The sequence below is a fragment of the Glycine max genome, chromosome 2 (assembly GCF_000004515.6).
Source record: "Glycine max cultivar Williams 82 chromosome 2, Glycine_max_v4.0, whole genome shotgun sequence".
Classification (NCBI taxonomy): domain Eukaryota; kingdom Viridiplantae; phylum Streptophyta; class Magnoliopsida; order Fabales; family Fabaceae; genus Glycine; species Glycine max.
In genome coordinates, this window is record NC_016089.4 from 25,733,440 (window position 1) to 25,805,528 (window position 72,089).

At 36.8% G+C, this 72,089-nt stretch overlaps 2 protein-coding genes across 6 annotated transcripts; both read left to right on the plus strand.

Moving 5' to 3' along the window:
• Positions 1 to 13,532: 13,532 nt before the first annotated feature.
• Positions 13,533 to 38,984, plus strand: LOC100790180 (transcriptional corepressor LEUNIG_HOMOLOG). 5 transcript variants are annotated; one of them, XM_006575096.4, is made up of 18 exons: positions 13,533 to 13,961; positions 14,091 to 14,146; positions 14,290 to 14,387; positions 14,572 to 14,681; positions 14,831 to 15,111; positions 15,201 to 15,276; positions 15,380 to 15,491; positions 19,667 to 19,716; positions 19,808 to 20,080; positions 20,619 to 20,693; positions 20,834 to 21,061; positions 29,235 to 29,382; positions 29,462 to 29,571; positions 32,930 to 33,079; positions 36,630 to 36,785; positions 36,866 to 36,982; positions 37,085 to 37,282; positions 38,745 to 38,984. In XM_006575096.4, the coding sequence occupies exons 2-18, from the start codon at positions 14,115 to 14,117 to the stop codon at positions 38,889 to 38,891; spliced, it is 2,361 nt and encodes a 786-aa protein (XP_006575159.1). In that variant the 5' UTR covers positions 13,533 to 13,961; positions 14,091 to 14,114; the 3' UTR covers positions 38,892 to 38,984. The 5 variants fall into 5 exon arrangements, with proteins under 5 accessions (XP_006575159.1, XP_003518997.1, XP_006575161.1 ...); XM_003518949.5 differs by having other exon boundaries at positions 29,241 to 29,382; XM_006575097.4 differs by having other exon boundaries at positions 13,571 to 13,961; positions 15,377 to 15,491; positions 29,241 to 29,382.
• A 1,253-nt stretch (positions 38,985 to 40,237) lies between these two features.
• LOC102660255 (uncharacterized) lies at positions 40,238 to 43,502 on the plus strand. Its single transcript, XM_006575101.3, has 5 exons — positions 40,238 to 40,635; positions 40,716 to 41,889; positions 41,985 to 42,929; positions 43,005 to 43,196; positions 43,284 to 43,502. The coding sequence occupies exons 3-5, from the start codon at positions 42,606 to 42,608 to the stop codon at positions 43,329 to 43,331; spliced, it is 564 nt and encodes a 187-aa protein (XP_006575164.1). The 5' UTR covers positions 40,238 to 40,635; positions 40,716 to 41,889; positions 41,985 to 42,605; the 3' UTR covers positions 43,332 to 43,502.
• The last annotated feature ends 28,587 nt before the right edge of the window (positions 43,503 to 72,089 follow it).

Below are 72,089 nucleotides of genomic sequence, written 5' to 3' on the forward strand. Positions count from 1 at the left end.
GTTAAGGAGGAGTGTAATGAGGTAAGTGTCTCCTCCAAGAGATTAGCTAAGAAGGAAAGTCATTTTGCAATAAAGACAAACATTAAAGAAACTTCCCTTCCTAAACAACCTCCACATCTTCTCCTTTGTAAAAGGACACTTGTTAGCACCACCATACCTCTTGAGCTTGAGGTTATTCCTCAGGTAAAGATGTTGTTGGATGAGGGTTTGGTTCGTAAGATCTTAAATCCTTGTGCTTTGTTGGTGCCCAAAATAGGTATTATGAGGCACCAAATCCCTATGATAGGTGGTATGGTGAATGTGTTGAGTGGTGCAACCCTCTTTTGTAAAATCACCCACGCATCCAACATCTTCATGATTCGTATACATAGGGACTCATTAGGTAGGTTTGCTATTATTTTTGGTTTCAATACAAACCTAGGTGCTCATATGGGACACCTTAAGTTTGTTGTACTTTTTGGTAGGAGTAATCAACATGAAAATACAGAAAAATGTATGTTTTATTGCATTATTTTCCTTAATTTTTTAAATAGTGATCAAGGGGTTCCCACGGATCCTAAGAGAATAGAGGTCATTCCTGAGTAGCCCACTCCACCAAGTATAAGGACAATTTGGGGCTTCCATGACTAAACAAAATTTTACAAAAGTTTTGTCCCATATTTTTCTATACTTGTAGCACCACTCTTTGAGTTGGTGAGAAACCATGTTCTCTCATGGGAAAATGCCTAGGAAAGGGGATTTTAGACCTCACCCTACTCTAAAATACCCAACACCACTAATATATATGTTTTTATTCTTTTTACAAGTGTTGAGGGAAGAAGCCTAGAGTTTCAAGAACTTCTAGATTTGAGGTCAAATCCTTTTCAAGGGGGAGGGGATGATGCAATCCTACCCCCCAAGGGCATTGGATAGAAGACTCCAAGAAAATTGGACCAGAGATGCAGGAGAAGGCCCTAGGGTTCTCATGATCCTTAGGGTAGATTTTGAGCCCATGGGCTAAGTATAAGCCCACTTATCTTTGTAAATATTAGAATAAGTTTTCCTTCTTTTGGGCCATGTATTTTGGTCATTTTAGGTTTGTAGGGTACCCTACAAATTAAGGGTACAAGTTAAGGGTACCCTAGTAGTATAAGGTTTTAGCCTTGTATTTCAGGGCATTTTAAGTTGGGACTTTTTTTTTATTTCCATGTATTTTGGGGGGTGAACTTAGCTATTGGAGGGGTGTGTGTTCCCATGGGGGTGAGCTATTGGACGGGTGTAACACTTGCTCCCCAAGGAAGCTTCTTAGGGAAGCTTCTCAAGGAAGCTTTGTTCCTTCATGTATTTTGGCATGCGGGTGAGCTTAGCTATTGGATGGGTGTAACACTAGCTTCTCAAGGAAGCTATCTAGGCTATAAATAGAAGCATGTGTAAGACTTGTGGTAACTTTGATGAATGAGAGTCTTGTGAGACACACTTCAAAGTTTAACTTCTCTCCCTATCTTTCTTTCATTCCCATGCTGCTTTTTCTCTCTCTCTCTCATTTTCTTTCTCCACTGAAGCTTCCTCTATAAGCTTATTATCCAAGACACTCTCTTGGTGGTGAAGCTTCTTCTTCCATGGCTTATTCCCTAGCGAATGGCGCCTCGTCTCACCTCTTCTCCTTTATCTTCCACTGCAACTCCATGGTTGAAAATCACCATTGAAGGACCTCATTGAAGCTCAAAGATCCAACCTCAATAGAAGCTTCTCAAGCAAACTTCCATCACACTTGGTTATTTTTTTTCTAATTTTTTTCCAGATGTCTAGAAAATTCAGTAAAAATTTCAGCTCAAAATTTGCAGTGACTAATTCCTAGTAATTTTTACAAGTTCGTATGTTCAGGTTACCAGCACCAGCGATTTCAAACTTCGAATTTTTTAAGCATGATATATTGATTGCCTTAGGTTTACTTTCAACTTCCCTATGTATGTTTAACTCACTAGGCCTGTTTACCACAACTTTAGGAGTTCAACATTCACTTAGGATTAAAATATCAGCCAGCAATTCAATCACCAAAACTCAAATTCACAATAGATACAATCATAAGGAAACCTAAAAGTTCAAGGAAAGGCTCACAATCAAAGACTCTCTAAGAATTATGCATGAACATGTAAAGGACTAATTAACATGTAAGATTTGACTTAAATCAAATAATAGGCTAAAAAATTTTCATACACTCATGAACAAATGAGTTAGACAAAGAAACAAGAAAAATAAAATTCAGCACAACATAAGGAATCTTATGTGACAAGTTTAATGACTAGACATGACTTCTATGAAAAAACTACAATAGGTGAACATGTTACTCTAGATTTTTGAGGTTTTTTTTGTTTACTTTAATGTTTTTGTAAGAATTTTATGGTTTGCGTTTCATCCATAAAAGAATACCAATACAAAACTCAAAGGAACCTAAACTCAACATACTTCATGGTTCAAGAACAAGAACAAGAAATTTGAACCAGAGAAAAATCAAATCTAACTTCTATAGCAAGTTTAATTGGTGGAAATTCTAAAAAATCATGTTAACAACATTCATCACAAGACATGTGAGGAGATACATGGAGAAAAATGAAGAAACAACAATGGAGGAGAAGGTAAAGCTGAAAATTAATGGAGGTTTAAGGAGAGCCTACTTGAAGCTCTTGTGCTCTTATACCACTTGATGGAAGCTTGCTTGAGAAGCGTCATCCACTAGAGAATAAGCCATGGAAGGAGAAGCTTCACCACCAAGAGAGTGCCTTGGATAAGAAGCTTATAGAGGAAGCTTCAATGGAGAAAGAGAATGAGAGAGAGGGGGCATGGGAATTGAAGGAAATTAGGGAGAGAAGTTGAACTTTGAAGTGTGTCTCACAAGTTTCTCATTCATCAAAGTTATGACAAGTGTTACACATGTTTCTATTTATAGCCTAGCACATGGGAAGCTTCCTTGAGAAGCAAGGAAGGTAGCTTCTTGGGAAGCTAGAGGGAGAAAGCTTCCTTGATAAGCTAGAGGGGGGCTACTCACACCCTTCCAATAGCTAAGCTCACCCCATGCCAAAATACATGAAAATACAATGGAAAGTTTCCTTGAGACGCAAGAAAGGTAGCTTCCTTGAGAAGCTAGAGGGGGGCTACTCACACCTCTCCAATAGCTAAGCTTACCCACATGCCAAAATACATGAAAATACAATGGGAAGCTTCCTTGGGAAGCAAGGAAGAAAGTTTCCTTGAGAAGCGTTAGAAAGTATTGAAAAAAAAACTTTTAGAAAGATGAAGAGAAATGAGTTAGAAAGTTCTGTAGAAAAGCGTTAAAAGATTGTTGAAGGATGATGATTTAAGATAGATTGAAAGATTCATGTCATGGTCACATATTTATAATCTCTTGATGACTCAAGTTAAAGTTTGTGACTCTTGGCAATTTCTTTAAAACTAGTCACCTTTTAAAAAGTGTGACTCTTTTGAAAACTAGTCACTTAAAAAGTTGTGACTTTTGAAAAAATCTTCAGAAATAAGTCACTTGAAGAATTGTGACTTTTGGAAATTTATCATTAAGGTGTAATCGATTACCATTAAGGTGTAATCGATTACACATCAATAGATGTGACTCCTCAGTTTAAATTTTGAAAATCAAAATGTTTAGAAGCTCTGGTAATCGATTACATGTATTGTGTAATCGATTACACAAGTTTAAAATGATTTAAAAATGTTTAAACACAAGTTGTGACTCTTGAAATTTGAAATCTAACATTTTACAACACTGGTAATCGATTACTACCTTCTGGTAATCAATTACCAGAGAGTAAAACTCTTTGGTAATGATTTTGTGAAAACTTCTTGTGCTACTCAATATTTTGGAAAACTTTTTTAGTACTTATCTTGATTGAGTCTTCTCTTGATTCTTGAATCTTGGGTCTTGAATCTTGATCTTGATTATTCATGAATCTTGATTCTTGAAACTTGATTCTTGAATTCTTGAATCTTGATTCTTGAAACTTGATTCTTGAATCTTTAGAATTTGCTTAGCTCTCTTGATTCTTTGGCATCATCAAAATAACCTTGGAAGGCATTGCTTCCACAATCTCTCCCTTTTTTATGATGACAATCCTGAAATCAAGAGAATGCATACAAGTTTTGTTCTACCATTCACTCATCCCTTTCTCCCCCTTTCTTTTTGAATTTATGCTTAATTTTAAAGCTTTAAAAAACATATTATCTTGATTTCTAAAATACCCATTTTCTCTCCCCATTTGGCAACATCAAAAAGGCCAAAGTGCGTAAAACATACATAATTTAAAACATACACAAAGCATACTTTGTAAAACAAACATAAAAGATTCTAAAACATACATGAAGCAAGACATGAATAAACCAAATTAAAATGCAAACCACATAGTCATATATCACAATCCATAAATATTTAGTCATACTAAGCAAATATTAAAAATACTAAGTGTTCAAATGTCATAAGCATATAGCCAAATACAAGGCTTTAGAAACAAAATATAATAATAATAATAAAATCTAAACTGATGGTGGTGGTGGAGGTAAATCAAGGCAGTCGCGAATGATGGTGACATCTTCTTTAACCTTTGTGATCCTTGAGTCCATTGCATCGAATCACATGTCCACTTGTTGTTCCAAAGCATCAAACCTTTCAGCAACATAGGTTTGGAGTCCATCGAACCTGTCCAAAATACTTTGAAGGAGAGAAGAGTCCCCTTCAACTGGTAATTGTCCTTCATCATCATTTGGTTGAGCACCCTTTTTTACCCAAGAGCCATCACGCTCTTTGCGGTAACCAAAGGACGCAACCATAGCAGCACCGATCAAGAAAGATATCTTGATTGGAATATATGGTTCAGAATCAAGAGGGATGTTAAAATGTTGAAGGAAAAGAGTGACTAAATGTGGATATGATAAAGGAGCATTTAATCACAATGACTTATGCATGCGATACTGGACTAAATGTGCCCAATCAATTTGTCGGCCGGTATGAAAGGCCCACATGACTATAAGATCTTCTTCAGAAACCTGTGCAAGGTTTAAAGATCTTGGGAGTAAGATATGAACAATAAGATAGTGAAGGATGCGGCTTTCAAGAGCCAATGAACTGGCAAGCAGTCTTCCGGTCATATCCGCTTGGTTAGTGCAAACCAACCGGCAAGCATCATGCATGGAAAAATCAAATTTCCAATCATCATCTAGTGTACCTTCAAATGGTACACCTTCGCTAGTCAAATGAGTCAAATCATAGAAAAAGGATTGGTCAATGACCATCTTTATCCCATAAACTTCTGAAATCAATGTACTTTCTTGAATTTCAAGATTAGAATAAAAAGCTTTTACCAATTCAGAATACACAGGCAATTTTAGAGACATAAAGGGAATGAGATTGGAGTTTTGAAATGCTTGAATGCATTCGAAACTCTCATCAGAAAAGAAATCCATATCTATGAACTTAGGGTCTATGATAGAATGAGAGGAGAAGAGGTTTGTGTACCGTATACGTTGTTCTTCCGATGAGAACAATGAGGAGGAGGAAATGGAGGAAGGAATTGGAGTATTCTGAACCTCGGAATGTCGTTGGCTTCTACTCAAAGAACTTTTGTGCTTTTTTTATGGTTCCGCCATTTGAGAGACTTATTTGAAATTTCAATCGGTTGAAATAAAAGAGAATGAAAAAAGATGAATTTTGGGCTTTGTGGGAAGTGATTTGGATAAGAAATGAGTGAGTTATGGTAGAAATACGAATTGGGAACGAGGGTTTCGCAAGAGAAATGGAGGTTTCTGATTTCTGATTTTGAAATCTGAATTTGTAGGAGCAGGGACGCATTGTAATCGATTACAACATTTGGTAATCGATTACACTCTTCTTGACTTGCTGTAATCGATTACAATATTGTAGTAATCGATTACCAGAGAGCTTTCTAGAAAAACTAAGTGCTGAATGAATTCTTAGAGTGAAAGGATTTGAAAAAGGGTCAAAATATTTTATATCTAAAAACTCTTACATGAAAATAAATATATATAACATAATAGATTTAAAAAAAACTTTATGAATGACTTTTAAGCAAGTAATTCACATATCATACAAAAAATCATGCAAGAATCATATGTACTATCAACTATTTGTTTTAATAATAAACTTCATGCTTCAAGAAAGAAAATAACTCAATCAAGACAAAAAAAAATTGTTAGTCATCATATAAACAAGTTAATTGAAAGAAAAATTTCAATCAACTAAATTTAAAAGAGAATGGTTTTGATGTTACCTTTTTCATGATTCAAGTGCTTAGATCTTTGAAGATGGAAGTCAGCCTTTTGTTTTTCTTACTTAAACTTCTTGAGAGATGTTTTCATCACTTTCATAGTCCTTAGATAGAAGGTTGATCTCCTTCTCCGAACCATCGGATGAGTCATTGTCATCCCAAGCAATATATGCCTTCTTGGATCTTCTTTCTTTATAGCTTTTCTTCTCATTCTTTTCGGGCCATGACTCATTTGAGGGACAATTTGCTTTTATGTGACCGGGTTGATTACACGTATAGCATTTAAGTGTAGGAGAAACTTCTTGGGATCTCTTCCCATTGTTGAAGTTATGGCTTCTCTCCATTCTTCTATTTTTGACAAATTTATGAAACTTCTTCACAAAGAGTGAGAAGTCCTCTTCATCATCAGATTCTTCTTCTTCTTCTTCTTCTTCTTGCATTGAGGAGGAGGCTTTGAGTGTTATGCTTCTTTTCCTTTTGTCGATCTCTTCATTTTGGTTGAGACGTTGGAGTTCCATTTCATGTTCCTGCAATTTGCCAAACAAAGTGGCAAGAGACATAGAGGAAAGATTTTTACTTTCAGAAATTGCAGTTACCTTGGGTTGTCATTCCCTACTTAAACATCTTAAAACTTTATTAATTAAATCTTCATTAGGGAAGATTTTTCCTAAGGAGGCAAGATGATTGACTATGTGTGTGAATCTTTTCTGCATACTTTGGATGTTCTCATTAGGGTTCATCCTAAATAATTCATATTCATGTGTAAGGGTATTGACTCTAGATCTTTTCACATCAGTGGTGCCTTCATGTGTAAGTTGGAGAGTATCCCACATCTCTTTTGCATTTGAACAGTTTGACACTCTAAAATATTCATCTATTCCTAGGGCAGAAGTGATGATGTTTTTGGCTTTAAGATTATATTGGATTCTTCTTCTATCCTCTTTAGTCCATTTATCTCTAGGTTTTTGTGTTGTTGTGCTAGTGCTTGCATCTACTATGGTGGGTATGTAAGGTCCTATTTCTATTGCTTCCCAAATGTTTAAATCTATGGCTTCAATAAAGATTTGCATTCGGGTTTTCCAACAGTGGTAACCCTCGCCATTAAAGATAGGTGGCCTATGGATGGAGTTTCCTTCAGGAAATAGAGAATTTGAGGAGGCCATGAATCTTGAAGTTGTGAAACTTTTCTCAAGATACCTGCTCTGATACCACTTGTTGGATCAACTGGCCTCAGAATAATTAAGAAGGGGGGTTGAATTAATTATGAACGTGTCTTGACTAATTAAAAATCTATCCTTCTTAATGTTACTAGATTCAATTAGGCTATTACTACTAAGTTAAGAAAGTAAAGAACAGAAATAGAAACTTAACCAAAAGTAAAAGCGATAATTAAAAGTACACAGCGGAAATTAAAGAGTGTAGGAAAAAAGAAGACAAACACAAGATTTATACTGGTTCGGCCACAAACCGTGCCTACATCCAGTCCCCAAGCAACCTGTGGTTCTTGAGATTTCTTTCAACCTTGTAAAATCCTTTACAAGCCAAAGAGCCACAAGGGATGTACCCTCACCTTGTAAAATCCTTTTACAAACTAATTTCTTGCAACCAGATTTGCTACAACCACGTTTGTTTAAACAAATGAACAAAATATGATCCATTAATATTATAAACATGATAGAAAAAATAAATATGAAAAAAATGTGAAACAAATAACTATGTACATGAAATTAATATTTTAAGAAGTTCTAACACTAGTAGTCCTAACACTTGGAGTCCCAATACTCACATTATTTAAAGTCAAACCAAATAATTCTAAAAATTTAAGCACAACCCTATTAGCACAAAAATTAATTGATATTTTATACAAATATAAAAAATGGAATAAGATATTACACACCTGATTCAATCTTTTTCCATTTCATTTATTTCAACTTGCAAGTCATTAACATTTTACTTAGTAGATCTAAGCCAATTTTGGGGACAAATGAGAGCTTCAACAGTAGTAGAACTCATGGAACTATGAAATGAATATAGAATTCTACCCCTTGTACTAAATGCAACTCAGATGATACAGTAGATACAGGAATAACCAATATATCTCTAGCCATATAGGAAAGAATATAATATTTGCATGCTTTCAATTTCCACCAATTCAAAATGTCAAACTCAGCATGGTCGTCTTCAACATCATCCTCCAAATACCTATCTAACTCATTTTTTTGCACTTTGCCCTGTTTTTTATTCATTTTCATTCTAAATTCATCATCCTAATCATCACCTTTATCACCTTTGTCATCATTATGTTGTGAGGCCATGTTTGAAGTCAATATGCTAGAATTGGATGAATTGCTACTAGAATGAGAAATAAGATGCTCTAGTACATATTGTTGAATCAATTTGTGAATGAGGTTTTTCAATTTTTTTCATCATGTCCATGCTCTTCTCAACACCATACATACAATTAAAACAAAATTGAATGTACTCACATTTATAACGAGGATCAAGAAAAATAGCAACAAGCAAAAGGTAGTTAATTCCACCACTTTCCCAATATTTGTTAAACTTTAACTGCATATTTGATGTCATCCTTTGTATCACTAAGTCATCACTATGCCTCCACTTATTTAGTGATTTTTGAATACTAATAAGCTTCTTATAAAAAGTGTTAGTACTAACATGCAATGACCCAAAAAAAGAAAGAGTTGCACCATAGAAAGTCTTCAAAAAGCTAATAAAAATACAAGGATGTTGCCAATCAATCTCTTTGGGACATCCTTCCCCTTCACTAGATATAAGATTTAACACATATGCAGCCTCAACATACTCATAGCGATACAATGCATGGTCATACTTTTCAGCAACATCTAACATCAAATAAGTAGAGTTCCACCTAGTTGGTACATAAAGTATTTACATGGCCTTAGTGGATACACTTACTTCTTCAACACACCTCTTAAAACTTGCAAATCTACTTGGAGAAGCCTTCACAAACTTACATGCAACTCTTATTTTTCTAATGGATAGGTCAATTTCTTTCAATCCATCACAAACAATTAAATTCAAAATATGAGCAAAACATCGCATATGCATGAACTCTCCATTCATCAAAGTATGCTCATTCCAAACACTTAATGCTCTAACTAAATATGAAATAGTCAAGTTATTAGCGCACTTGCATTATCCACTGTTACACAACAAACTTTTGAAATCTCCCATTCTTTTAAACAATTTTCTAGGGTTATCCTTATGGTTTCATCTTTGTGGTAAAAAATCAAACAAAATTTCAATATTTTTTATTCAGCTCCCACCCTTCATCAATGTAATGAGCTGTCATACACATGTAATCATATTTTGAATTGGCGTCCAAATATTCGTAGTAAGTGAAACCATTTGTTTATTTGCAGACAACACATGCTTCAACTTCTCCTTTTCATTATTAATCACATGAATGCAATATCTACCAATAGTGACACGAGAAGGAATTTTAGATTTAGGTTGAGCATCTTCCATGAATTTCCTAAACCCTTCATTTTCAAAAAACTTAAAGGCAAGTTCATCAATGATTATCATCTTTGCAAGTGCTATTAGAGTCTACTCTTGATTAAAATCAACAAGTTTCATACTAACTTTATTAGGATCATTCTCACTATCACTTCCAAAAACAATTGTCTTTTACTTTTTATCAACATGCCCGTGTGGATTTTTCTTACATTGTTGGAACACACATTGTCATACCCTAATTTCGTCTGGGGACCATTGTTTGTCGGCATGCAACCTTCATTTGACCACTTCAAAATGTTTAATACCCATTGTCGTGGAATCCGTAAAGTTTCGGGACGTTTCGGAAAGAAAACAACAAAAAAAACAAAATAGGGGTGAACTTATCAAACACGAGGGGTGTGCTCAAGAAACTTCATCTAGAACACTCTCGAAGGTGGGGTGAACTAATCAATTGGGGGGGCGTGCTCAGGAAACTTAATCAGTGAGCAACCCTGGAGGAGGGGTGAACTTATCAATTAAAGGGTGCGCTAAAGAAACTAAAGCAACCCCAGGGCGGGGTGCACTTATCATACATGGGGGGGGTGCACTCAGAAGACTTCATCTAGAACACTTTGGAAGGTAGGGGTGAACTAACCAGTTGGGGGTGTGCTCAAGAAACTTAATCAGTAAGTAACCTTGGAGGGGAGTGAACTTATCAATTGGGGGTGCACTTAGGAATCTTCCTCAAGAAACCTCCTTTCTCCTATAAATAGGGGAAGGGGGCTGAGTTTAAGGGTCCAACATTTTTTGCAATAAGCTTTCACTTGAAATTAGTGAGGGGAAGAAGAAAGAAGGAGAAAATCCAAGCTGAGGTGCTTTCGTAACGCTTTTGAGACATTTTTGTGATCGATTCCGTGGACGTTCTTCGCCGTTCTTCACCATTCTTCGTTCGTTCTTCCTTCGTTCTTCAATCAGTAAGTTTTCAAATTTGAATCTTTCAATTAATTCTATGCACCTTTAGCGGTCCATTCTTGTTTTGTATGCTTTCATTTTTATTTCGCTTACTTTCGGTATTCTTTTCTTCCGCTTTTAACGAGCTTTCTACCGTTTATTTAAGTTGTTATCTCGCCAAATAATTGATAAAATGAATTTCAACCGATCATTTGTGTTGTAATCTTTTTAATCACTGTTAAAATCAAATCCAACCGATCGTTCATGTTTTAACCTCGGTTAAATCAAAAAAGGCAAAAATAATAATAAAATAATCAAAATATCTTTGAAAAAATATAATAAAATAATCAAAATATCTTTGAAAAAAATATAATAAAATAATTAAAATATCTTTGAATAAAATAATAAAAAAAAATCAATCGGACATTTTTCTTTGAAAGTTTCCTTGAATGAATTGATTAATAACCAAAGAGAAATTAAAGCTAAAATCAACTAACAAACCAAGCTTTGTCCGTAAAAGTCACTTAAAATCGTTTTAAGGTCCAACGCCTTAAATGGTCCTCTTTGCTTTTATCGGTTAACATGGACCGTTCAAAAGCATAAAATCAACACATAACTTTACCGCTTTTGGTAAGAACTACGTAGATCCGAGTTCTTCACCACAAATCGAGGATACGTAGGAGCAAAAACCCCGCTTTTGTCGACCACCCCTTTTCAAACAAACCAAGAGATCGTTAATGGTCCAATGCCTTAATGTTTCTCTTCTTTCACAACCAAGAGATCGCTAATGGTCCAATGCCTTAACGTTTCTCTCCTTTCAAAAAACCAAGAGATTGTTAATGGTCCAACACCTTAACGTTTCTCTCCTTTCAAAAACAAGAGATCGTTAATGGTCCAACGCCTTAACATTTCTCTCCTTTCAAAATCAAAAGATCGTTTAATGGTCCAACGCCTTAAATGATCTTTGTTCAATTAAAATCTATCTTTCAAAAAAAGATAAAAACAACTTAACCAACATTGAGTTCTGAAAGAACTACGTAGGTCTGATTTCCTCATCGCAATTGAGGATACGTAGGAGCGAGGGAAACACCCTTGTCGACCACAAAAAGATAAAAAATACAAAAGGCCCATAAAAAAAATAAAACATAAAAAGGGAAAATAAAACAAATTGAAGACATGATATTGCACATTTGATTAAAGGTTGTTGTCCTTTGTGATGGACGTGTGGGGTGCTAATAGTTTTCCCATGCGTAAAAATAACTCCCGAACCTCGCACACTTAAAGTTCGTAGACCACACGTTTCGGTTTTTTCGACGTTTTCCTCGAATAAACGTTGGTGACGACTCCACGCATTTTCCTCCCATGAAAGACGCACCTGTGAGCCTCACGTCGCCCTCCCGTCGAAGGGTAGGTCGCGACACACATGTCTTCTCAAGTTAAAGGTTCCATAAATAGAACTAGTTGCTACATATGATGCATTACTTATTCTTCTCTATTCCATCCCTTTTCAACCATGAAGCTTGGAGGGGTTTCTCATTTTGCCATTAACTGAACTCTATTAAAACTCGCTCAAATAATTATATGACGAAGCATGAAAAATGGTTTGTTGTGAAGTGAAGGGATTGTTACCTGTTGGTTGAGAAACAAAGCGACACAACACAACAGAACACAGGTTCTCCCTTCAATTCGGGTTTGGATGATTTTTATAACTATTCAAAAATTAGGTTAAATTCAAATTTTAGCCCTATATAAGAAAAAAGAGTTTTTGATTTTATCCAAACTAGAAAATATTTTAAAACTAGTTCTTGTTATATATACAAAAATAGGATAATAATTAGACCAATTGTATGAGTTATTTTTTAACGAAAGTATTTTTATTTAAAAAAAATCTTCAACTAAAGTTTTTAATGGATTTTTCTTATCTCTTTTAAGTTATTCTTTCCATTTTTTAAAATTTTGATTATTTTTTAAAATTTTTAATCAATTGTTAAAATTAATTTTATATCACAATATAAATTATTTATCATAAATTTTAATTATATAAAAAAATATTTTCACAACTTGTTCTTGCCTTTGTGTAGTGACGATGTTGATTTATCCTCCTACTTATTAAATTGTCACTATTTTATTTTTTTATGAAGAAATAATGCATTTTCTTTGATTGTCTAGTTATTTTTTTAGTTTTTAATATATATATATATAATATTATAAAATTTATATTTTAATTACGGATTCACGGATCGGTTCAACGGGTCATCACATCTATAAATCTAAACTCGTAATCTAATTTGTATATGTATAAACAATCTTGATTGATTCAATTTAATTTTAACCCAAATACATAAATGATTTAATTGAATCAGTTCAGGTTTATAGAGAATCCATGAGCACTCCCACTTGAGTGCTAATCTAATTTATTCAATTTTTCTTAATGATCTATTGTTTTTCAGATGCGATCACAAAAAATTCATTGACTATAGAAGAGTTTAAAATATTGTTTAGATTTTCTCCAATTTAATTTTCAAATGACATATCATGGATAAATTTTAATCTTTCCCGTTTTTTCCTGTTATTAATTATCTTTTTTCTCTTTGTTAACTGTCACTATCTAATGAGAGATAAATGAAAACGTTGGAGTCGCATCTCATGAGATCATGCATCATACATGTTAATACTTCACACTTCAAAGTGAATGGGAACCACCACCTTTCAATATCATCCGTCCACGTGTCATATAAGTTATCAACGGTCGATACGAAATATCAGAAGTCGCTCGCTCTAGATTTGCTAAGCTGTGTATTAATCAATACTCCAGTACGGAAAAGCTAGGTACGCCCGAACCTCCATCCCAGCTTCGGTTTTTATTACCGAGCCTCAGCTTCGAAGCTTCATTCATTATTCAAACTTTCATCTTTCACCATAACTAACAACACAATTGAAAAGCTTGTTGGAACCAGTTCATAATAATAATAATAATACTTCAGAAAACTCAACTAGTCCTCATTGTCACTGCGTCACGAACCCTAATTCCTTTTCTTCTTCTTCTCTTCCCTTACTCTCATCCTCGATTCAGTGGCAGAGGTGACGGAATTCACGTGATTTCCATGAGTGGCTCCGTTTTCCTTGAATCGAACACCACGTCTGTTCACGGTTCGCGGTTTCCGAAATTGAGCTCGATTCCTCGTCAGTGGTGATCGTCAGTGCATGCATCCTCGGATTGGTAATGTGCGAGCTTGATCCATCTATTTGCGGCGTTTTGAGGTCGGTTTCTTCACGATTCACGTGCATTCTGTTACTTTTCAGTTTTTGTGATTCGGTTAATTTTGTCTTTGCTTGTTGTTTGGAGGCTTTGTTGAATTTGTTTGTTTGATGTATTATGAAATTTGACAGTTAATTTTGCCTGACTGGGAAATCATGGCGCAGAGTAATTGGGAAGCAGATAAGATGTGAGTGAAGTAGTTTATGTTTGATGGAGCCAATGGAGTTGATTTATCCGTGCAACTAATTGCATTTAATGGTTATTGTTTTTTTATTTTGAGTTCTTACTATTTATATCGTGTTTTTTTTTTCCTTTCTGTTTTTCTGCTAGGCTTGATGTTTATATTTATGATTATTTGGTGAAGAAAAAGTTGCATAACACTGCTAAAGCATTCATGACAGAAGGGAAGGTTTCTCCTGATCCAGTAGGTGAGAGATAATTAATGTGGCAGTTTAATGCTCTAGGTTACTTTTTTTTTTCTTCCTTATTTTGTTGTTTTTGGAATACCCTGATTCTAACGGTTTTGTAAATGTTTGTGTTCATCTCCTGGGTGGGGAGATTTTTGAGGTAGTTATACTGCAACTGATTAAAGTTAACACTCTACAATTGCAGCAATTGATGCTCCTGGAGGTTTTCTTTTTGAGTGGTGGTCTGTTTTCTGGGATATTTTTATTGCGAGGACAAATGAGAAACATTCTGAGACTGCTGCTGCATATTTAGAGGTACCTACCTTTTCTTCCTTTGGTTTTGGTACCAGATAATCATCCATGAGCCTTCACTTATAGCTTAAGTTTTCACCTAATTTAGAGTTTATTGATAATATTTATTAACAGTAAGAGTAATTGTCTTCCCTTTTTTTGATGACTTGCAGGCACAACAGATTAAAGCAAAAGAACAACAGCAACTGCAAATGCAGCAGTTGCAATTAATGCGTCAAGCTCAAATGCAAAGGAGGGATTCTAATCATCCTCCCCTTGGAGGTCCTGTAAATGCTATCACTGCAGAAGGAGTGCTTGGGCAATCTACTGCCAGTGCTTTGGCTGCAAAAATGTATGAGGAGAGGATGAAGCACTCCAACCCCATGGATACAGAGACATCCCAACCACTTTTAGATGCTAGAATGGCTCTTTTGAAATCAACAAATCATCCTGGGTAATATCATTGGTAACTTTTATTTAATTTAACTTGAAATATAGTAATCTTATTCATGTTTATAAATTTTGTGCCTTTTTCCCAAACAGTCAGATGGTTCAAGGAAATTCAGGAAGTGTGACGGCAACTTTGCAGCAAATCCAGGCTCGAACTCAGCAAACACCTGTATGTGCTACTGCTCAGTCTTCATCTGAATTTGCTTCTTTCTTTCCTTCGTTTCTTCTCTATATAGATTATGATGCCGATTTCTATTTTTTTTCCTCAGCAGGATATCAAACCTGAAGTCAACATGGGTACCATGCAGAGATCCTTGCCTATGGATCCTTCATCAATTTACGGGCAGGGAGGAATGCAGTCAAAGCCTGGAATTGCAAATGCAGGTGTAAAATCAGTACAGGGGAAAAATCAATTTAAAGATGAGATGAATTTAAAATAAATTTGAATTCCACCATTTTATATCATGTAAAACAGGCAACAAAACATGGTACTTCTTGAAAATAATTGTATTTCACTAGGAATGATTGATTACAAGGAAAATGTATTAATAGGGATTTAGGTCAATAGTTGTAAACTAATTTAGGTCTAACAATCAGGGGAGATATTCTCCTTTAATTGGTAGCTCTTAGAATATGGGTTTGGGCCTAACTCAACCCCAAAAGTTAGCTCATAGGGTGAGGGTTGCCCCCACTTATATACTTTATCTTGGCATTTTCTCTAGCCGATGTCAGACTTGGGTTTTTCCCAATAGCAGCGAACTTAAAAAGGAAAGAATATAGATGAAATCCTAAAAAGGATATTCTCCTAGCTGTATTAAGCAGACTCAATTGATATCAGATGTATCTTTTTAATGCCGGAAATTTGGAATAAATCTCCCGAAATCTGGAATAAGTCTCCTTAAATAAAGATCTTGTTTCAAACACTTCCCCTCGAGCTGGGTGATAGATGTCTATCATACCTAGATTGGATCTGATGTTTTCATGAGTGGGCCTTGGAAGTGCTTTGGTAAAAATGTTTGCAGTTTTGATGCAAGAGGGTACATGATCAAAACTGATGACTCCATTGTCAATCTCCTTTTTTATTTTTAATGAAATGTCAGTCAATTTTCACATGTTTAGTTATGTCCTGATGAACTGCGTTCTTGATGATTCTTATGGAAGCTTTATCACATAGAACTCTCATAGTGTAGTTTGTAGAAATATTGAGTTCTTCAAGCATCCTTTTTAGCTACATTCCTTCGTAAATATAATGTGTCTTTGCCCTAAATTCGGCTTCAGCACCACTCTGTGCTACCACGTATTGTTTCTTCTCCGTGTGACCATATTTTCCCACACAAATGAACAATAACTCGTAGTTGGCTTTCGGATTGATAGCCTTCATATGAAATTCACTAGTGTCTGTCATGTAAGAAGTTGTACTGCCATGTGGTTAAATTGGGATTTGATCCCCCTGCTTTTGCCTCTACCTTCTCTATTCATGATTTCTTCTGCCACCTCACATTTGTTTCCCAATCATCCCCTATAATGACTATATCATCAACATAAACTATAAACAAGGTGAACTCGCATCTGAAGAGTGTTTACATAGGGTGGTCCATTTGACATTGTATGAACCCGTCCTTTTTTGACAACTCAAGTCAATCTATCAAACAATGCTCAAGGGGATTGCTTGAGACATGTAAAGGACTTACAAATCTTGCACACCTTGCCTAAAGTTTTGGATGATTCAAGCCCTGGTGAATTTTCAACCCATCCTCTAATTCACCACGAAAGGAGGTCTTAATGTTTAGTTGGTAAAGCAGCAAATCCAGATTTGCAGCCAAAGATAGTATGACTGTACTGAGTTAAGTTTGGTTACTTGTGCCTCTTGAATATCTCTATGCATTTGGATGCAGTTAAGAGAGGTAACAAAGGTTTTGTAGCCCTATGAATTGTGATAGTTTTCCATAAGACACATTTTTCAATAGGGTGCTGAGTGCAATATCTCAACCCCTTCCTCAAGGCAATGGGCATATCAACATCAATCAGTTTTGAATTAAAAGGATCAACTTCAAATAAGGTACAGGGATACCTGGGTGTGTTTCAAGAAGCTCTAGGGTCTGGTCAGTCTCTTTGACTTTGCTTTGGAGTTGTATCAAATTCTAACCCCTTCCGAGTTTTTTTGTCTCTTTGAGTAAACATGAGGTTTTTTGATTTCTTGTGCACCAGGAGAATCTGAATCTGGTTCACTTGGTTCAGCCATTTGGATTTCAACTAGAGCAGTAGGGGCTACTGGAGCATTGGTAGGTGGTGCTACTTGTTCAGTGGTAGGTTCTGAGTTAGTCTTGATTGTCTCCATCTCTCCAATTTCCAAAAGTTGGGATTCTTCTTGTGCTATTGTTTTCTTCCCCTGAATTGCAACTTTGGGATAATAGGGCTGGGTTTCAAAGAATATCACATCCATTGTGTGATAGAATTTTCTGGTTGAAGGTGAATAGCATTCTTTTTGGTGTGGTGAATACCCTAGGAAGATGCATTTTATGGATTTGGGATCCAATTTGCTGCAGTGAGGCTGGTGATTATGTATAAAAGTTGAACATTCAAACACTGTAGGAAGGATTGAAGTGAAAAACCGGGTGGTTGGTAGAAAGCACAACTTCTTCCCAAAATTGGGATGGCACACTTGTGGGCAACATGAGTGATCTTTTGACCTCCAATAGATGTCAGTTTTTTCTTTCAGCAGTCTCGTTTTGTTGAGGTATCTACACACAAACTTTGATGTATGATTCCATGCTTTTGGCAATAAGATTTTAGAACAGAGTTTTAGTACTCTCGACCATTGTTAGTCCAAAATACCTGAATGCTAGTCTGAAATTGTGTTTGCACCATGTTGTGAAAGTTTTCAAATATTCTTCCCACTTCTGATGTTTCTTTCATGAAAAATACACGTGACTCTTGTATGATCATCAATGAAGGCGACAAACCATCTATAGCCTGTTATTATGTTACTGATTCTTGAGGGTCCCTAGACATCAATATGGATTAAGGAAAAAGGTTTATATGGTTGAGCAGGATAATATCTTCGAGCATGTTTAGCCATTTGACATACTTCCATGGGAAACTTCTATGATTTTTATTAAATAATGAGGGAAGCTTCTTTTCCAAATACATGAAACTAGGATGGCTCAGTCTTGCCAAAACATAATAGAATTTTCCTTTCCTTTACTTACATAAGCTACTGCATAAGTATTAATTTTTGGATTTACTCTTGGAGTCATCAAACTGAGGGAGGTAGAGTCCAGCACATTCCAAAGCCTGAAATTCACACAAATTATGTAGTAACTTAGTAATACAGTTGAGATCCTTTGTCAGTCTGCTTATGATTGAAAATTACAATCTAGTTAGGAACATACAGAAGAGATCCTTTGAGTAAACAACAGAACCTTTACCAAGAAATCTTGACTGTGGCTGCCATGGGTGTTCAGTGGGGTACAAGGCTGGTGATAGAAAACAGAAAACAAAATCACAAAACATCTAAAACCTGTTTCAGTTTTTTGGTTTTAAAAACCGAAAATTAAAAATAGATTTTGTAAACAGTTTTGAAAAATTGAGTAATCAAACAAGTTTTTAAAATTTTTAATTTTAGAAAGCTAAAGCTGTTTTTAAAAACAACAATCAAACAGGCCATATTCTCCTAGCACTACAAAACAGAATCATCTTCAATGCTGGAAATCTGGAATAAATGAATGTCTTGAAATCTGGAATAAATCTCCTAAAATGAAGATCCTGTCGCCAACTGTACCATTGCTTCAAATGTTCGAGTTAACTTGAAGACTCTTACAAGTTCGTGAGTCTAGGTAGAAAAAATGAGTTAACTAGTTGTCAGCCTCTTTTTTGGTTAAAGTTGGGTGAACTCGTTAAACTGCTGTATCACATGAACTCTCGAGTCAGGAAGTGAGTTAATGAGTTTGAAATCAAATGTAATTTTTGGCCCCCAATGGCCCTACAATAACAGAGTTTTATGTTGCTCATGCATATTTGAAGCCAATGTTAATGTAACATATTACTAGGGCTCAAATGAATTGAAGAAATTAACTCTGTTTTGAAATGTTTTCAGTAGGAAGTAATGTTTTTATAAATTTATGTATGATTTGGTCATTTGTGTATTTTGATATTATTTAATACTAATATACCATTACACTATTTATTGTAATTTGCTACTTTGCTCTATTATGGAAGTTGAAATGTTGAATTATTGTTGTGTTAAGAGTATCATGTTATGCATATATGTCCATTAATAGGTTTTTTTTAATATTTTGGTGAACTTGTAATCTTAGGATTTTATGAGTTGAGTCTACGGAAGCTCCACCAATTTGCATAGACATTTGAGTTTGACAACCTTGTATGGTAGTTTAGTTTAGTATGGCTTTTCACAGTTTGGGGTTAATGCATTGGTTTGTTTTACATCTTCAAGATCATTTTCTTATTTCAATTTTTATAAGCTTCATGTGATTAATATGCATTTTCTTTGGCTGATCATATTGCTTGGTTTCAATATTCTCTTTCTTCTCCTTTTTCAGGATTGAATCCGGGAGTTGGTAGTCTCACATTGAAAGGATGGCCTCTAACTGTAAGTTCTGCTACGAGCCTTGAATTCACTTTTTGTTTACATATCTAGCAGTATATCTGATCCACTTTAAATGAACTGTAATATGATCTAGGGCATTGATCAAATTCGTCCTGGTTTTGGAGCACCAGTTCAGAAGCCTCTCCTTCAGAGTGCAAATCAGTTTCAGCTTTTGCCGCAGCAACAACAACAACAGATCCTTGCACAGGTTCGGGCACAAGGAAATATTGGCAATTCACCTGCTTATGGAGATATGGATCCACAACGATTAAGGGGATTAGCTAGGGGAAGTTTGAATGCTAAAGACGGTCTATCAATTGCAAATGATGGATCAATAGGCTCTCCAATTCAATCTACTTCATCTAAGGTAACATTATATGCGTGACTTCATGTTACATGAATGTGTTAAAGCTAGAACTTTTTACATGATTTAAATCAATGAGTGTACTTTGTGCTTATTGTCTGGAGCATTAAAAGGTCTTGCTGTGTTTATGGATGATCTGTAGGTTATGTCTTCATATGAACAACTAGTCAACTATCCACCGAATTGATTAGATTATATTACTTTTTCATGAGATTGTCTTTTCTACTCTCCCCTAAAGAATGATACTTGTCACTCTTGATGTTAAAAGATGTTTAAGCACACATTAAAGTACAAGATTTTTGGTGGAGGATGTAGAACTGATCCTAGTTTTTGTTTTTCTGATATGCTCTAGCCACGTGAAAAGTTAAAGAAATTTCTATTAAGGAACCCATAATTGTTACAATTACAATTACAATATTTTAGCTTGTTTCTCCACCTTATAGGAAATTTTGTTGATAAAAGTTTAATATAAGATCCATTTTGGCTTTATAACAATTCATTTCTTCTTTGTTAATATGATTATTTTGTATTTTTTATGAAGATCAACATGGCACAGATCCAACAATCCACTTCCCAGCAACAACAAGATCCTTTGCATCCACAACAATTGGTGCAGGTTTGGCATTTTATGTTTAATTAAGATGATATACATTTTGGATACTTTTACTTTTTTCTTTTGCCAAAGTTATGTAGGCTAGCAGTTTTCGTTTAAATGCTTCTCTTGCATGTAATGATCATTTGCCTACTATGTTTTAGAATAACCGGAAAAGGAAGGGGCCTACATCTTCAGGACCTGCCAACAGTACTGGTACCGGAAATACACTTGGCCCTTCTAATTCTCAGCCATCAACTCCATCCACTCATACTCCCGGTGATGGAGTTGCTATGACGGGTAACTTGCAGAATGTAGCTGGTATATCCAAAGGTTTGATCATGTATGGTACTGATGGAGTGGGCTGTCTTGCATCTTCAACAAATCAGCTGGTAAATCAAATTGATAATTTTATAACTTGTATTATGTGAGAAACATATAATCTACTTGCATACTTTGCTTCCAAATAAAACATTTGTTGAAAAAACAATATAGTATTGATTTTTAAACTAATTATTAATTATTAAAGTACTCTTATGAGACTACAGGTATTGTTCCAATTTTGGCTAATGATTTGTTACTCAGAATATTTTCTTAGTAATTAAGTTAGAACAGCTTGAGAATGCTTCACAGTTGATGGTAAAGATCCTTGAATTATATAATAGTGATGTTATTTAATAACTCCTAAGTCTCCTATGATTCCTATATGGTGTATTTTGAACCACATATTTATTGTGTATGCTGCAGTTGCTATCATTCATTCTCAGAACATGAATTATAATAAATATATTACTATTTTTGGTAAATGTGTGTGATATTCTTGATTTGGCAATGAATACAAGACTTAAAAACTTCTGCATTTATCATTATTTTTTTTAGTCCCTATATCATCTGCTGAATCTTCTTAAGTTACAGATGATAATTAGTTCTTGAATGTTGATAATTGTAGATGATTGCAGAAATTAGACAGAATCATTCGATTCTGATTGTACAGCTATAATTAGGATTTGCTATTATTTCTTTCCTTTCTTAGTTACAACAATTATAGGGATTTTGGTTCCTGATTTTTAGCTCTAAATTAGTGTACAGAATCAGTCTTGTAACCCTATTTATACACACCATTGTACCTTTTTCTCGGGTGACCCCAAACAACCAGAAAAGGGGGATCCCAACCTTCAAAAATGGCAACTGGAAAACAGTTTGGTGATGTTGTGACTTCTCAATACCATGACAAATGCAATTGGGGAGAACTTCATGAACTTCATGTATTATTAATCATGATAATACTCTCCTATAATTGCAGAGGACTGGGCAGGGGGATTAAATGGGCTGCTATTAGAAAGCTCAACCTAAAGCATAAGGTGGATCTTGTGTGTATACAGGAAACAAAGAAGGAGAACTTTAACAAGCTTATCTGCCAGGCCATATGGGGGGATTCTAATGTCTCTTGGGACAGTGTTCCCTCAGTCCACACATCTGGTGGCCTGCTTTGCATGTGGAACAACTCAGTTTTTGAGGTGGACAGGAGGGTGAAAGGCAGAAATTTCTTAATGCTTGTAGGGAGATGGACTAAGGATAATTAGAGGCTGTTCATTGTCAATGTATATGCCCCATGTGACCTTGCTGGGAAGAGAGCTATGTGGGAAAAGTTGAGGCAGTTAAGACTCTTAAGAGCTTCTAACCCTGAGGGTTTATGGTGTTTCCTTGGGGATTTCAATAGCATTAGAAGTCAGGAAGAAAGAATAGGCTCATCTCAAAGGATTGTGGGCACATATGACATTTCTGGTTTCAATGATTGGATATCTGACATGGAACTCCAGGAAATTAAAAGCTTTGGTAGCAGGTTTACTTGGTTTAGGCCCAATGGATCTGTGAAGAGTAGACTTGACAGGTGTCTGGTTTCAGAATAGTGGCTATCTCATTGGCCTGATTCTTCACAGCATGTAATCCAAAGGGATTTTTCAGACCACTGCCCAATTATTTTGAAAACAGATATGGTGGACTGGGGTCCTAAGCCCTTTAGGGTGATGGATTGGTGACTCAAACACAAAGAGTATCAAAGAATGGTGAATCCCTTTTGAGACAGAAATCAAGGGCTAAGTGGCTCAAGGAAGGTGACAGTAATACAGCTTATTTCCACAAAACCATAAATTTCAGAAGAAATCATAATGCAATCCAAGGAATCTTCATTGAAGGTGTATGGGTTCAGCAACCTAAACTGGTCAAGGATGAAGCTGTTAAATTTTTTGCTAGTAGATTCACTGAGGAGAATTTCTCCAAACCTACTTTGGATGGGGTTCAATTCAAAATGATTACTCACAGTCAAAGTGAGGAGCTGATTGCCCCTTTTTCAGACCAAGAACTCAAAGAAGCTATGTGGAGCTGTGGAGGAGACAAATGCCCTGGGCTATATGGATTCAATTTTAATTTTATCAAGGAATTTTGGGGGGTGTTAAAACCAGAATTCAGGAGATTTGTGGATGAATTCCATGTTCATGGTAGCTTTCCTAAAGGCAGCAATGCATCTTTTTTGGCCCTAATTCCTAAAGCAAATCGTCCTCAGTCATTTAATGACTATAGACCCATTTCCATCATAGGCTGTATGTATAAAATAATAGCCAAACTATTGGCAAATAGACTGAGGATAGTGGTGCCTGGCCTCATTGATGAAAGACAATCAACTTTCATAAAGGATAGACACATCCTTGATGGAACTTTGATTCTCAATGAGGTAGTTGAGGAAGCTAAAAGGAGTAAGAAGCCAGTCTTTGTGTTCAAGGTGGACTTTGAAAAGGCTTATGATTCTGTTTCATGGTCTTTTCTGGATTACATGTTGGATAGGCTGGGTTTCTGCCGTCGATGGAGAAAATGGATCACTGTTTGTCTGCAATCAGCCACCATATCAATCATAGTAAATGGCAGCCCTACAAAGGAATTTGCTCCCACTAGAGGCTTGAGACAAGGGGATCCTCTAGCCCCTTTGCTTTTTAATATAGTGGCAGAAGGTTTGACTGGAATGATGAGGGTAGCAACAACCAAAAGTCTGTACAGAAGTTACATGGTAGGGAAGCAAAATGAGCCTGTAAACATTCTGCAGCATGCAGATGATACAGTGTTTGTGGGTGAAGCTTCATGGGACAATGTAATTGTGTTGAAGGCCATGCTTAGGGGTTTTGAAATGGCGTCTGGACTGAAGATTAATTTTGCAAAAAGTCAAGTTGGGATTTTTGGAGATGAGAATAATTGGGTTCATGATGCAGCCCAATTTTTGAATTGCAGCCATATGGAGACCCCTTTCTACTATTTGGGCATCCCCATTGGGGCTAAGTCTTCAAGCTGCTTGGTGTGGGAACCTCTGATCAGCAAATATGAAGCTAAACTATCTAAATGGAATCAGAAAATTCTATCAATGGCTGGGAAGGTTACCCTGATCAACTCTGTTTTAACTGCCCTACCCATATATCTTTTATCTTTTTTCAAGATTCCACAAAGAGTAGTTCTCAAATTGGTGTCCTTGCAAAGGAATTTTTTGTGGGGGGGTTCTCAAGAGCATAAGAAAATTCCTTGGGTGAAGTGGGATGTGATTTGTCTTCCCAAGGAGGATGGGGAACTTGGGATCAAGGATATTTCTAGATTTAATGCAGCCTTGATGGGTAGATGGATCTGGGCCTTATCCTCTAACCAGAATCAGCTGTGGGCCAGAATCTTAATATCCAAATATGGAGGTTGGTCAGATCTCAGTAATGGTAGAGACAAAGCTTGGGATTCCCAATGGTGGAGGGACCTCCGAAAGTTAAATCAGCAGCCTGAGTTCAGCTCTATTCACCAACAGATGGTATGAAAGGTAGGGGTTGGGGATAAAATTAAATTCTGGAAAGATAAATGGCTGGGGGTTGATTCTAATCTTGAACAGCAGTATAATCAGCTGTTCCTGATTAGTGGACAGCAGAATAGTACCATCTCGACCATGGGAAGCTTCTCTCAGGGCCACTGGTGTTGGGATTTAAAGTGGAGGAGGAATTTATTTGACCATGAACAAGATACAGCTGTGGCTTTTATGGAAGCAATTAATACTACACAAATCCAGCCTCATCTGCAGGATATCATGGTGTGGAAAGCTGATCCTTCTGGTGTGTATTCCACTAAGTCAGCTTACAGACTATTAATGACCAATAACAGACAAATTCCAGAGGCCAACATCTTCAAGACAATTTGGAAGCTGAATATCCCCCCAAGGGCTGCAGTTTTCTCTTGGAGACTTATCAAAGATAGATTGCCCACTAGATATAACCTCCTTAGAAGAAATGTGCCCATTCAGGAAAATGAATGTCCTCTCTGTGGGTATTACCAAGAGGAGGCTGGCCACTTGTTTTTCAATTGCAAATTGACCAGAGGACTATGGTGGGAATCCATGAGGTGGAACCAGATGGTAGGACCACTTTCAGCTTCTCCAGCAACTCACTTTGCCCAATTTCTTGATGACTTTGGAGCAGGGAAAAATCATACTCGATGGTGTGGATGGTGGATTGCACTAACCAGCTCCATATGGCAGCATAGGAATTTATTCATATTTCAGGGCAATCACTTTGAACCTTCCAAAGTGATGGAAGATGCTTTATTCCTAGCATGGCCATGGTTAAAGACCAGAGAGAAAAAGTTTAGTACTTCTTTCAACCACTGGTCTTCCAACCTTGTGGAATATTTTGGTTAATATGGGTTGAACATATCTATCCTATGTGGTGGGGTCAGTGTTGGGTTTTCTCAAATCTTGTTTTGGAGGGTGTCACAATAGGTGTCTTGTACTTATGTATATGTTACCAGCAGTACCTCTGGTGCTGCTGTGTTTCTGATTAATAATATATATTTTCTGCCTTCCAAAAAAAAAGGAGATATGGGATGCGGTGAAGGAGACATACTCAAATATTGACAACACTTCTGCCATATTTGAGATCAAGAGCCTGCTCCATGACCCGCGACAGGGAGAAAAATTGGTCACTGAATTTTTCAACACCTTGAGTAGATACTGGCGGCAATTGGATACCTACGAAGAAATAGAATGGAATTGTCCAGAAGACAAGAAGAAATACAGAGAGCTGGTGGAAAAGGACATTATCTACAAATTTCTGTTGGGGCTTAATAGGGACCTTGATGAAGTATGTGGAAGAGTACTTGGAACCAAACCACTTCCAAAATTATGAGAAGTATTCTCAGAAGTAAGAAGAGAAGAGAGCAGAAGAAAATTTATGCTGGGGAACATTGCGCCAGCCCCATACATTGAAAACTCAGCATTGGCAGCAAGAGGGAATCAGACCCGTCCACTACAAAAGAAGAACCGCCCCTGGTGTGATCATTGCAGGAAACTAGGCCACACCAAGGAAACCTGCTGGGACATCCATGGTAAACCACCAGATGCAAAGTCATTCCGGAATAAGGAAACCAGAGGCAACACAACTTATAACACTTCTAAAGAAGGAGAGGTAAGTTCTGGTCCAAGTCCCTTCAGCAGGAAACAAATGGAAGCCCTGCAGAAACTTCTCCAACAAACCTTGTTGAGCACAGGGAAACCTACTAGTACAGCAAAAGTAGCCCAGAAAGGTAATTTTTCACATGCTTTAAACACCTCTAAAGGGAAAAGAAAATCCTGGATTGTAGACTCTGGAGCTTCAGATCACATGACTGGAGACATAACTGTTTTTGACAACTATTCTCCATGTTATGATCACTCTACAGTTCGGATAGCAGATGGTACACTCTCAAAAGTTGTTGGTAAAGGTTCAGTTGTGATTTCAGAAGATATCATTCTAAATTCAGTACTTTATGTACCCAAACTTGACTGCAACTTGCTGTCCATCAGCAAATTGTCAAACGATTTGAACTGTGTCACTAAATTTTCCCCTAATGTGTGTGTTTTTCAGATTTTGGGGTCGGGGAAGACGATTGGCAGTGCTGAAGAATGTGATGGGCTCTATCTCCTTCAGGTTAAAGATTCCAATAAGAAACCCAAAGCTAATTCATGTGATTGGCAGTCCTTATTTCAACACCCCTCACACAGTCCTTCAGACCACCTACCCAACCAGCAAAATCGTCACTTCAATTCCCTTGAAAGTGTTTGGCTGTTCAGCTTTTGTTCACAACCTAGACCGGCATCGTAGTAAACTTGATCCCAAGTCCATCAAAACATGATACTCACCTCACCAAAAGGGGTATAAGTGCTACTCTCCCACAACCAGAAAATTCTATCATACAATGGATGTGACATTTTTCGAGCATCAGCCTTACTATCCCAAAGTTGGCATTCAGGGGGAGAAGATGCCAGTTTTGACTGACATGACAAAATTCCTACTTTTAGACTCAAAATAGGATGAGATGGTTGCACCTTTGGAGACTGCAGAAACTGCTCCCGCAGAACCGGAGATTGAAGAAATTGTATCAGCGGTACCAACAGAAACTGCTTCTACGGAACCAGAAGAAGCTCAATCAAGGAGTCAAGACCAAAACTGGAGGGTTTACGTTAGAAAAAGGAGAAACCAGAAGGTCATATAGCTAATCACAGTTCCAATGCAGAGCCATGAATCTGACCAGGCTCCTGAAAATGAAATTCCCATAGGTAACTCTGTTCCCATCTCTGAATCCATTCATCCTAATACAAGTAACTTGGATATGCCTATTGCCTTGAGAAAAGGGGTGAGAACCTGCACTCAACACCCCATTGAAAAATATATGTCCCATGGAAAATTATCACAGGGATACAAGGCTTTTGTAGCATTGCTTGATAGCACTCACGTCCCTAGAAACATTCAGGAAGCTTTCCAACATCCTGAATGGACTGCAACAGTGAATGAGGAGCTTTAAGCATTGGCAAAGAATAACACTGGGAGATCACTACTCTACCTAAAGGAAAGAGACCAGTTGGAAGCAAGTGGATTTTTACTATCAAGTACAATTTTGATGGTAGTATAAACTGGTACAAAGTTAGGTTAGTGGAAAAAGGATTCACCCAATCTTATGGGGTGGACTATGAAGAAACCTTTGCACAGTAGCTAAACTCAACTCAGTTCGGGTTATTTTGTCCTTGGCAGCAAACCTGAATTGGCCCTTGCACCAGCTAGATATCAAAAATGCCTTCCTAATCGCCGAGTTGGAAGAGGAAGTGTACATGCAGATTCCTTCAGGTTGTGAAGCAGCCAGCACCTCAAATAAGGTATGCAAACTCCAGAAGTCATTGTATGGTCTTAAGCAATCTTCGAGAACTTGGTTTGAGAGGTTGACCCGAGTTGACAAGAAAGAAGGGTTCACCCAATGTCATTCAGATCACACAATGTTTGTTAAACACTCATTGGAAGGGAAGATAACACTATTTATCGTCTATGTGGATGACATTGTAATCACGGGAGACGACCATAACCAAATCGATCACTTGAAGAGTTTTCTGGTTAGAGAATTTGAGGTAAAAAATTTGGGGCAACTTAAGTACTTTCTAGGGATGGAAGTGGCTCGAACAAAGCATGGGATCTATATGTCTCAAAGGAAGTACACCCTAGATCTACTTCAAGAAACAGGGATGCTTGGGTGCAAGGCAGCCAACACCTCTATAGAACCAGCCAACCAGAATAGCTCCGAAGATGATAGTCCTCCAACTGATAAAACCAGGTACCAAAGTCTTGTTGGAAAATTAATCTACTTGACACATACCAGGTCGGACATTGGTTTTGCAGTAAGTATGGCAAGTCGCCATATGTCAAATCTACAGATGTTCATGAGAAAGCTGTGAGGAGAATCCTACAATACCTCAAAGGTACCCCAGGCAGAGGTCTCTACTTCAAGAAAAACTCAGACAAGGGCATTGAAGTATATACAGACTCGGATTGGGCAGGTTTTGCATCTGACAGGAAATTAACTACTGGTTATTGCACCTTTGGGTGGGGGAACCTGGTAACTTGGAGGAGCAAGAAGCAGTCTGTGGTAGCCAGGAGTAGTGCAGAAGCCGAACTAAGAGCCATGGCACATGGCATTTGTGAAGGAATTTGGCTGAAGAGGATGTTGGAAGAAATCAGGATTCCCACTAACTCTACAATGAAGATACTCTGTGACAACAGAGCTTCCATAAGCATGGCCAAAAATCTAGTTCACCGTGATCGAACAAAACATGTAGAGATTGATAGACACTTCATTAAGGAAAAAATTGACCAAGACATTATAGCTGTTACCCATGTTTCATCATGTAACCAAACAGCAGACATCCTAACTAAAGCTCTTCCAAGACGCTCATACGAGGACATTAGAACCAGTCTGGGAATGATAGATATCTATCACCCAAATTGAGGGGGAGTGTAGATGATTGCGGAAATTAGACAGAATCATGTGATTGTACAGTTATAATTAGGATTTGCTATTATTTCTTTCCTTTCTTAGTTACAACAATTATAGGGATCTTGGTTCCTGATTTTTAGCTCTAAATTAGTGTACAAAATCAGTCTTGTAACCCTATCTATACACACCATTGTACCTTTTTCAAACAATAGAAAATTACAGTTCATTCTTCTATAATAATTTATATCCTTTTAGTTGCAGGATGACATGGAACATTTTGGAGATGTTGGCTCCTTAGAGGACAATGTGGAATCATTTCTCTCACAGGATGATGGTGATGGAAGGGACTTGTTTGGCACGTTGAAACGGAACCCTTCTGAGCATGCTACAGATGCTTCAAAAGGTAATCTAATGTTCTTATGGATCTTTAAATTTTAACCATTCCATTGACCAGGTTGCTGGCTATATTGCTTCCACTTCAGGCTTTTCCTTTGATGAAGTTGGTTCTATACGCAAAAGCAACAGCAAAGTTGTTTGCTGTCATTTCTCTTCAGATGGGAAATTATTAGCTAGTGCTGGACATGACAAGAAGGTAGAATGGATTTTGTTCTTTAGCTCAATAGCTTTAAAGAAGATAGAAACTAGTTATAAGACATTAACAGAACCATTTATATATCTGCTAGTGAAATGTAAATTAAAGATCTTCCTTTTTTCCCTTATAAAAAGTTAACAAGATTAATCACTTATTTTAAATTATTTGATGCGTTTCAAATTTTGAATACACACGAATAAGCTGCAGTTAGTGATTCCATATTGATGTGATAACTGCCTGCTCCTATTAGGCATTTATTCATCCTTGTCATTTTTATTATTTTCTTTCAACTTCATGTTTTGCCTTGATACAAGGCTTATTCGCTTTATCTGATTAGGTCGTACCACATGTGAAATCTTATATTACGGGCATATCATGTCATTTTAACAGGCATGGTGTCCCATTCCATTGGAGAAAAACACAATGTTTACTCTTCTCAGCATCATATAACTGTTGGGATAAGAGCCAACATTTATCAGTTAAGACTGAATAACACCCTTCAATTAAGTTGTAAGCAAAATATGAAAAGCCTAAGTATCCATGTGTCTTTCCTTTGTTTGGTCCCATATACTGAATGTCAAGAATCAATACTAAGAGCATAAGCAGCCTCTAATGCAATACATTCTTCCTTATGCTGTAATTAGACATATATTTAGAAGAATAGGGTACATAATGATTGAATTCTCAACCATTTAGTTATATGGGCATTGCTATCTGATAGAAACATTAATAAGTGGGGAAAAGTGTATAGTAGGAGGTAGGAGTAGGGCAGTTAGGTACAGCTAACTGATTAATTAGTTAGTAGAGTATAAAAGGGAATGGGGAGAATTAGTTAAGGGGATATATCGAGTAAGTAGGAGGGTGGTGAGGTCTCAAACTCACTGTGTAAGCTGTTAGGTGTTGGAAGCACCAATCATAATCGAAATTCATTCATTACCTGAACCAGTTCTATCATTATCATATTAATTCTGATGAATGGTTGTTTTGTACTGAATATAGAGCATCTATTAGCTGACTATTACTCCTTCTGAGTTGAATAAATTAGTCTGTCTCAAGAAAACCTTGAAAAACAATTTTAAGTTTTTTTTTGGTTTTGTCTTGTCTTTTATACACAGGTTTCTATATAATGAAAATTTGTTCCCCTTAGTAAGATGCTATATTCAATGAGAAAAGATAGCTTTATGCATTTGTGGTCTTATTCCGGGGGTTCTTCAGGTTTAAATCCACAATGAGAAAGATTTTGAAGAAGAAAAATAAAAAGAAATAATATACCCAATTGATTTGGTGAACTTATCATATTGTTGGCTGAATTAATAATTGGCTTAAATATGTTTTTGATCCATGATATATATCTGAATTTTGCGTTTGATACCTGATAAATTTTTCCTTCTCATCTACTCCCTAATATTTGAAAAATTTTGTTTTAGATCCCTACCGTCAGTTAAGTGATGACGTGTCCATTAAATATTTCATAACGCGATTTGTGGGGGCTAAAAAACTGTCAGTATTTGTTTCAAATTTAAATTTTCTGGCGGTTAAAAGCCACCAAAATCAATTAAAGTAAAAAATAAATAAATCAAATATTGAGAAGTGGGGGCCCACCGCGGATTGACACTGGCGGAGACACAAAGGGCGCGAGAGTGGTTGAAGGCAGTGGTGTGGAGGAGGAGGTGGTCGTGGAAGAGGAGGGAGAGTGAGAGGACCTTCTCAATGTTTGATTTATTTATTTATACTTTAATTGATTTTGGTGGTTTTTAACCACCAGAAAATGTAAATTTAATTTTGAAACAAATACAAGTTGTTTTTGAATCGCCACAAATCATGTTCTTAAATATTTAATGGACATGTCAAACAAAATTTTTCAAATATGAGAGAGTAGATGCGAAGGAAAAATTTATCAGGGATCAAACGGAAAATTTGGGTATATATGAGAGATCAAATACATATTTAAGCCTTGATAATTTATTCAAATAAAGAATCTGGCCATTTGACCACATTGATAGAATACCCATGATATCTGATTCAATCAATATCCGATAATTTCCTTTAACTAAAACTGTTCTATACCAAAACAATGGTCTTGTAAATTGGTTTTAGAGATTAGGATGGAAATATTTATAGGAAGTTTAATATGTTTGTTTGTCCTTGCAAATATAGCAAATTTTGATCATAGTCCTCCAAAAAGATATTTAGTTGGTTTTGGTCCTTATCTGTTTTAAAAGTTTTGAAAATGGTCCCTATTGCTATTTATTGATGACATGACATGTCACTTCACATGATCTCAGAATGCTTACTGATGTGGCATGTCTAGATACATGTCACATCATCATTAAATAATGATAAAACCATTTAAAATAATTAAATTTATGAGGACCGAAACCTACAGAATTCTTTTTAAGGACTTAAACCCACATTTACCATAATAACATGAACTAAAAACATATTAAAAACCTTTATAGAATTTTACAGATAAAGTTGAGTGTGTGATACATTCCTCCCCCCATTGTGAACTGACCCTTATTTGTGTTAAAGATATGGATGCTCATCCTATTGTTTGTCTTTTTTTTTTTATCGGCAAAAATATATATATATATTTCATTATGTAAATAGTGATGAAGTACCAGAGGTACTTTGTACATAGATAGGAACCCATAGATATGGTTCCTTAGAAAAAACTAATACAGTTTAATTAGGAACCATATTATGGCTAATACATATGCTAAAGCCCCAATAAAAATCTACCCTCTAGTGATACAAAAAGCCTTGTCGAATATGACTTGACCAGTGGTTGAAGTTAATTGTGAAATCTTTCTCAAAATTTGTAAACCAGGTCCAGGTTAGTAACATTGCATCCTCCATCAGCTTGTTTCCATTGAAGCTTTCATTTGAAAATACAATTCTATTGCGCATTTGCCAAATGGACCATACCACAGCCACCCACCAGCATTGCCATCTCTTAACCCTTATGCCAGCCACCTGGACAAATGAATGTTGAAGGAAGTGGCAGCGAGGGTTTAAAGGAAGAGCACTGCTAATATTCATCCACGACAAAGTTTCCCACCAAATAGGCTGAATTTTAGTGCAGTGAATGAATAAATGAGATGCCTCCTCCACGTTGCCACAAAAAGGACATAAGAACTCCATAATCTGCACTTGCCTCCTCTGTAAATTTTTCTTTGTTGGCAATCTATCTTTAAACAATCTCCACGCAAATACTGCATATTTTTTGGGAATCCTCAACTTCCAAATCTCTGCAAAACCTTCCTCCTTGCTTCCAGCTGCTCCCCCCTCCCATAAAAACTGATATGCATTATGTGTAGAATATATACCTGATTGGTGACCTATTGTTTGTTATTAGGTTGTTCTGTGGAACATGGAGACATTGCAAACAGAAAGCACTCCGGAGGAACACAGTCTTATTATTACTGATGTTCGCTTCAGACCAAATTCAACTCAGCTGGCAACATCTTCGTTTGATACAACTGTGCGGCTGTGGGATGCTGCAGATGTAAATTCCTTTTTACTTGTTATTCTCTTTTGACTGTTAATGCAGACCTTTCCTTGTATGTCCTTGGTATGAGACTAACATCTGCTTTCTATTAAATGTAATCCCCTATCCACGGGGATTATAATTTTTGTTACTGTGAAAATATAGTAATATAGTAATTTTGAAAAATGAAAGAACCCACTTACTCCACAAATAAGTGTAAGTAAGTCTCGAATAGTTACTTTGCTTAATATGGTTTTTTTTAAAAGATAGAATGTGAATCTTTTGATATTATCTTGATTATCACTTATACCAAGAACATTCGTAGGTATCTAATCTTATAACCGACATTTAATTATATTTTATTTTTAGATAGTATCTATTAAAATGAAGTTAATTGATAAAGTATCAAACAAGTTTTTAACTTTCTTTTTGAAGTTTTATACACTTGATCCACTTAAAACTCAATTAATAATTGGATTTATCCAATTCATTTTCGATAAAATGTTTAAGTGGAAGTTTAATAATACTCTTGGAATAAGTACATCCCCTCCCTTGTGATCATTATATGATATCCTTATATTGTATTCAATATGTAATTTTGTTAATGGAGTCCTTGGTGTACTTCACAGTTTTCAACATATGTTCTCTATTCTCTGCCTCTTTCTCAACAGTTACTAACATGATATCATTTTATGTCATGTAAAGGGTAGTTTATTTTCAGGTTTCCTAGTAGTCAACTAAAAGAGATTGTATTCGTCTTGATTTTAATTATTTGTCTATGGTGGCCTAGCTCCAACAGATTCATAGAAAAATATAATTCATTAGTTATTGTGTCCAAAATTAAGGACCTTGATCCTATTTACCAGTAGTTAAACTATTAAAATATTTTGCACATTTATAAATAGGTAGTTGACTGTAATTATGGTGACTACTAAAGATTCTTAAGAATGAGTTTAAGTCTAACTCAACCCCAAAAGCTAGCTCATGAGGCAAGGGTTGTCTCTCACTTATATATTCTATCTTGACTTTATTTTTAGCCAATGTGGGACTTGGATTTTTCCCAATAGTGATTAACTTGTTGGTTGATTATAATCATACTATAAATAACTAAATAGCTAAAATATGTTTTAGGTCCCTGAAAAATTAACAAATTTTGTTTTGGATCCTTAAGAATTTTTTTTTTTGCGTTGAGTCTTTAATAAAACAAAAATTGTCTTTAGTCCTTGAGACTTTTTTAGTTCTTGATAAATTAGTGGATTTTGTTTCGGGTCCCTAATAAATTTTGTTCATTTGTTATTAGTCCCTATCAAGTAATTTTCAAAGGGATTAATACAAAATGAACAAAATTTATTAGGGACTAAAATCTAAATTCGTTATTTAACCCAGGACTGAAACTAAATATCAAGGACTAAAAATATTTTCTTTTATTAGGGACTCAAAACAAAATTCACTAATTTATCAGGGGCCTAAAACATATTTTAGCCTAACTAAATAAGAGATATTGTGCAAGCCAAGATGCAAAGATGTTAGATTTCATCTTTAAACTAATTGACATTAAGTGAAGTTGCTCAATAGATATATAAGTTGCATCCCAAGAATTGAGGGAGGCAATGTGGGATGTTCCAACATCCTCTTCCATAGATGCTTGCTAGAATAGGAAATTAGGCGATTTACCAAGATAGATTGTAGGCTTTAATACCATATTAGATTTCATCTTAAAACCAATTAGTATTAAGTGAAGTTGTCCAACAGATATATAAGTTGCACACCAAGAATTGAGGTAGACGATGTGGGACCTTCCAACGACAGCTTTCACTAAAACCTCTATTTCTTGACCAATGATTAGTAAACTTGGAAATTTGGTAATAGAGAAGCCCTAGTGTTTTTGGAAAGTTATATTTTGGAAGTTGGAGCTCTTCTTTGGCTTAGTCTTGTGCTTGCCACCTATGAAGCACGGACACGGGGATACGGCTAAAATAGAGAGCATAGGACATAGGGACACAATATATATATATATATATATATATATATATATATATATATATATATATATATATAGATAGATAGATAGATAGATAGATAGATAGAGAGAGAGAGAGAGAGAGAGAGAGAGAGAGAGAGAGACTTCTTATCTGCAGACCTATCATTCTTACTTCTTATCTGTTTGTTTGATCCCGCACTAAACTTCTTATATATATATATGATTTATATAAAATATGATCAACATGACAAAAAACTAAATATGATCAAACATGACAATAAGATTTATATATTCATACAATAATAAGTCTTAAAATAAAGTACTAACAGGCATGATATTCCACTATTCAAAAAATCTAAGAGAAACCAATATAATAAAGAACCTCACAAAAATAGGAAATGGTAAATCTATCTAATCCCTTCCCCTTCCTCGGTCATCATCATTGAAAAATTCAGCTTCTAACTCTAGTTCATTGAAAAATGAACGGCATGTCCCTTTTATTATCATAAATTCATATCAACATGCATTCATACCATCATAATAAAAATGATGCTAATAACAACCTCAACTATCATATATTAAACTGACTATACTATAAAGAAAAATTATCATTACTTATTCAGGGTAAGGAACCCAAGTTACCCATTACCCAATGCACATAAAAAACAGGGGAAGGAACCCTTTGCACATGGACACGGGTTCAAACTTCGAACCCAACGCACATAGAAACCTGGTGCGTCTATGTGAGTTGCAACGGCATGGTTCAACCTGGTGTGACGAACTGGTGCAGTCGTGTGACTGTGCAAGTTGCAACAGCATGGTTCAACCTGGTGTGACGAACTGGTGCAGTGGTGCAACTGTGCGAGTCATGTGACGGCATGGTCTGGTGCAAGGTCTGCGAGACTGCGACTACATTGCGAATTGTGCAACTACGGTGCAAGTTGTGATCTGCTTGCGAGACAGTGGACAGCACCGACGACGGCACTGGTGAAGGACAGTGGACGGAAGCTGGTTGGAGTTCAAACGGCACCGGTGGATCGTGGTTTCGTAAACGAGAAGGCAGAAGCACATTGAAAACTGAGCAGTTGAAATGTGCGTTGCAATTTTGTTGTTAAATGAAATTTCAAACGAAAAAAAAGGAAGAGGCGAGTCCGCTAGGCCGTGTCCGAAAAGTGGGCCATGTCGGACACCGCGTCTCTGTCGTGTCCACGTCAGAAATGCCTCCGACACACTGAAGTGGCAGTCTATTGGCGTGTCTGTGCTTCACAGGTTGCCACTTTTCCAAAAGATTTAAGTTTGAACCCCTAGTCCAAACTTATAGTAGGATCTGGTTTGATTATTGTTATTGTTGTATGTTGGGGTGTCCTTTAGAAGTTTTAATTTTTACGCCAAGGATAAATCTTTTTATGAAAGGCATGTGTTGCTCTTTATGAAATATATTGTTTTTATTTTTAAAGTTTTATCATTTGGTGGAGTCTACATGAAATTAGTTATTAAATCTTATGGCCCTTTCACTGTAAACAATAGTATATTTTAAGTGGTTGTTTACATGCTACCGTGACTTACCTTTGACTATTACTTTTGCAGCCAACCTTCCCTTTACATACATATAGTGGTCATACTTCACATGTGGTGTCCCTTGATTTCCACCCAAAGAAAACTGAGCTTTTCTGTTCTTGTGACAATAACAATGAGATTCGCTTCTGGAGTATTAGTCAATATTCTTCCACACGTATTTTTAAGGTCACTTCCAAAATTTACTACCAAGATATTATGAATTAGGCTTATTCTCAATTCTGAACCATATTAAATTAATCAAGCAGGGAGGATCTACACAGGTGAGGTTTCAGCCAAGGCTTGGTCACCTTCTGGCTGCAGCAAGTGGCAGTGTTGTGTCTCTCTTTGATGTTGAGACTGACAGGCAGATACACACATTACAGGTGTAAACAAGGGCACCAAGCTAAATAAATCTAAAGAAAATAATAATTCCCTATTTTTTCATTATAATATCTTGTAATAATTATAATTTGATGTATTTTTAGGGACATTCTGCAGAGGTACGCTGTGTCTGTTGGGATACAAATGGAGATTACTTGGCATCTGTGAGTCAAGAATCTGTCAAAGTGTGGTCACTTGCCTCTGGGGAATGCATTCATGAACTTACTTCCAGTGGAAACATGTTCCATTCTTGTGTTTTTCACCCAAGCTACTCCACTCTCTTGGTTATCGGAGGATACCAGGTATATTTGTGTACTATGCTGTATGTTTTTCCTTTTCGCTCTTTTTATTGTTTTATTTGCTTATATATATATATATATTTGTTTTCTTTACAACAATCTTTGTGTGTTTACTATAGTAGGGCAACAGTGTAAATATAATAGTACCACTTGTACTTATTTTATTATTATAATACATGTTACTTTGCTGATAAAAAAAAATGTAGGATACAGGGGTAATTTTTTTTGGGGTTATCAAGCTGTGAGAACTAAACTGAAGGGAATTAAACTTTGTTAAGTTTGTGAAAGGAGAGGATATATGAAAGAAACTTGACTACATCACTAAATAAAACTTGTTGGAGATAAAACAGTATAGGTTAAACTTTTCACTTGGTCCCGACTGTTGTCTCTATTTTAAGTTCTAGTCTGTACAAGGAAATTGTTGTATGTTTTAGTTGCTACACAGTTTTTTGAGGTAGTTTATCCCTGTCAGAAAGATTTTGTAACGGTTCTACATTCTCTGGTGTTAGCAATTGGACCAAAAGCTTAACGTAAACATACAGTTTTCTCGTTTAAGAACTGAAACTTAACATGAGGACAACTATAGGGATCAAAGGATCAAATGAATAGTTTAGCCAAACAAATAAAACCCATTCTTTTTTTCCCGCTTAACAGCCCCCTTTATGGATGCTAGAGTTTCTAATGAATCACATGACACTAGTCCTATGTCGGAGTTGATCTTTGTCCCCTTTAAGAAGTTGAATTAAAGGCAGCATTGTCAAAGTGCCTACGATTCAAGCAGACCGGACTCATGTGGGAGGACATTCATGTTGCTTTTATCTATCCACTGGTTTTTTGAGAGTTCGTTATCACTGCAGTATGCATAAACTCCGGCCACTGATAACACTATTTACACTATTTAGTGATAACTTAGAAGTTAGAAGCAGGAGAGAAAGAAATACAGGCCTTGGTAGAAATCTCTCTCGCTCTCCTCTAAAGATCTTTCATACTCATCTTGATGTTTTCACTCTCCCTATTATGACCAAATCCCTCCCTTGCTTTTCATAGTACAATACAAGCACACTGCAGTGGGCAGTTACATCATGTCATACCCTTCCACAATACCTACATAAATTAAATCCTTGCGTATAGTAGTTTCCTTTGGCAACTAGGCTGATACAACTAGTGTTATCAATGGCAGATGGTGGAAGACCACAATTCCACCGTATAAACATTGTAATTTTAGGCGAAGAAACTTATCTTTGTTTTGTATACATTACCCTGATTACAAAATAAATGCAAAAATAGAAAAAACAAAGAAGAATCAAATCAGATCTAACTCTCTTAGAATAAAGGAGGGTAAAACTTTCAATTTTAACTACCTAAATCTTCTAGCATCCTTATTTAAAACTTATTGGAACATGTTTTGCAATATATCACATGATTGAAAATATTTTTTTTCATTTGATTCATTCATATTTTGCAGTCATTGGAATTATGGAACATGGCTGAGAATAAATGTATGACAGTGTCAGCAGCTCACGAGTGTGTGATATCTGCTCTAGCACATTCACCCGTGACAAGGATGGTTGCTTCTGCCAGTCATGACAAATCTGTAAAGATCTGGAAATAAAATTGATTATTTTATGATTTAAACAAACATATAAGATGTGCTACATGTTATATTTTCAAGGTATAACAACATAAAAAAACAAGGTTGAATGGATGGGTCAAGAGACGTATCTCCACCCTCTCCTAATCTTCTTATTTATCTATTTGCTACCCTCTCCTAATCTTCTTATTTATCTATTTACTACGGAGAAATTTAAATCAATACTTGGTTGCTAGTCATATATTGTGCAATTGAGGGTTTGTTATTGTTGTTGTTATCCACTTGTCTTTCAATTTTATTTATTTGTCATATTAAAAATGAACATTAATCCAAATTATTGATATATAATTAATATCATTAATTAAATTAAACATATAAATCACTTAAAATTTACATACTCTTGTCATTAATCTTTCATTTTACCACGGAAGACAATAATTATGATATCATTAATTTTATATCATATGATTAATTATAATAAAATTTTTAAAGAAGAGTAGAAGAAAAAAAAGGTTAAAAAAAAGCTAAAATTTAGATAGTTGTCAAAGTTTATTACCAAATTATCAACTTTTAGTTAAACCTACTTTTGAACCAAATTAAAAATAATTTTGGGTGGTTCTATTTAAAGGGGTGACACAAATACTGTCTCCAGATTAACATTTCCAATGAGATAATGGTAACTTGACAAGTGGATATAAAGGTATAGTTCATGTAAAGATAGTAGATAATGCAATTTTATAAAAAATGCAGACTTTGTGTGCAGAAGTTGTACACAATATTGGCGCGAATATAGTAGTTGGGGATGCAGATTTGGTAAAAACACATAAAAAGCAAGTGTAAATGGCTCTCACAAAGATTGCTGTAAAGCAACTCATGTTGAATTATTTGTTGGGAGATGCTAGGTGCACCCAGCATTATTGCTGGTGCACTCAATATTTTATAAAAATGCTAAAACTGTCCTTGCACCTTCTTTTTCCTTTAAAAAACTTTTTTTATTTTTTAAAAACGACATAGTGCTTCTTTCTCCATTTTTGCGCATCTTCTCCTTCGTTTTCTCTCTTTGGTGCGTAGTTCTTCACCATATTTTCTTCGTTTCCTTGCGATAGGTTAGGTTCGGTGAAGGTGAAGGTGCTAATGTTCATTGTTGTGATGGTTGGTTCGTCAGCAGTGGCAAACGAGGTACGTATTTGTGCTAGGTGTACATTCTGGTGGACCGTAAATCGTACGGATTAAGTTGATCCGTAAGGTTGATACGGATCAAGTTGATCTGTATGTTATTTTTTACTGATACAGATCAAGTTGATTCGTAAAAGCCTTACGGATCAAGTTGATCTGTAAAAGCCTTATGGATCAACTTGATTCGTAAGGCTATACGGATTTTGAAATTTTTACCTTTATTTAAGTTTAATTTTTTTTAATTATTACTTTGTTTGTATTGTCATTTTTCATTTGAATTGTTTATACTTGTAAAATGATATCGGGTTTTTGCATTTTACTAATGATGAGTTATTGTGACTAACAGTAAAAGATTAGGTGTAAATAGTGCAGTTACTAATCATGAGTTATTATGTATAGTTTTGTATGTTATGTCTAGTGTGTTGTATGTCTGTATTGAAATTTTTGATTTATTGTTAAGATGGACGAAAATCAGTGGATGTATGAAAGTATAATGTCTAAAGAAGTGGATATGAATTATCAAAATGAAGAAGAATGTGGTGCGAATGAACCACGTGTTGGTTGTTCCATTGCGCTCAATACTTCTCAGGTAATAATGTTCATGATTGTGAGTGATTTAATAAAATGAATATGTTGTAGAAAATTGAAATTATCTGGATTGCTTTGTAGGTGTTTGACAACCGAGAGGATGTTTTGCGGTGGGCTCGATCCGTTCTTCATGAAAACGGATTTGTGGTGGTGATTATAAGGTCTGACACAAACACTGGTAGTAGAGGAAGGACTTCGTTTGTGTTAATTGACTGTGAAAGGAGTGACGAGTATAGGTGTAGGAAGAAAGAATTTGTTAGAAGAGATACTAGAACTAGGAAATGTGGGTGTCCCTTCAAGCTTCATGGCAAGCCAATAGTTGGAGGACAAGGTTGGATGGTGAAATTGATGTGGGATTCATAATCATGAATTGGCCAAGTCATCAGTTGGACATCCATATATTGGGTGATTGACTAAAGCTGAAAATACACTTATTGTTGATATGATGAAGTCAATGGTGAAACCAAGAAACATTTTGCTAACTCTGAAGGAACACAATGCCAATAGTTGTACGACCATCAAAAGAACATACAATGCAAGAAGTCCATACCGTTCTTCCATAAGAAGAAGTGATACTGAAATGCAACATCTCATTAAGCTTCTTGAACGGAATCAGTATATTCATTTGCATAGATTAAAGGATGAAAACGTGGTTCGTGATATCTTTTGGTGTCACCATGATGCAGTGAAGTTAGTCAACACATGTAATTTGATGTTTTTGATAGACAGTACCTACAAAACAAACAGGTACAGGCTTCCACTGCTTGATTTTGTTGGGGTGACACCAACTGGGATGACATTCTCTGCCGATTTTGCATATCTGGAGGGTGAACGTCTTAATAATGTGGTTTGAGCTTTAGAACGCTTCCGAGGTATATTTTTAAGACGTGATGTCCTCCCTAGAGTTATTGTGATTGATAGAGACCTAGCATTGATGAATGCAGTGAAAACTGTATTTCCTGAGTGTACAAATTATTTGTGTAGCTTTCACATAAACAAGAATGTGAAGGCCAAATGTAAATCATTAATTGGTCAAAGAAATGCTTGGGAGTATGTCATGGATGCCTGGGGAACTCTTGTTGATTGTCCTTCAGAGCAGCAGTTTGATGAGTGCCTGAAGAAGTTTGAAATGGTTTGTTCACCTTGGCCAATGTTTGTTGACTATGTCAAGGAAACATGGATAATCACACAAGGAAAAATTTGTTTCCGCCTGGACGAATAAGGTGATGCACTTAGGAAACACAACAACAAACAGGTATGAAATTGTTCAATTATTTCTATTAACGTTGATGAATTGATGGAATTCTATTGTTGTATCTTTTTATTGTTATTTGTGTATTTGAAATGTAGGATTGAACCTGCTCACTGGGCTTTAAAAAGAGTGTTACAGAATAGCCTTGGAGACTTATGCAGTGTCTGGGATGCCATGAACAACATGATGACGCTACAACACACGAAAATTAAAGCATCATTTGAAACAAGTACACATGTCGTTGGACATGTCTTCAAATTAAAGCATCAAGGTATGCTTTAAATCAGATTGCTGTTGAATTTGAGCGTGTTCACTATGCTGGCAAGAATCCTTCCACTTGTGGTTGTGTCATGAGAAGCACACTCGGTCTTCCTTGTGCTTGTGAGCTATCCAAGTATGTCGTTGGTTGCATCCCATTGGATTCAATCCATATGTTCTGGAGGTGACTCAGTTTTTCAGACCAAGGGTTATCTGAGCCTGAAGTGAGCATCAAGGAAAAAATGGAAACAATATCCAAAAGATTTGAAGAACTTGATGTTTGTGGTAAGTTTACTCTAAAGACTAAACTTCAGGAAATTGCATACCCTGATCAAAATTCGATGTGTCCTCCTCCAGCAAAGGTTAACACAAAAGGTGCATCGAAGAAACCAATGAACAGAAACCCAAGGTCAACAAAACACGATCCATCTTACTGAGAGTATGTAGATGCTTTTGATTCTATGCAAAATAGTAATTCGCTAGTGAGGCGTAGTGCATCATCTTCTGAGAAGCCCAATCCAAGAAAGATCATGCCTATGTTGGATCAATTTCAGCCATTTATCCACGACTTCATTCATAACATTGTTGATGCCAAAACTGATGGAAACTGTGGATATCGGTTGGTTGTCGGTTTATTAGGTATGGGTGAAGACTCATGGTCGTTGGTCTGCACCCATCTACTTAAAGAACTTGGAAAATTCTCAAATGAGTATATGAAGCTCTTTGGTGGCAAGGAGAGATTTGAGGAATTAAGGATCTCACTACTTGTTGATGGGTTAACCAAGGTATATAATTTATGTTTTTGATTTTTAAGACTTAACTTTAAAATTAAGTTTGATGTGTATATTTGTTTCATTCAGGTGACTAAGGATAAATGGATGGATATAACCGACGTGAGATATGTCATTGCATCAATGTATAATGTAATCCTTGTATCCTTGTCTCAACAACAAAGCATGACGTTCTTTCCTCTTAGAAGTCAACCGCTGCCAGATTCTTCAGTGCATCGCATAATTTGTATCGGTCATGTGTATGACAATCATTTTGTTCAGGTATATTCTAGATATAAAGTGTTTTTTTTATATTTATGCAATGAGCTGTGTACGATTGATTTAATATTTTTTTTGCATGTACAACAGGTTTATTTAAAAGACTGTTGTCGTTTACCGCTTGTAGCATTATTATGATCTAGCAATTGTCATCCTCAAGCGAAGCAGTGGCCAACTCCATATATTAGTAGAATGCAACATTACAAAAGCTTCATGATGTTCAAAAGAGACTATGTTGACATAAATGATGATTGAACATGTACCTTTTAACCACTGATCGTTTTGAATTTGAATTTCACATTAGAGTTATGTGTCTTTGTATATTTGTTCCATTAACAAAAAAATTATTACTTAATTCTTGCGTTAAGAAAAAAAATTAATTGGTGCAACTAAAATAAAGTACGCATGTATGATAAATCGTTTTCTGAGTTAACAATACATTGTGAAATGCATGCGTGTTAACATAAAGCGTGACATGACATTGTAAGGCTTGACTATTCATTCAGATTTGATGCAAGATAAAGCATGTCACGTCATCGGTGTAGTTGATAACACAGACAGAAACCATGTGCATGCGTATGTATTTATTTTAAAAAAATGAAGCAATGATACTGAAACTCATCTATATATATGACACTGTCGAACATTGTAAACAATCACACATTCTATCCTAACCCAACTCTTAGAACAAAGTATGACATTCTTGGGAGAAACAAGCAGTCAAACAATTGTGAACTCAACATTAGGTTTTATTTTTCCAAATGGATCCATTATTCACAACGACAGTGGTGTTTATTTTCAAACTTCCACTCTAGTACCCATTAGTGTACCTAATGACTGTGATTTTCAAACGTTAAAAACCATAATACACAATACCCTTTAGCTAACCGACAAACAATATTTGGATGAAATTTACTATTGACAGCCATTCACAGATATAAGTAACCATCTTCGCTTTCAATGTATGCAATTGAAAAATGATGATGATGTTAACACAATGTTAATGTGTAATCATCAATTTTCATGTGTTGGTCTGATTGAGTTATTATACACCATTGGTAGAACACCAGATGATATATTAAACTTACTTGAAACAACTATGACCCCTACTCATGATGCCCTGCTATATTACAATGGGAGGTGGAACATGCCATGCCAAAATGAGTTTGTTGGTTACTCGTTCACAGGAAAAAATCCCAAAAAGTTTGACATTTCTTTCGGATGTACCATGGATGAACTAAAGGATTTGATTAAGCAAGTTGTGCCTCATGGGATTCCCCCTTATGGTATCCATGAAACACAAATGGTAAGGCGATTGTTTTTTCGACAACCAAGGCACTATGAGTATTCAGATCAAATTATCAAATTCGAAATAATTGAACTGAAAACCAATGATGATGTGCTGAAGGTGTTAGCGCAGTCTAACTACTGGAAAAAATTTGGGCCAACAGAATTTTTAGTTGTTTTTAGTAAATATGTTATGGAAATGGAAGACGACTTGTTCTTGTCGCAAAATTAGCATGACTTAGTTGTAGTATTTGATGCAAATTTTATTTCTTTCCACTATGTTGAAGTTAATGTAATGTTTGAATTCATGTCCATTATCGTATGATGATTATTTTATGTTCAAGGTTTACCTAAATTAACAAATTCGTTAAATTAAAATGATAACAGTGGGACCAGAAAATAAATTTGCTGGTAAATAAAAAAGTATAGAAAGATAAAAAAACAAAAAGAGTAAATATAAAATAAAAAAATAACTCCCTTTCTATGAACTACATAAAAAACATAGAGATTAAATAAAAAATAAAAAACAAAGAGACTAAATAATAAATAAAAAAAAATCTATGATCATACTACTTGTATGAAAGTATAGGGACTGTAAAAGGATAGGTAAGGACAAAACCTTGCAGATTTTTTAAATTGGCAAGGCATTGGTTTTCGGTGGTGTTGGCACTATAAAAGGAATCCAACTTTTTTTCTTATTTATAATAATTTAAAGGTCAATTAAATTGTTATTCATTTAACTAAAAATACTAATGAAAAATTTAAAAATATAAAAATTATGGAACTAAAAATTTAATTATAAAAATGCGATTTATTATAATTTTAAAAAATTATTTGAATTATTATGGTGTGATGACATAGAATCAATATTTGAGGACCATGACCAATCAAAAAATTATTTACAAACTAAAATCCATTTGAAAAATTTTAAACACTCAAAAGTTAGTTAATTCTTATTTTTTATATTAATTTATTTATGTAAATAGATTCAAATTATTAATTTTATTTTATGTCTCTTTTGTTTATCTAATTAAAATATAGCATGTGATTAAAAAAATATTATCCTCATGGATTTATGATAATAAAGTTAAAGTATTTGTTTTTTTAACAACATAAGAAAATAAAATTAAAATTATAAAAGAAATCAAATTAAATGCTAGTATATTTATAAAAATATGTAAGCTTTAATATTGAATGATATTTTGGTAATGTTAGATGACCGTGACTGAATTATAAAATTTGTTTGACAGATAAAATATAAAAATTGAATTAAATTATAAATAAATAATGAATATTTAAAAAGTATATAAATAAATTAAAATTCTAAAATAGGTAGTTTGCTTCAAAATAGTTTTTAGTAAGAGAATAAGAAAAAAAAATTCTAAATTAGTTACATCCATATCGTATAATTTTAAATTAGTTTTGAGTTGTTTGCTTCAATTTTAAATGACATTCGTACTATTTCAACGAATTTCGAATGAATTTGGAATCAAGTAATTTAAAAATAACATTTAAACGTTAACACTAATATTATAAACAAAAATAACTTTAAATATACAAAATGTTCAGTCAAAAACAAAAATGTTTTCAAGTACAAGAAAAGTATATACATCATATGATAATATCAAATATGTAAAGAAACTATGGCTGATCCGTGTGCCGCCTACGTTAAGACCTCACATACACAATGCGGTCTTTTGTGACACCCCTGACAATCCTGAGGCATTGTTCGATGACCTCATGTGTCGATGTGCCTGGCGTGACTACCCATAGGTTGAGATGACACTCCAACCTCTCAACGATCGCATAACAAGCCTCCTGTTAAATAGAAAACAAAAAAATTAGAAAAATTAGTATTAAAAAATTGACGTAAATGATATTTCATACATCTAACCAAATAGTAACACTTACCACTGCATGTTTGGGCTCGTCCACATCAGACCTACCAGGTGTCGATGTTGCAGTTGGCTCCGGGACCTGAGGTATATGTGGCTCTAGCACCTGAGGGATATGTCTGGGCTGCGTAGCAGGTGAATCTCGCAGAGGATATAATGTCTGTGCCACAGTCATGAATGGATGAGAAATGTGCTGTACAACTTTGGAAAGTGTTGTTTTCACCTTCTCGCTAAGCCAATATGGTGGCTTAGCGAGCGTCCGCTAAGCGCAACACTCCTGGGCTAAGCGCGAGGAAGAATCCAAAAGAAGATGAGTTGTACAGGTTCGCTAAGCGCACTGCTTCATCTCACTAAGCGCACCGCTTCAGTTCATCCGCTAAGCAAGAAAGGTGCGCTAATCCAAAAATCACTAACGTGCGCTAAGCGGTCCATACGTGCGCTAAGCGCACGAGCACGAACAAGGCCACCTATTTAAGCCTGAAATAAGATTTTGTGAAGAGAGTTTGGACTGGGATTCAGAGCTTTGCATGTCTAGGGTTTCTAGAGAGAGAAAGGTCCAAGTTCGAAAGAGTTTTGAGAGATTTTGCTGTGTGAAGATCTGCAGAGACCAGAGCTTGAAGCAGGAGCCGGTTTGAGAGCTTGAGATGAGTTTGTGAATGATTGTGAGATCCAAGAGGTGAAGGAGACATCCTCACCACTTGTATTTTTGTAATCTTTCATCTTGTTATTCTCTTTGTTGTTAAGAAGGCTTCCTGGTATGGAAAGCTAAATCCTCTGTTGGATCTTCCCTGTAGGTACCTGACGTAAATATACTTCTATCTATTTAATGATGTTTTGTGTGTTCTCTGTGCTATCTGCTTTTCATTCTAGTATGCCTTTACCTTGATCACGTAGATGCATGCTTTGTTAGGGTCATTCAAGAGTGGAAACTGGTCTGACTCTAAAGTCCTTGATAGTGCAGGGTTTAGTTGTCGTGCTTTCACAAGGAATCAGGGTCCGATAAATTAGTTGAGTATGTGTGTCTTAATGCGGTATTGGTTGAGTTTAGTCTTACAAGAGGAATCTACGAACAATGCTTAATCAGGATTAGGCTAAACTATCATGAGGAATCGAGGTTTAGTATCTCAGGAGACACCATAAGAACACATGAGCATTGTTAGATAGAGAATATCTTTTTAGCATCAGGTACCTATTAGGAAGACCAACGTGTTCTCTACTTGTTTTTACACATCATTTCTCTCACGTGATTTTCTTTCTTTTTGCATAGATAGTTTATACACCTGTTCATATTCACACTTACATTTACACCAAACACTTATTTGCTTAAATAGCTTACCAAATAACACAAGTTCCCCGAGTGTTCGATACTTGATTCTTACCGTTTTATACTACTTGTGCAATTCGGTGCACTTGCCGGAAGCCGAACACACATCTCACCTGCTGGCGCAAGATGGTCTGAGTGGTGCATCCACCTGTCGTCTATCTCATCAAATGACACCAATGAATTGGCAGGCGGAGTAAGAATACTCTAGACATATCCAAACTAGCGCATGACCCTCTCTGGTCGGTATCTGACAGCAACGGGCCACCAACGAAGCTGACCTGAAAAGCATGAAATCAAATCAAACTCCCGGACCCGTCAGTGCTCCCCATATGGCATCCAACAAACATCAGGATTCCTGAGTCGATCCAAGTGTTGCTTGTACGTCTCTATAGATATGCTCTTCACAGTCTTCTTCGTAGCAATCCACCGACATGCACGTGGTGAAGCCTCGTCGTAGTCCGGATCAACATTGCACTCCACAACTTACGAAAAGTGCTCATATATCCAACACTACAGAGGTTACATGAAAATCATACAAATTTCAAATGAACGTCTAAAATATCATAATTAAAACATTATTGTTAATTAACTTATGAAAAACATGTTAATTACCTGTAACAGGGTGATGTACCTAGCAAGCTGCCGGCTGGTGCTGATACAAGCATCATTCAGGTGATCGTACATATGCACCAGGGTAGCAGCTCCCCATGCATACCTCCCAGTCTGACTGAGGTCACGCAGAGTGTCCAAGAACAGAACATGAACATGGGTTGCACTCTTTTTTAGCAAAAAGAGTGCAACCCAGAAGATGAAGAAGATGCGCACGAGCTACAACTGTCCAATGTCCAGCCTGACATCTACGGTGATACATATCTTGTAGCCAAGATAGGTGTACGTATGGTCCATGACAATGTCCTGTCTCGGCCTTGGCTGCCTCTGGTGAGACCAGTAGTAAGTCGACCAACATCAGCATTGCCTCGTCGACATGCAGAGGCTGGAAGGTATGGAAGTCACCAATGATGGGCAGATGAAGAAGAGACGCCACGTCGTCTAGCATGATGGTAACCTCCCCTACAGGAAGATGGAAACTACTAGTCTCTCGGTGCCACCTCTCCACAAATGAGGATATAAGTCCTCGATCGCCAGTGTCTATTGCACACGCGATCAAAGGAATTAGTCCTGTCCCAACAACTAGCCCCTCAATGGCAGGGATTGGCCTACCTAATTTCTGCACCTTCCTCCCATGGGAGGATAACTTCAATTCAGGACGCTCCTGAATTGAAGTATAAAGGAACAGACAATTGATTAACATAATATTCTAAAGGAACACAAATTTCATTTCAATAATAACACATACTTAACAAATAAATTTAATTGAAAATTATAAATACCTCTCCCGTCCATACGCTGGCTGCAACATGCTCAGCATACTCGGTAAGCACGGATGGGTCGGTCGGTCCACCTGGAAATCCCTCAGGCTCATCTGCAGCAGCCTCTGCACCGGTGTCTGCACCAGTGTCCTATATGTCAGCATCTAGCATCGACTCAACGGCAGCTACCACAGGGTCAGCTGTAGGTACCACAAGCGAGTCTGTAGGTACCACTGGCTCATCCTTGGCAACAGGGACAGGTCCCCGTTGCCTGCGTGCCGATGCGGTAGGCCTTCGTCGCTGTGGAGCATCATTAGAATCATCACGATCCCTTCTCCCCAGACCTCTAACAATAACCCGACCTAAGACAAGACCTGAGCCTCTAGTCCCAACCATGATCTGCAAATGTCTACCACAAATTCCATCACTAAACCACACAAATTCACGAGTTAAGCCTACCTACTTAATCATTCTAATTGAAGCCTGTTTGTGTAACTCGTTAAATGGACTAATTTCATCATCAAGTTCAATGTTTGAAAACTACTAGCAACATTGCCACCAAACACCACTTGGAGCAAGGATCTAAACATGCTCTTCAACAAATCCACAAACAAATTAATGGAATTTGAGTAATATATTAGAGTTGGGAAATGCTTATCTTTCATTACTTGTTTACACAGACAACAACAATGGTAAAGAAACACCATAGAACCTTTACAGGGAAAAACATTAGACCTTATCATGACATCTCTAATTCAGGGAAGATCAGAGATGAAGATATCCTAGGTGCAAAAAAAACAAAACTACTAAATTAGGAATGTCTACCTGATTATTTATGAAAAAGGTTGTTAAACTCATTGTAATGTGAATATGAATAGAAAAGGAAAGTTAGACAGCTACATTAAAGATGGATGCTCACTCAGATTTGTTTGCTGCTATTGGACTTGTAGATATGCATTCTAAGTGTGAAATGATGGATGATGCGAGAAGAGCTTATGATTCGATGTGTATTCTAAGTGTGAAGGTCATCACTTAGATGCAGTCTCACTTTTTTCTAATATGTTTAGTAAAGATATAGATTTCAACCAAACTACTTTGTCAAGGGTTCTCAAATCTGTGGCTAGCTTGCAGGCAATTAAGGTGTGTAAGCAGATTCATATAATTTCCATCAAAGTTGGAATTTATTCAGATTTCTATGTAATATACAGTCTTGTTGACAAGTTTGGAAAATGTAACCATATAGATGAAGCTTCGAAAACATTTGAAGATTGCACTTGGGAAGATTTGGTGGCTTACACATCCATGATAAGAACATATTCTCAATATGGGGATGGGGAGGAGGCTTTAAAGCTATATTTAGAAATGCAAGATGCAGATATCAATCCCGATCCATTTATCTGCAGTTCCCTTTTAAATGCTTGTGCAAATTTGTCTACCTATGAGCAAGGGAAACAATTACATGTCCATGCCATCACCTTTGGAAATTAAACGAACCTATAAAACGAGCAGTGGAGCTAGTAAACTCATTTCCATTTGACGCTGATGGCTTTGTTTGGGGGCACTTCTTGGAGCTGCGAGAATCCATAAAAATATAGACCTCGGCCAGAAAGCTGCCAAGATGCTTTTTGATCTTGAGCCAGAGAAATCTGGTATCCATCTTCTCCTTGCAAACATCTATGCCTTCACAAGGATGTGGGGAAATGTTGCTAAGGTTAGAAAGTTTATGAAAGATAAGATAGCAAGGTGAAGAAGGAGCCTGGAATGAGTTGTGATGCAATCCTATCTCACAAGGGCATTAGATAGAAGACTCCAAGTAGATTGGGCCAGAGATGCAAGAGAAGCCCTAGGGTTCTCATGAGTCTTAGGGCAGATTTTGGGCCCATAGGCTAAGTATGAGCCCACTTATCTTTGTACATATTAGACTAAGGTTTCATTATTTTTGGGCCTTGCATTTAGGGCTCCATAATGTAGGTAGGATACACTTGAAATGTAGGATTTTTTAGCCCTTGTATTTTAGGGCACCTAGACTAGTTTTTGTATTAGGGGTAGTTTTGTAATTTCACATGTATTGAGTGAATATTTGATGTGTGCGTTGGTAAATAAATTTAATTGAATTGGGAGAAGCCCAATCCAATTAAATTTTAGAGAGGGAGGTGAGCATTTGCTTGCTACACCCCATTGCCACATCATATAGTCACACTTTGTGCATGTCCTTCATGCTTTACATGCCTCATGACACCTAAGCACACTTAGTAGAGAATCTTGAACTTGATCTTGGATTAGTGGGCTGAACCATAGCTAAAATTCACTAATCATAATTAGTGAAATTTTGGCTCCAAAATTTGGCTCCACAAATTCAATTTCAAATTCAAGTAAAATTTGAATAGAAATTCAAATTTCCCTCCAATTTTGTGTGACACTTAGGCTATAAATAGAGGCTATGTGTGTGCATTTTTTCAACTTTGATCATTTGAGAATTAAACTTCAAAGTTCAAACTTCTTTAGAGGCACTAAATTTTGTGCTCTTCTCTTCCTCTCCCTTCATTCATCTTCTTCTACCTTCAAGCTCTTATCCATGGCTTCCTATGGTGGTGAGCTTCTTCTAGACTCATATTCTATTTAAAGTGGCGTCTCCATTCATGTTTCCCCTTCTCTATTCCGCTGCAATCAGACCTAAAGAAGCAAAGGGATCCATTGATGAAGAAGATCCAAGGTCTACAAGCTCCACATGCAGCTACATCAAGTTGGATTCAGATCAAAGACAAGGTATATACACTTTCTTTGGGTGACCTTCTAAGTAAAGCTGGATATAGTTCCATTGTGGACATCGAAATACACAATGTGGACAAAAGTGAAAAGGAGAAGCTCTTATATCTACGAATTTGTGTTGATTGCCACACCTTTTTCAAATTCGTATGTGAAATTGTTTCAAGGGAAATTATTGTCAGAGATATTAATAGATTCCATCATTTTAAGGCCATACTAACTTAGTAAACTAAAATATCTAAAACCAATATCAACTAGTTCAAAGAATTCAAACATAATACAATTAAAATCCTCAACAAATACACTAAACAATCATCAGTATCCCGAAACCATCAACAATAACCCTACATCCTAATAACAAACATTTTTAAAAACAAAAAATACTCATCTACACTTTTTTATATATTTAAAATAAGGTACATACGAATCAAGTTGATCTGCATGCTTCTTACGGATCAAGTTGATCCGCAAGAAGCATGCGGATCAACTTGATCTGCAAGAAGCTTATGGATCAAGTTGATCCACATGCTTCTTGCGGATCAAGTTAATCCGCATGAAGCTTGCAGATCAACTTGATCCGTATTCAGCTTCAATCAATCCTACAAATTGCGGAGCATCTACAACCTACACGGATCATGTACATCCCTACCTTATGACTACTGCGGATCAAGTATAAGGCATACGCGGATCAACTAAATGAATGCACGGATCAACTAAAATGCGGATCAACTATTTTCTAAACACTACACAACACCACCAACAATGGAAACACAAACGACAGGGATGGAGAAGAGAGCTTACCTTGACAATGTCGACGAGCAGAAGAAGAAGAAGAAGAAGAAGAAGAAGAAGAAGACACCAACAGACGTGCCGTAGAGGAAGAAGAGGTCGCTAAAGAACGGAGCTGCTGAAGACCAAAACAGAGCTGAAGAAGAATGCGTGAAGAAGAAAAGGCTGCTGGGTGCACACGATCTCAGAAGAAGGAGTCGCAGAAGAAGAGTAGCGAAAGAAGAAAAGGCTGCTAAAACTTTTTAAAAACATGTTGGGGTATTTTTGACTTTTACTATTAAGTGCTGGGTGCACCAGCAATAATGCTGGGTGCACCAGCAATAATGTTGGGTGCACCTAGCATCAACCTTATTTGTTTGGTCAATTCTTTTCGTTGCATGGCTATTTTGGGTGGTCATATTATACGTAATTAGTTGGTGTTTCGTTGGGATGAATAGCAACAAGGGTGTTGCTAGGTGCACCTAACACTATTACTGGTGCACCCAACAATTTTACTGAATGGACAAAAATGTCCTTGCTTTAATTTAAATAAAAAGGCGCACCCACCCAGCACCCCACTACGCTTCTTCCGCTTCTTCTTCCTCGTTTCCACTGGTTGGTGTCCCGTGCTTGTGGCGCATCTTCTTCTTCGTTTGTGCGGCCATTTCCACTTGCATTTGCTTGCATCTTCTCCGGCGTTGAGGTTAGTTTCCTTTTCTTACCCGTTAATGGACTTTTTTGGTGATTATTGTTGTAGGGTAGATGAACTAGAGCTTAGAGGACGTCGGAATCTATGGAATAGCATTAGGGTTCACATATACGAATCTACTTCATCCGTATGTGTTATTGAATTTGTGGCCTTCATACGGATGAAGTTCTTCCGTAAGTGTAACTTCATCCGTATGACACATATGAAAGAAGTAACACTTACGGAAGAAGTTCTTCCGTATGATGCTGTGAAATTCTTTTTGGTTTAATTTTCTTAATTTTTCTTATAAATTTAGTTGTAGGTTTTAGGTTAAGGTTTAGGTTAGTTGTAAGATCATTAAATAATAGAGTCAATATATTATTAATTTGAAAATAAAATGTTTGTAGTCTTGGTTGGAAATATGTTTCATGGAAGTGTGTGTGATGACCATGGCACTAAGTGTTATTAGCTGTTTGAGTTCTGAGTTTTCATCATAGATTGAATTACCAATATTGCCCATTTTATTTTTCTATATTTTAGATTTGGTCCATTGTCATTTATTCTTTCCAAAAGCTTGTATTTTTAAGTGGATTTTTATTGTACATATTTGATAATATCAAGTACTATTTGGTATTAATTTCATCCTCGCCTTTATAGATTCTAGCAAAACCAAATTATGATATTTTTGGATTCATCTCTGCATCTAGGAAGACATTGCTTGCCTTCAAATCTATATGTATAATTTTTAATTTGGAATCTCTATGAAGATAGAGTAAGCCACGAGCAACTCCTTCAATTATATCAACCAAAATTTGATAACTTGGTAACTAGAATCATACCGATTCAGTTTGCTTGTGAAATGCCTCCAGTCTTGACTTAAGAACAGCTGCAGTGTCATCCTTGCACTGGATAAGTGGTTCACCAGTAACCTGAGGAAAAAAAATTCGACAATGGAAGTGTTTAGGGCTAGTGCTTAAGCTGACATAACAAAGTTTGTGGCATGTCCTAACCTTTAAAATTGGGCAACCTCCACTTCCCCTAAACTTTCTATTCATCTAAAATGGAAAAGGAGAAAAAGAAAATACTTTTTTTAATAGATTACCAGTACGGCAAGAAATTAAATTGAGCAGTTCCCTAAAATGAAATCCCTGTCCCAATGAAACATCATAACAAAAAAGAGTGGCACCTCATTATATGATTAAAAATGAACTTGGCTTTAACTCAAGGGTAGCCGAAGTCTTATTAGGAGTATTTTCGCCATATTCCTAGCCAACATGGGACACCTTTACATGCCCTCTTACACCCAAAGATTAGACAGGAGCTTTAAGCGTATAAGATTACACATTTGTGAGTGGGAAAACATCTAGACTATTATCCCAAGTCATGTTTAAGCAACTATCATTATGCAGGGTTTAACTAAAGACACAGACTTACATCATCAACACCAAGAACCTTAGGAGGAGCAAATTTTGTATGGTAGGTTCTACACTGTATGTGTGTATCCAGCGACCAGTAATTCTCTCCTCGAGGATTGCATCATCAATTGCAAAATTGAGTACCTTATTAACTTTAACTCCTTGGTTTTGCAGCATCTCATCAAGCTGTAAATAAAGAAAAGACAGATTCAAAAGATGAGCAACATATAAAACAGTGCATATAATGAAGTAATTCTTTTTTTATATATGGACAAGCACAACATTTCTAACAAACAAAAATATACTTAGTGACTCAGATGCCAAAAACAATGTCATACCTTCTGTGCTTGGACCACGGTTCTTGGAAAACCATCAAGAATGAAACCTTTCTGACATGAAGGTTTTTTCATTGCTTCATCTATAATGCTATCGCAACGTGCCCTTCGCGGGCGAGCGAGGGCGAGGCTCACGGGTGCGCTTTCCAAAGGAGGAAAGATACGCGGAGTCACCACCAACGTTTATTTGTGGAAAACGTCGGAAAAACCAAAGGAAACCGGTCAAAATGAAAATTCTAAGTTCGGGAGTTGTATTTACGCTTGAGGAAGGTATTAGCACCTCTTACGTTTGTCTCGAAAGACAACAGCCTATTTTTTAGAATTGTGGAATTGTGTTATCTTAACTTTTATTTCTTTTTATTTTTTGAGGTCGACAAAAGCGGGGCTTTTGCTCCTACGTACCCTCCTTTGGAGAGGAAATCAGACCTACATAGTTCTTTCTTAAGCATGGATCAAGTGATTCTCTTTACTTGAAAGGTGATCATTTTAAGGCGTTGGACCTTAAAAATGATCCTTTTTTACTTAGTAAGAAACTGGAATGATAAACTTCCAAAAACCTATTTTTGTGGACGAGCTTGACTAGGCGAGTTGATTTTAGCCTTAGTTTCACTTTAGTTATTAGTCAATTCAATTAAGAATGAGAAATCCCAAAGAGAAAACGTCCGATTGATCTTTCGCTTTTATTTTACTAAAAGGAATTTTTTGATTATTATATTATTATTTTATCTCTTTTTGATTTCCAACGTGGTTACGGCACGATCGAACGGTCGGAATTCATTTTAACCAAAATTAACGGATGATACAATTCAAATGATCGGTGGAAATTTATTTTATTTTTAGATTAAGCGAGAAATGACTTAAATAAATGGCTTAAGCACGTCAAAAGGGGGTATAAAAAGCAAATGAAAACGAGAATAAAAATACATGAAACAAAATGTGGACCACCACGGGTACATAGAATGAATTGAAAAGCTTGGTTTGAGGTACTTACCCGTTGAAGACTGAAGAAAACGAAGAACGAACGATGAATCTTGAAGAACGGTCGAGAATTTTCGCGTAATTACTCACGGAAACGTTACGGAAGCGCCTCGGCTTGGATTTTCTTCACGGAACTAATTTTCCTCAGCTATTACGAGAGAGAGAGAAGTGCCTAAGGGGCTGAACCCTTTTCTTCTTCACTTCTTCCCCTATTTATAGCAAAATAGGGGAGAAGCTTGCCGCCCAGCTTGCCCAGGCGAGCAAGGTTGCTTCCTCCAGAAGCAACAGCCTTCTGGAGGGCCCAAGTGGGCCTGGTTGCTATTTACACCCCCCTGTTTACTAAATGCACCCCCTTTCTATTTTTTTGTAATTCTTTTTCCGTAACGTTATGAAACTTTACGAATTTCGTAACGATACTTATTTTCCTTCCGCAAGGTTACGAATCCTTACGGATTATGCATTTACTCTTTTTCAGCTTTCGAAGAAGTTACGGAAACTCACGGATTGCGCAAAAACACCTCTTTTCGATTTCCGCCACATTACGGAATTTCACGAACCACGCAAGCCTGCTTCCTTTCGATTTCTGAGACGTCTCGGGACTTCATTTATTGCATGTCATCAAGTAATAATCCCCGGACGAAATTAGGGTATGACAAATGCCCACAACCAAGTCATCAGAAACAAGTTCTCCCTGCAAAATTGTAACACAATATCATGTTAGCAATCTCTCAAGGTAAATGCCTCAGTTGAGATTCTATACAAAAAGACCTTACCTTATTCATAGCTTCTTTAGCCTTGACACCAAGAGGGGTTTTAGCTGCTACAGTTGCTTTTAACATAAGCAGTACTCACCTTTTATGATTGGTGACTGGGTGCCTTTCCTAGATCAAGGTGGGCCTGCATTAACATTTTATCAAGTTATACTCCACTTGAATTTCTGAAACTATATTTAACAATTTCAAATATATATTGTAATTTCTTAAAGCAAGAATTTTAAATGACCTAAGTACCTAACCAAGCCAAATAATGAAAATAAACCTATGTCACTAACTTGTCGTTACTTGGAAAATTGGCGCAAGACATATGGAAGCATATCAAATTAAAATAGCAGCCTAAGTGCAGTTATAAGGAACAATACAAATCTAAGAGCTACTCATCAATTAAAACATGAACAATACAAATTTGTGCTCCTAAGCCAATATACAATACCATAACCTTTGTCCTTATTAGGTATGCTATATTCTTTTCACACTCTTATTGAGTACCTCCTCACTTGAATGTGAGAGTAATCTAAAGTAACAACTATATAAAAATACTCCAAATTTGGAGAATTTTAAAATGTTCATGAAGAATGAAAAATGTATGATTTTGTAAGAGCTCATAATTTGGCTAACTTTGTATGTGCTGTCCATACTCTGGGGTTTGTTTTATTCTTTGTAAGATCACATGAATTTGCATATCATGGTTAGAACTAGAGGTTTAGGTCGTGCATTAGGTAGGGTTCTAGATAGAGCCCTGGGTAGATAGGATCATCATCATGGAGATGATGTTCCCCAGCGACGTAGGCCTACTGCATCCGCATGTAGGCAACAGGGACCTGCCCCTGTTGCTTAGGATGTTGCTCAGATGACTGAGGATGTATTTGCACCTGATGCAGAAGATAATTATGTTGATGAAGGAGTAGCTGGTGATGGTACTGAGGGATCAGCTGGTGATGGTGCTGAGGGATCAGTTGCTGATAATGTTGAGCGATTCCCAGGTGGGCCACATGACCCATCAGTGCTGACTTCGTTTGCTGAGCATGTTGCACATAGCATATGGAATGGAGAGGTATTTATAATTTTTAAGTAAAGTTATTTTTTAATTATTTTTTATTGTTGAGTTGTTTGTGATAATTAATTTTTTATATAATGTTATTTGGAATCATCTGTGCTTCAATTCAGGAACGTCGTGAATTGAAGTTGGTCTCCCACGGAAGGAAGGTTGAGAAATTTGGGAGGCCAGCTCCTGAGATTGAAGAGCTAGTCACTGCCATAGGATTAACTCCTTTGATCGCGTGTTCAGTAGACACTGGCGATCGGGGAGTTATATCCGCTTTTATCGAGAGGTGGCACAAGGAGACTAGCAACTTCCATCTTCCAGTTGGAGAGCTGACCATCACACTGGATGATGTGGCGTCACTCCTCCATATTCCGATCATCGGCGCCTTCCACAGTTTCGAGCCTCTACATGTGGATAAGGCAGTCATCATGTGGGTGGAGTTGCTAGAGGTCTTGGGTGAGGAGGCTAGAGCTGAGACTGCATATGTCATGGTGCATATGTACACCTGTTGTGGCTACGAGATATCTATCAGAGGACATGCGAGGCCCGACAGTGGATAGTTGCAGCTCGTGCGTATCTCCTACACTTGGTTGGTTGCACTCTTTTTGCTAACGAGAGTGCAACACATGTTTATGTAGTTCATTTGGATGCTTTTCGCGACTTGGCTCAGAGTGGGAGCTATGCATGGGGAGCTGTTAGTAAGTGAAAATGACTAACTTTTGTGTATAAAACTTATAGAAATTGTATCAAACTCTCCCAATTTATGGTTATTTTGTAGTGTTATAAGTATTTCCTGTTAAGAATAGGTAATAAATACTTAGTATTTTCATTTTGTGTGTTTAATAATCATTTTATCTCAATTTCAGGTTAATTAGGCAAGCTTTGGAAAGTGTTGTTTTCACCTTCTCGCTAAGCCAATATGGGGGCTTAGCGAGCGTCCGCTAAGCGCAACACTCCTGGGCTAAGCACGAGGAAAAATCCAGAAGAAGATGAGTTGTACAGGTTCGCTAAGCGCATTGCTTCATCTCACTAAGCGCACCGCTTCAGTTCATCCGCTAAGCGAGAAAGGTGCGCTAATCCAAAAATCACTAACGTGTGCAAAGCGGTCCATACATGCGCTAAGCGCACGAGCACGAACAAGGCCACCTATTTAAGCCTGAAATAAGATTTTGTGAAGAGAGTTTGGACTGGGATTCAGAGCTTTGCATGTCTAGGGTTTCTAGAGAGAGAAAGGTCCAAGTTCGAAAGAGTTTTGAGAGATTTTGCTGTGTGAAGATCTGCAGAGACCAGAGCTTGATACTCGGTTCTTACCGTTTTATACTACTTGTGCGATCCAGTGCACTTTTCGGAAGCCGAAAAAGTTTTTGGCGCCGTTGCCGGGGAACTTCTTTTTATTTGGGAAGTTAGCTCGTTTTTAAGTGTCTATTCTTTATTTGTTATTCTTTGATTGTTTTTGTGAATATTTGTTCTTAATTCCTTTTTGTCTTTTCTTGTTTAACTGGATAACCGCTGTTTTGTTAGTATTGTATATGCATAGATCTCCCACAGGCAATTTTGTTACTCTGGACTTTGAAATTGAAGCTACATTGTGAAGGAACAGGGCCGAGAGGAGAAGGAAACTTCTACAAGACAGAATAGTTGCATCCATTCTTGAGGAGGAGACTCATTTCTCTGACTTATTATCACCTGATTCACCATCATCATGGGAATCTGTCACTCAATTACCTGAAGCCATTACCATGGCAGAAGAGCATGACCAGAGGATTACCCTTGAGGATTATTCAAGTAGTTCAGTACCACAATTTTTCACCAGCATTGCATGTCCTGAAGTGCAAGCGAACAACATCAACTATCCACATTCTTTAATTCATTTAATACATGGGAACTTATTTCAAGGATTACCTAATGAAGAACCCTATGCACACTTGGCAACGTTCATTGAAATATGTAACACTGTTAAGATTGCCGGTGTACCAGACGAAGCTATTAGGCTCAACCTTTTCTCATTCTCATTGGCAGGAGAATCCAAGAGGTGGCTCCATCTCGGGTTCGAGGCATTTTCTAGCAGATCCCAACGGTCAAAATGTAGAGTTATGTATTAGAAACCTCCAGTAAAATTTTCAAGGCGATCCAACGGTTAACAAATCGAAACGAAGAGAATGTTACTGGGGTATATGAGTAAGGAAAGCTGTGGTATTTGAATGAGTTTTGGGCAAAGTTTTCTGCCTCTACTCTATTTTCTTGGTTTAGGATAGTTTCATGATAAATGAGATCGAATTGTTTGGATATTGTGGAAGCTTGGAGGGGTTGATAGGGACCCGGTGCTGAGAGGAACGAGGATAAAGGCTATGTAGGAGTGCGTGAGCTCAGTTGAAAGGTGGGCAACTGGGGATGGTGTGTTTATGTTTGACTTGTGGAAGTGGGAGAGTTGATTTGCGCCATCGCCCGATCGCCACCTAGTACCACATATGACGGGTACCCCATAATCCACTAAGCTTGATGTGAGGAAGCATGGAAGAGTCAGTCTTCCTACTTTTGTTTGTTGACCGCAAAGTGGTACCTGGAGATATGTCGCGGGGGTCAGGAGACCTTGGGGACGCCAAGTGGGGTGCTATTCCCCAAAACCAAGCTTGACCAATCCCGACCCAACCCGGGCATAGTCAGTCAGTGAGAACCTGCGATGTACCTAAGCAGGCGAGCTCCTGACAGTCAACCAATAAAAGAACAAAGTCCACGAAGCAAGGAGGCTTGTGTGGCGGCTGACCAACCATGTATCTTGGGTTGTATCTGAAATTTAGCCTCTGGTAATCGATTACCATTCGTGGGTAATCGATTATAGGGCTTAAAAATGGAGACAAGATATTAAATGGCCTCTGGTAATCGATTACCAAGGGGGTGTAATCGATTACACAGGGTGATAGGGCACTGGTAATCGATTACCATTTATGTGTAATCGATTACACGGTGTAATTTTAGTTTCCAATGTGTAAAAGCTGTGTAATTCGTGTTTGGGCACTGGTAATCGATTACATACTTTGGTAATTGATTACCAGATAAGAAATCCCTTGAGAAAGACATTCTAACTATGCGTAGCCGTTATGGGACGCATTGTATTGTTACCTGTGTAGTTAGATTTCTCGTGAAAGAGTCTACCCTCTTTCTTTTATCTCTTGTAGATCGCGATGGCAGCGCAGTTGATCCATGATCGGGTTGTGATGGAGTGCCTAGAGGGTGTTTGGGAGACCCTTGAAGGCAATGAGAGGTGCCGATTCAGTGGCACAATTCGACTCACTACTACTTCATTAGTACATCCGGAGGAACCCACACGCACACTTCAGCAGCCTGTGGATTACCTACACCTACTCCATATCGACTAGTGGAGCCAGTTCAAGTGATAGAGGTGTCATCCTCTGAAGAGGATCTTGAAGAAGACCCAGAGGAGTTACCTCTTGAACCTGATATGGACGCCCTTGACTTACCTGAGGATGATGAAGACCCACTCCCTGATGTTGATTACCCAGAGGATATTATGTCAGCATCTGAGGCAGACTCTACAGAGGAGAGTGGCCCTGGAGGGATAGCGAATAGTGATGACTCTTCATCGTAGCAGACGGCTCCTTAGACTAGGAGTACATACTCTTTGTGGGTGAGTGTATCTAGTTCAGACTGCTAGGGTTACCCTTTTGATTTTTGGGGTGGGTAGACCTATTGTATAGAAATTTTGATGGTTGTATATATCGTGGCTGAAGCCACCACAGTTGTTACCTTAGCTCTGGATGTCACTATGTTATTTTGCAAACTCCCATATTTTGGACAGTTTTAGATGATGAATGTAATTATGTTTAATCTTGTTATTTGAAAAGGAAGTGTTAACAAACTTTATTGAAAAGAGTTTACCGACCGCATCTTATTATTTTTCACATGATGACCTAAAATGATGGCTGGTATATTTTTCTTTTTGAAAGAACAAAATAGTTTAGAGGTTATGAGTGATCAGAAAGAAATGACTCCGAATAGAGTTGTGAACTAGCCATTCAGGACTCTATAGTGATAATTTTCCTTCTGAATTTAATTACCGTGAAATGAATAACAGTGCGAAAAAAAAGAGAGAGAAAAGAAAAGAAAAAAATTTCCCATGGTTTCTGCTATTTAATTTATTACTATTAAATCCGTCATTATTCAGGGACGCCACAGGAGAATAGGCAGAGGAGACATAGGTGAGACAGATAGCTACTGCCACTCCTGAGCAATCCCTTGAGGCTACTTCGGAGCCTTCTGCACCAGTGATGAACCTACCCTCACCTCAGCCTGTAGTAGACCCCTCCACTCCTCCTCTACAGATGCCAGAGGACCCAACTACACCAGTCCTAGTTGTGGACACTTCTCCTCCAACTACTCCAGTGCTTCAGCTAACAGATGAGGAGGATGGTCCGACAACGGACACACAAGACCAGTCACAGGAATTTTGATTCCTGATGATACTTTTTGCTTTTTGATTTATTATTATTATAATTATGGTTTTAGTACTGTAATTCCCTTTTGTTAGTTTTATTTATGAATCATTGGTTTGCTTATTCTGAAGCATTTTGAACAGTTTAACTTGGTTTTTAATGATATAGCAGTGAAGCATTTTTATTGACTTATGAAAATGGGTGTATGTCTTTATTTTGAATTGAGTGCATGATTTTGATGGAGTTTGTGTTTCTTATCATGAGTTTGAGCAAGTGTGTATGTTAGACAAAGAAAGAACAAAAATGTGAACTTGGAATTAGAATTGTTAGTCAGTAGACAGATTAATTAAGAAAGAAAAGCTTGAACCAAAACCAGTGAGAGTGTGACCTTAAACTGTGAGTGAACGACTAGCTATGAGTAATAATCTTTGCATGAATCTCTGAATTTTAGAATGAAATGTATAAATGAGAACATGACGAAGGCCATGATTGTACATACACAAGCCTTTTGACCAAAAAGCTTACCTTGAATGATTGCATAAATCTAAAAATTAGACTAATTATCTTCAATGTACCTGAACAAAATGATTTCCAAACACGTGACCGACACATATAATGCAGTGCACAGAAGAATCTGGTGGTGGTTGACTTCTAAGAGGAAAAAATGTCATGCTTTGTTGTCAGGACAACGATACAAGGATTACATTATACCTTAATGCAATGACATATCCCGTCTCCGTTATATCCATCCACTTATGCACACTAACCTGAATCAAACAAATATACACATCAAAGTTATTTAAAGTTTGTTCTTAAAAAAAAAACCAAAACAACATACCTTGGAAAACCCATCAACAAGTAGGGACAACCTTAATTCTTCAAATCTCTCTGTGCCATCGAAGAGGTTGATGTAGTCATCCGACCATTTGCCAAGTTCTTTAATCAATTGGTTGAGCACCAACGACCAAGAATCTTTGCCCATACCTAATAAAGCAGCAATTGACCGATATCCATAGTTACCATATGCTTTCACATCCACAATGTTGTCAATGAAATCCTGTATAAATGGCTCAAATTGATGCACTACGTTTCACTGAAGAGTTGCTGTTTTGAACAAAATGAAAAGCATCAACATACTCCCAATATGACAGATCACGCTTTGTGGATCTTCTGTTCTGTTCATCGGTTTATTCGGTGCACCTTTAGTGTTGACCTTTGACGGAGGAGGACACATAGAGTTTTGATCAGGGTATGCAATTTCTCAAAGTTTACTCTTGAGAGTAACTTTACCACAAACATCAAGTTCCTTAAATCTTTTAGATATGGTCTCTATCTCTTCCTTAATGGTGACTTCGGCCTCACATAACCCTTGGTCTGAAAAACTAAGTCTCCTCCAAAACATATGGACTGAATCGAGTGGGATGCTGCCAACAATATACCTAGATAGCTCACATGCACAAGGAATACTGTGCGTGGTTCTCATCACACAACCACAAGAAGAGGGATTCTTGCCAGCATAATGTACACGCTCAAACTCAACAACAATCTCATTTAAAGCGTACCTTAAAACCATTCCAAGAATCCTCTTGTATAAGGTTTTTTTAAATACATGTCCAACCACATGTGTAGTTGTTCCAAAGGATGCTTTAATTTGAGTGTGCTGCAGCGTGATCATGTTGTTCATGACATCCAAAACACTACACATGTCTCCAAGGCTATAATGTAATACTCTTTTTAAAGCCCAATGAGCAAATTCAACCCTACATTTGAAATACACAAAAAATAGTAAACATATACAACAATTAAATTCCATGAATTAATAAACATTACTAGAAAAAATGAAACATTTTAATACCTGTTTGTTGTTGTGTTGCCTAAGTGCATCACCTTATTCGTCCAGGCTGTAATAAATTTTTCCTTGTGTGGGATTATCCATGTTTCGTTAACATAGTCAACGAACATTGGCCAAGGTAAACAAGCCATTTGAAACTTCTGAAGGCACTCAGCGAACTGCTGTTCAGAAGGACAATCAACCAGACTACCCCAGGCATCCATGACATACTCCTAAGAATTTTTTGGACCAATTAAAGATTTGCATTTGGCCTTGACGTTCTTGTCGATGTGAAACCTGCACAACAAGTTTGTACACTCGGGGAACACAGTTTTCACTGCATTCATCAATGTTAGGTCTCTGTCAGTGAAAATAACTATAGGGAGGCAATCGCATCTTAAAAATAGACCTCAAAACCATTCCAAAGCCCATACAACATTATTAACACGTTCACCCTCCAGATATGCAAACCCAATCGAGAATGTCATCCCCGTTGGTAACAAAGTCAAGTAGTGGGAGTCTGTACCTGTTTGTTTTGTAGGTACTGTCTATCAAAACCACCAAATGACATGCATTGCATAACTTCACTGCATCTGGGTGACACCAAAACAGATCACGTACCACAAATTCATCCTTTAATCTATGCCAATGAATATATTGATCACGTTATAGAAGCTTCATTAGATGTTGCATTTTAGTATCGCTTCCTCTAATGGAAGAACGATATGCACTTCTTGCATTGTATATTTGTTTGATTGTTGTGCAACTGTTGGCATTGTGCTCCTTCAACGTTAGCAGGATGTTTCTTGGTTTCACCATCGACTTTGTCATATCAGCAATAATTGTTAAGTTGTTTATGTTTATTTTATTTCAATGAAAATAGTCATATATTATTTAATTACTTGTTTGTAAATAGTTTTTGTTTATTAGATAAATGAAAAAAAATATTGAATTCGACCAAAAAATGCATGTGTGTCCAAATATGCAGATTATCGTTAAAACTAAAGGGTTAGGTCATGTCTTAGGCAGGGTTATAGGCAGAGCCGTGGGGAGAGAGGATCATCATCATTCAGATGATGTTCCCCAGCGGCGAAGGCCTACAGCATCCGCACGTAGGCAACGAGAAGCTTCCCTTGTTGCTGAGGATGCTCCTGACGTGATTGATGATGTACATGCACATGCTGAAGATGTTGTTGATGATGCTGAGGGATTTCCAGGTGGGCCGCATGACCCTTCAATGCTGACTGAGTATGGTTACCATATTGCAGTCATCGTATGGAATGGAGAGGTATTTAAAATTTTGAATTAAATTTATTTGTTAAGTATTTGTTATTATTTAAATTTGTCATAATTTTAATTATTATTTTTATAAGTTGTCGAATCATTTTTTTTTCAAGAACGTCCTGAATTGAAGCTATCCTCCTATGGAAGGAAGGTTCAGAAATTTGGGAGGCCTGCTCCTGAAATTGAAGGTGTGGCGTCCCCAAATAATGACTGGTTTAATAGTAATGATTTAAATAACAAAAATCATGGGAATTTTTTTTTCTTTTTCGTTTCTTTCTCTTTTTCACAGTAATTAAGTTCAGAAGGAAAATCATCACTATAGAGTCCTGAATGGCCAATTCACAACTCTATTCGGAGTCATTTCTTTCTGATCACGCATAACCTCTAAAATTTTTTGCTCTTTAAAAAAAAAAACTAAAAGTATACCAGCCATCATTTTAGGTCGTCACGTGTAAAATAATAAAATAAAATACGGTCGGTGAACTCTCTTTCAAATAAAGTTTGTTAACACATTCTTTTCAAATAACAAGATTAAACATAAGTACATTCATCATCTAAAGTTGTCCAAAATATGGGAGTTTTGCAAAATACATAGTGACATCCAGAGCAAAGGTATCCACTGTGGTGGCTTCAGCCACATGTATACAATCATCAAATTCCTATACAATAGGTCTACCTATACAAAAACCAAAAGAGTAAAACTAATTGTCTGTACTAGATACACCCACCCCCAAAAAGTATATAAACCTAGTCTAAGGAGCCGTCTGCTATGATGAAGAACCACCACTAGTCGCTATCCCTCCAGGACCGCTCTCCTCCGTAGAGTCTGCCTCAGATGCCGACATGACGTCCTCAGGAGAATCCACCTCAGGGAGTGGGTCCTCATCACCCTCTAGAAAGTCAAGAGCATCCACAGCAGGCTCAGGAGGTAGCTCCTCTAGGTCCTCCTCAGGGTCTTCTTCAGATGACGTCACCTCTACATTTTGACCGTTGGGATCTGCTAGAAAACGTCCAGAACCCAATATGTACAACCCTTTCCATAACCAGCCATGCATAAGCATTTTCTGCACAAGCACAAAATTCTGCTGCACATTTCAACAGCAAAATTCTGCATAATAGTGCAGATTTTCGAAATCACTCTTGCCTTCATCCAATTTTGCCCAAATTGGATCCTACAAGTCCTAAATCAAGTATAAATCATACCTAAACCAGAGACAAGCTTCAGACCAAAGCAATTCAAAATCTAGGTATCTAAAACCCCTCAATTTAGTGGATTTTCAAGGTTTGAGAAGTGAAAATGAGAATGAGTTAATTTTAGAGCAAAATCTCATCTCACACAAGTCTATAACATTAATCTAAACTCGCTCAAACTGGTTTTACGACGAAAACTCCACCGAATCAAAATTTGACTCCTCGACACCCAATTTACCCTAGAAATGGCTCTTGCCTTCACTTTGGTCACTCATCTTCCTCCTTTGCACAGCCCAAGCTTTCCCACAAGTCCTAAATGACATTACAAACTAGGATTAACTCACTTTAACCTCCAATTACCACTAAATCCAGCTTTAGCTTTTCAAATCCTTAAAACATCACACTTTTCCACTCATATCACTACATTCTCACTTTTTAACCGTAGGTTAACTCTACCCTTCATCTCTATGAATTTTCCATCAGCAATTTCAGCACACAAACATCACAAAGCATCAATATAAAACCCTAAAACAGAATGGGTAAGCTTGACTCACACCAAACATGACAAGTTTAGCATGCTTTCAACAAATTCCTTCACAAATAACTACCATAAGGCATAAACCTAGTAAAACTACCCATCATATCTCCCAAAACCCAATACCCACGAAAATTTATGTGAGAAGAAGTCTACCCAAACCTGAAATTTGAAGTCCCACAATGTAGAGGTGCGCTTCACGACTCCGAAAATGGCTTCCTTTTGTGATTTGGAGCAGAACTGGTGAGCAAAGGTTGGAGCTTTGATGGAGCTTCAATGGTGAGGAAGAAGAAGGGAATAGCAATGTGAGAGAGAGAGGGAGAAAAGCTTCTGAACTTTTGGGCTGAGTGAGGAGAGAGAACATGTCTTTGTGTTTTAAGAAAAGGCTTTTCTCTTTTTTTTTTAAAAGATGTGCCACATGTCTTCTTTTGAGTGGAGCAAAAAGGGGCCCACTTTTTCTCTTGATGTGACTCATACTCAGTCACAAGAAGAGAAAAATCTGACCTTTTGAAATGCTAAAATCCTACCTCGGTTTGCGTGCCATTTCTCTGGTTCCAGTCCCTCGCGTTTCTCTGCACCTGTCGGGGCCAGTTTTCGAAAGTAGGCAATATATATATCAAAATGCTCAGAATGAAACCCCGAGCGTGGTTCAAAGGTTGGTTTTGTTAAATTTTAAGTTGCACGCAAAACGATAATTTTTAGACTAATTAATTGAGAATTAACCTACAACTATCCAGTTATGGATTTCTCTTTGTTAATTAGCCTAATCCGCGTATCTTTCCCCCAATATACCTACTTCTACCAGGAGTATATATATATATACACTGAATAATACTTATATATAATCATTCAAAATGCATCGTTTACAAAATCCCGGGTAGAAATTTTCAGGATGTCACAGAAGGGCTAGTCACTGCCACAGGATTAAGTCCTTTGATTGCATGTTCAGTGGACACTGGCGATAGGGGACTTATATATGCTTTTATGGAGAGGTGGCATAAGGAAACTAGTAGTTTCCATCTTCCTATTGGAGAGGTGATCATCATCCTGGATGATGTGGCCTCTCTGCTTCATCTTCCAATTATAGGCGCATTCCACAACTTTAAGACTCTGTATGTCGATAAAGGGGTCTTGATGTTGGTGGAGTTACTTGAAGTCTCTAGAGAGGATGCTAGAGCTGAGACAACACAATGTCATGGGTCATACGTATGCCTATTGTGGCTATGAGATATTTATCAGAGTAAATGTGAGGCCAAACATTGGACTGTTGCAGCTCGTGCTTATTTGTTTCATTTGTTAGGTTGCACTCTTTTTTCTAACAAGAGTGCAACACATGTTCATCTTGTTTTTTTAGACGCTTTCTGAGACTTGAGTCAAAGTGGAAGCTACGCATGGGGAGCTGCCGCCCTAGTTCATATGTATGATAATTTGAATGATGCTTGTAAAAGCTGTAGTTGATAGCTTGTTGGTTACATCATGTTTTTTTTTACTCTTCAAAGGGACATTCATTTTATCAATTTAATAACAATAATGAAGATTATTGCCTAAGAAGTATTGAACGCATCTAAACAATCAACATGTTGTTAATGCACACCACATTCTTGTTCATTTTCATCATCCATATCAACTTCTTCAGACATTATACTATCATACGTCCACTGATCTCCGTCCATCTTAACAACAAATTAAAAATTTCCACATGACAAACATACAACACCTAACCGCACTATACATATAATATCATACAAAACTCAACGTAATCTTTTACTACATACCATTTTATAAACATTGTTGCAACCTACCCTTCGGCGGGAGTGCGAGGCAAAAAGCCAAAGAAGATTCTTCCAAAAAGGAAAACGCGTGGGAGTCGCCACCAACATTTATTTGAGGAAAACATTAGAAAAACCAAAATGGGGTTTGCGAATTTTGAAAATAAGGGTTTGGGAGTTGTTTATGCATGGGGAAAGTATTAGCACCCCATGCACCCGTCATAAGGGACGACAGCCTTTAATCGACTGTGCACAATGTGACTTCAGAATTATTTACTTTTCCCTTTTTATATTTTATTTTTTATTTTTTGGGGGTCGACAAGGGTGTTGCCCCTGCTCCTACGTATCCTCAGGTGCGATGAGGAATTCAGACTTACGTAGTTCTTTAAGGTGAGAAAGTTGTGTGTTGAGTTGATTTTAGGCTTTTGAAAGATTCATTTTAATTGCGAACAAAAAGTCGTTTAAGGCATTGGACCTTGAAACGATGTTTTAAATTTTGAAAAGTGGAGAGAATCGTTAAGGCGTTGGATCTTGAAACGATCTCAAGTGATATTTGATAAAAAGAAATTAGTTATGAGTTGGTTTTATCTTGGTTTTGTTTATTAACCTTCAATCTTTTTTAAGATAACTTTACAACACTTGTGATCGGTTAAGATTGAACTTTACAAAGAAAAAGAGATAGAGGATGATAAATGGAGAAGATGACTGTACACAAAACAATAAGGGGGACCCTAAGGCTACATAGATCACATTCAATCATTAAGAAACAAACACTAACCGGATGACAAACGAAGAACGATGCAGAGATTGATCACAGTCGTAATTCAGTAACGCCTTGGCCTCATTTTTCTCTTCTTTCTTTTTATTCTCTCTCAATTTTTTCAATATCCTTAAATGCCAAACCTTGGAACCCTTTACTCAGCCTCCCTTATGCCTATTTATAGCAAAAAATGGCCTTGGGAACCATGGCAGCTTTCCCCGGTGAGCTGATGCTTCATCCTAAAGTAAGCTAGCTCGCTCAGGCAAGCTGGTTCCATCACCCCTAAGCAATTTGGGGGCCCAGGAGAGCCAGAGGCTAGCCTGGGCGAGCCAGGGTCCAAAAAACTCCCAAAAAAGATCCTTTGTTTCAAAACATTGAAATGATCATTTGTTTCACACTATAACTGGCGTTCAACACCGTAAGTCAACTAGCAAGGATCAAAAGATCAACAAACGATAGTCCCTAGACGAAATTAGGGTATGACAGTTGCCCCTCTTTACTTATCTTTTATTGGAAATAAAAGGGAAGTAAAGATAAAGACACTAATTTCATTCTAGCGATCTTGCTATTCGATCGGGTGACTGGTGAAAACCAAGGAAGTGAAACCGAGAAAACATAAGGACATTGAAGTTCTATAGAGTGGAAGACGTCTGGAGTTCTTCTTTTTTTTTTTTTCTTTTTTTTTCAAAGCATAGAAATAAAGGACGTCGAGTCCGACGAAGAACAAAGACAAGGACATTTGAGCCCTATAAAAGACAAAAGATGTTGAAGTCTTGTAAAGTGTAAAAGACGGAAGACATGAAAGTATTTGAAATGTAAATTTAAAAGCATAAATGATTGAAGACATTGAAGTCTTTGAAATGTAAATGAAGACATTGTAGTCTTTTGAAAACGTAAATGACTGAAGACATTGAAGTCTTTGAAATGTAAATGAAGACATTGTAGTCTTTTGAAAGCGTAAATGACTGAAGACATTGAAGTCTTTGAAATGTAAATGAAGGCATTGTAGTCTTTTAAAAGCGTAAATGACTGAAGACATTGAAGTCTTTGAAATGTAAATGAAGACATTGCAGTCTTTGAAATGTAAAGGACAAAGGACTTTGAGTCCTATGAAAGCATAAAGACAAAGGACTTTGAGTCCTATGAAAGATAAAGACGAGGACTTTGAGTCCTATGAAAGATAAATGTGAGGACTTTGAGTCCTATGAAAGATAAAAGTGATGACTTTGAGTCCTGTGAAAGATAAATGCGAGGACTTTGAGTCCTATGAAACAAGCCAATAGGTACTAGTACCAAAGGGCTTAACCTTATGAGAAAGCAAGAGGTTGCCTATTTGAGAGGGCCTTTCATCCTAAACTCAAAAGATAGGACGTTAGATTTTGGAATTGGGTATATAAAGAGAAATCTATGCACTTAACCTAACATGATTTTTGGGATGCAGATGCATGCAACCTTCATCTTGAAATGCAATAAAATGTAAAAGGTTTTGAATCATAAAAATTGTGTAATGCTCATGACATTCTTTCCTATTTTTGTGATTTTGATTTGATTTTTGTGGCTTTTTTTTCTTTTTGTCAAAAACACAGATTGACTATCTCTTTCTGAAAGACGTGATAACCCATGAGACCTCATGCTATCTTTTTTGCAAATCTCTTCAGGGACTCCTTCAGAGTGTATGTTTTGTTTGACTTAGTCACTTGACAATTTTGGAGTGACGGCAATGGAGCCGTTTGACATTTAATCAATCAACTGAAATATTGATCCTAGGGTTTTCCCCTTTCTTTTTAAAACTTTGATTATTTTGCACAACAAGAAAACATAAGGCTTTGGGATCGATCGTGCGCCCCATTGAAGGATGGAAATAGATTGTCACACTTTGGTACCAAGTGAAACTTTCCCGATTTAAGATCGTAGAGTGATGCCAAGGGTCTGTCGATCCGCTGAAACTTGATGACATGGGATGATCCTAAAAGAATTTATACAACAAAGGCCACCCTTGGATTCAAAAGGAATCCTAAGGAGTCTACATGAGTAACTAACATCATATGTACCATACTATCACGATTGTCTTTGGGCATTTTCCCTGAGCTCCTAATCGAATGAGTTTTCTTCTAAAAATGTGCAAGTGCGAAACCTCGAGGATTCTCTCTTATTATATATATATATATATATATATATATATATATATATATATATATATATATATATATATATTGTCACAACGTGCCCTTCGCGGGCGAGCGAGGGCGAGGCTCACGGGTGCGCTTCCCAAAGGAGGAAAGATGCGCGGAGTCGCCACCAACGTTTATTTGTGGAAAACGTCGGGAAAACCGAAGGAAACCAGTCAAAATGAAAATTCTAAGTTCGGGAGTTGTATTTACGTTTGAGGAAGGTATTAGCACCTCTCACGTTTGTCTCAAAGGACAAC

Bases quoted from the DNA above. Each gene is read 5' to 3' on its own strand.
- LOC100790180 (XM_006575095.4), top strand. From the start codon at position 14,115: ATGGCGCAGAGTAATTGGGAAGCAGATAAGAT. The intron at 14,147-14,289 runs GTGAGTGAAGTA...TTTTTCTGCTAG, and splicing joins AATTGGGAAGCAGATAAGAT to GCTTGATGTTTATATTTATG. The intron at 29,383-29,461 runs GTAATCTAATGT...CTTCCACTTCAG, and splicing joins TGCTACAGATGCTTCAAAAG to GCTTTTCCTTTGATGAAGTT.
- LOC102660255 (XM_006575101.3), top strand. From the start codon at position 42,606: ATGCAAAATAGTAATTCGCTAGTGAGGCGTAGTGCATCATCTTCTGAG. The intron at 42,930-43,004 runs GTATATAATTTA...TGTTTCATTCAG, and splicing joins TTGTTGATGGGTTAACCAAG to GTGACTAAGGATAAATGGAT. The intron at 43,197-43,283 runs GTATATTCTAGA...CATGTACAACAG, and splicing joins ATGACAATCATTTTGTTCAG to GTTTATTTAAAAGACTGTTG.